Here is a 72,089-nt window from a genome sequence, read left to right on the forward strand (position 1 = left end):
CGGACTACGACGCGTAGATTCGCGCTGGCGTAGTTTATGAGCAACCCTGATGTATACTTTTATGGCAACATGCTATTCATTTATGATGGTAAGGATTTGTAACATGCACCACAGCAGGGATAGGCAAGAGTTGGGCTTTGGCCAGGAGTTGAAGTCAGGCGTTTTAATTTAGGGCTTGGGGGAGAGGGAGCAAAATTGGGTTTACTTTCCAGCACCAAGGTCATGTTTACACAAATTCTCTTATTTGCCAAAATAATCCATTCAGCAAACTAGTAAAACAGACCTTTAGATCCTTTTTCAGTTCATAAATATTCCCGCATTACTTTTAGTGGACACTTTTTTTTGTTTTTCATTTGGTTGTCTGCTTGGGTTAAGTAGTCCTACATTCTGGCAATATTTAAAGACAGTGATTAGAGGCTCCCCTGCTAAGGTTACTTTACTGTTCCATAATAAAAGTGGAGAAATAACCTTCTGAAAAATTTGTTCTGCTAGCGATGTGGTCTTGATCTGGTGGATTACAAGAGAAAATCACTAAATCCCCTCTACCAGCTGATCAGGCAAACAGCCAACAGAGCAAAAGTAATGATGTTTGCTAAACACTACATTGTAATACTGGCTATACCGTACTCTAAACAGTTTATGTTATCTGTCCAAGTGGTACAAACACAAGACAACAAATTGAGTAAACACATCAGCTATAGCAAGCGCTCAGATTTAATAGAATCAATGGAAAGCGGAATTATTTTCTCATTGCACATACATGGGTAGGAAATGAGATAATACAAGGATGCTCAATGTATATCATCATATATGGTTACTGACTGTTACAACACAAGCTCTTCATACAGAAGCAGGAAATTTGGGTGCCAGCAGCTGTTTGGATGCCGCCATAAATGCTATTGCAAATATTGGGTATTGGGCACCAAAAGCAGAAATTTAAGTGCCTAATAAATAGCAGGTGCTGGGTCCGTCCAACCAAAATCTTTCGTTTTTGAATTATATTGTTAAGTAAATTTTGAAATTAATAATTTTTGAAAGATATCATTTTTGAAAATAATAGCATTTTTGAAAACAATATTTTTAAAATTAATCTTTTTTGAATTTATGTTATTTGCAGAGGGGGTAGGGAAAGGGGGGGGTGCGGTGTTGGTTAGGCATCTGGTAGGTGGGTTTTAAGGATAAGCATCAGGAAGGGGGATTTTAAGGTTAGGCGTCAAGAAGGGGGGGGTTAAGGTTAGGCGGCAGGAAGGGGGGTTTTATGACTTTATGGTGTCAGGAAGAAGTGAGGTTTAAGGTTAGGCATCAGGAAAGGGGTCTTAAGGTTAGGCGTCAGGAAGGGGGTTAGGTTTAGCTTTAGTAAAATATCGGTAACGTTTTCCAATGTTTTACTTTCGTGATCACTACTGTAAATATTTTTTCATTTTTATTTGGTGCCCAATTCAGGATAGTATTTATCATTTACACATATATCGGCTTTACCTCACGCCCATTTTTCCTTGCGCCCCTATTTCACGCATGCTTTCTTACATCATTCTCGCTTCCCCATCTTGTGCTCTTCCCTCAGTTCCCTCTACTCTAATCTCTAACACTAGCCATCATACTGATAGGCCTAAAGGTGACATTAACTATACTATTCTTCGGACGATCGATTCTCTGTTTGATCATAATATCGAACAAATTGATCTGTTTTTCAGGTCAATTCTATTAATCTGATCAAATTGGATAGCAGCTATACTTCTGTTGATGGGCTCAAATGATCAATATTAATTATGATTGAATTTGAGAAATTATTGTCCGAAGAATCATATCATTAATGGCGACCTTATCACTAACCTATGTACCAATATGCCTAACCATTCACTTGCCAAACACACCCCATGTCAAACTGAACCTCCTGTCATCCTACTGCCACCCATCACTCACTAACCAGTTGCTTCCTGAGTGCATCCACTGCTAGCCAAATGCTTCCCAAGCACTTTAGCAGCTCCACTTATTAGCCTGGTGCCACTTACTGATTATTTGCTAAGCACTTCCTCCACTAGCTGAACACTTCCTGAACACTTCCTGAACACTAGTGCCATTCTTCTTATTAGTTGCACCACTTACTGAAACAACCTCCCTGTCCCTAATACCCATTAGCCGCAATTAACATGGGATAGTCAATAAGTATTGGTTTCTGCATTACCAAAATGAACTGCTTGGCTCCATACAACAGAACATCCCACTTAATTGAGCCAAATTCAATGGATTCTACTTTGGAGGGGAGTGAAAATTGTAAATGTAGAGTGTAAAGTATGAATCGTGCAAAGTCTGCAAACTGATGTATTTTCTGAACCGACTTGTTCTCAGGAGGTGTATCTTTTGCAGGCGGCAACATCTGAAATAGAATAAAAGCTATCATTACACAGTGATATTGCTCTCGGGAGTACTGCACTCTCACTCTTACTGGACCATAATTGTCATCACCATCATTATCATCATATATTATAGTCACAGACGATGTTTGCTAATTACCAATTTTCACAGCTGACTTTCAGCTATTCTTCCAACTCAGCAGCTGACTATTTAAAGGTTAAGAGAGGGCAACAATTAATTCAATATTTGCCCTCTTCCCGCTTGGTTTTGAAGTGGTCTTACCTACGAAAACTTCAGATGCTTGCTTTAGAAAGGCTGTCAGACACAAATGGAACATTACCTATATATTTTGGAAGGTATTAAGAGGTTTGCAGATGATAATTTGGTATGAAACAAAGAATGGGTGTCACTGGGGAACCACTTGTGTGTTTGGATGGCCAACTGAGCTTGATGAATATAATAATAAGAGCAGATTACTCAAAGCTCAACAATACAAGCTGGCAGTGGCTGCAGCTGACTGAGCCTTGCTTTATGTGCAGTAAAAAGGAAAAAAGAAAGCGTTCTAATTTCACAGTAGTCATCAGTAACTGAAAGCCTTTGCCATGGCAAATAAAAAAAAAAATAAAAAATTCTCATGAAGAGCCTTTATGTGGTTAATAAGGCTGTGATATTTGATTCCACCCAAAGATGGCACTGCAGTGGAATCTCCCTTATGTCACACAAACTGATCATTAAAACAATATACAATCACGTTCATTAGATCCATTAAAGACGAGGACGTTGGGTCTGGTCTCTGAGCAAATCAGCTGTTGGTTAAATTGATCAGCTGCTATATACTTTAATTTGCTAATGTCAATTTGTGTATCCTGCGTGTGGATGATCAGAAAATCAGGAGATTTTTTTTTTCATCCCTAGTCAAAAATAGTGATTAGCAAAAGTTCTCCTAACTTGCAGATTTCCACAGGAAGGGAATACAATTTAGCCAAATACAGCTTCTGGTTCCTGTTTATATAACAAGCAGTGATGGGCGAAGATGCCGATATTCTTTTTGCATTTATGTTTGCAAAAATAATGTAAAATTTGACTTTCGAGCGAAAATGCCATCGGAAATCATTCAATAATAAGTTTGTGACTTTTCGTCTTTTTCAGGAATTTTCGTGCTAAAATAAACAATTCCTGTGTGAAAATTCTCATTGGCAAAAATAATTAATTTTCTTTAAACATATTGTAAAAAAAAACAATGTATTTTCGCAAATATTTTATTCAAAATTGAAAATAGCATTTTTGATGCGAAATTGACTTTGGTGAAAATTTGCAAGCAACACTGATAACTAGTGTTGGGCGAACAGTGTTCGCCACTGTTCGGGTTCTGCAGAACATCACCCTGTTCGGGTGATGTTCGAGTTCGGCCGAACACCTGATGGTGTTCGGCCTTTTAGTTCGGGTTCGCCCGAACTGCTTAATGCCCAGGCGAACAGGGCCCCTGTTCGGCCGAACAGGGCCCTGTTCGGCCGAATACGGCCCCCCTATGGGGTCGCAGGCATAAGGGGGGAGCATGCCCCGATCGCGGGGGGGTCAGAAATTCCCCCCACCCCCTCCGCTAGCGCTCCCCCCTCTGCCCGCTTCCCCATAAAAAAGTTTGCGTTAAGTTAAATAGTACCGGTGGTGGCTGCTGCAGTGGCTGGCTGGCCTGGCAGTGGTGTGAGTGAGGAGGAGGAGTCCGAGTAGGACGCGTTGAGGCCGGGCAGCGGGCGGTTCAGCAGTAGTACCCTTGTGGTACTTCCGCCCTTCCTCTGACCTCACGTCCTCTACGTGATGACGCATACGAGGGTACGCGTCACTTATTTATGGGGAAGCGGGCAGAGGGGGGAGCGCTAGCGGAGGGGGTGGGGGGAATTTCCGACCCCCCCCCCCGCGATCGGGGCATGCTCCCCCCTTATGCCTGCGACCCCATAGGGGGGCCGTATTGTGGCATGTTCGGGTCCCCATTGACTAGCATTGAGTTCGGGGTTCGGGCCAAACATGCCAAACATCTGGCCCATGTTCGGCCTGTTCGGCCTGAACATCCAGGTGTTCGCCCAACACTACTGATAACAAGCTATTTGCTAAATGATCAGCAGCTACTGATTTTGATTTTGAATTTGACTGACTTTCATTTTATTACATAACTTTCTTGTTTCTCACCAAATGCAAAATGAAGCAGTCATAAACAGCTGCTCAAAGTTATTACTATGAGACTATAAAAAATAAATATAAGTTTAATAGAAAAACTATGTTTGTTTGTTTTTTAAGTAAGTGCTTGCCCAATTTTAAGACAGAAACAGATATGTACTGTCAGGGGCATAACTGTACCCCTCCGGGGCCTCCTACATACAACAATCATGGGTCCCTCTGCAGAGATATGTGAGGGAGCAGGCTGGTTGAACTCGGTGGATATATGTCTTTTTTCAACCCAAATAACTATTTAACATGGAAAAACAGCCTCCCTTGCCACTGGGAGCCTGCAGGATCCAGTTCAAATCCTTAACCCTAATTCTAATATACAAACACTGCGATTGGAATCGGTCTTCCCTAATCAGGGGTGCAGCTAAGGTTTTTGAAGCTCCAAGTGGACTGCAGGAAGTGGCCCTATCCTGCAGCGCACGAAGTGCGCCACGGCAAAAAATGGGTGTGGCTATTCTGCAGAAAGTGAGCGTGGCCATGACATCTGGGTGGAGTGGGGACTGGGGGGGGCGAAAAAAGGGCGTGGGGGGTTGGGGGGGGCTAAGCACGCCGTGCCAAAAATGGGTGTGGCCATGACATTGTATGGGCGGAGCGTAACCATAACCCCAAAGCAGCAAATATAGCCAACTATGACTACTAAATAAATGCAGCAACAGTTACCCCAGACACCAGAAAATAAAACGCAATGTTGGGCAACATCTCACCATAAAAAAAACGCAATGTGGGCAAAATTTCAGCAGAAAATAAATGCAATTTGGGCAATATTTCAGCAAAAAACAAACGCAATTTGGGTCACATTTCAGCAGAAAACAAACGCAATTTGGGCAACATTTCAGCAGAAAACAAATGTAATTTGGGCCCCATTTCAGCAGAAAATAAACACAATTTGGGCCACATTTCAGCAGAAAATAAAGGCAATTTGGGCCACATTTCAGCAGAAAATAAACGCAATTTGGACCACATTTCAGCAGAAAAGAAACACAATTTGGGCCACATTTCAGCAGAAAACAACGCAATTTCAATTTGGGCAACATTTTAGCAAAAAAAAAAAATTACGCACCTGGCAGAAGTCTCCTCTCCCGGCCGGGTCGACCTCTGGCGCACAGCTCCCCCCGGAGATACTGCACCTCCAATCTCCCACACTAACAGGCAGAGCAGGGCTACGGGAAGATGGCGCCCGATGCCCTGTACTGGAGACATAAATAGCCTCCAGTACAGGGTTTCGGACGCCATCTTCCCGTAGCCCTGCTCTGCCTATTAGATGCTGCGGCCAGCCCAGTGCGGAGCAGATAGCAATGTGACATCACAATGAAGTTACGAAGCCTTTAAGGCCCCTAAAAACATGAGGCCCCAAGCGGCCGCTTGGTCTGCCTGGTGGTGCCCCTGTTCCTAATTATATGTGTTTTTACATATATTTATAAATTTTACAGTTTTTCGCAATAGTGGTCCTTGAAGGAAATGCTTTTGGAAATAAAGAAAACCCAGAAAATCCCCCATGAGGATGAGTTCAAAACCTGTTAGATCTGTCAGACTTTTAGAACTTTTTTACATGCACACTAATATGTTACAGACATTTAGCCTGACATGGTGAGTAATCAATAGCAATTTCAGTAGCAATTTCATCTGCAGAAAAGTAAGTGTATTTATTATGTCTTTATTGTTTTATTCACATAATTGTGTTGTTGAATGGTGCATATTTAGTCTTTGTTTAACCCTTTTAACTATTTAAGGACCGTCTGCTAATTGAAATCTACGTCCTGTTTTGGTGGGCTCCTGGCTGGCAGGGCGTAGATTTCAATTAGCCGCCACTGCGCGCATTCGCCGTTTCCATCGCTCCCCGCCGAACGCGCCGCTCAAACCCGAAGAGTCTCACCGCATCTCACAGGCTTTGCCTGTCTCTATGACGGCAGAGCCACGTGAGCCGGTCAGGAGCCGATTTTATTGGCTCCTGGCCTGTCTTTCAATGTAAGCCTCTCCCATTGGCTTACATTGAAAGACAGGGTCAGGAGCCAATGAAAGCGGCTCCTGACCGGCTCACATGATTTTGCCGTCATAGAGACTATCTATGTCCTGGGAGTCCCGGCGAGTGGCAGTGACGGCAGGTATGCACAGCAATTCATCTGGATTCCGTCGTTCTGGTACCAGCGGTCTCTGGTCCTTAAGGGGGCAGAGACCACTGGTACTGAAGTGGTTAATACTACCAGTTTTGCTCTTCTGTGGGAGGAAGGACACCACTATACATTTTGAATGAGCGCCTGAATGAGAGAAGAAGTTGTAACTTCACATGTCTGCAAATGACCGCCTAAAATGGTGAAATAGTTAATTAGCATGCAGTTCATTGCAAGACAGCATACACTGAAACGCTGGCAGGTCGAGAGGATTGGTTGGTTAAAAAAAGCCATGTAATCACAATATAATAGCCATAGCTCTGGCTTTGTATCCTTTATAGATTATTAGGCTAGTCATATTCTCCAACAATATTTTCCAACTCAGCTGTGTTTAGAGCAAGACAGATGCTCAGAGATGCCTTGTAGGCAACTACTGCAAATAAGGCTCTCTTGTACGCTTGTGCCAAGATTCCTATTAATACTTTACAATACAGTAATATGCGCAACATAATATCCACAAATGATAATTATAGTGTATTTTCAAAACATTTCCCTTGCAATACCAAAAATAAAAAGGCTGCAGAACAAATTACATTTATAGCTGTATGAATGCCCATTGAAACCGCTGTGTTAGAGTCTCTGCCTCTTTCATTACAAGCGCCTGGAATGGCACAAGAAGGGATTAGTGGGCTATTTTAGACCAAGTAAAAGGTCTCCAATAGTGATAACTATTTCCAGAGGCATTAGCCTAGAAAATGGTCAGGTATCAGAGGCAACCCATAGCTCTCCAACAGTTGTTGAGCTACGAATCTCAGGAGGCCAACCAGAAAGAGAAGTTCTTCTGTAACAATAGCTCTGTTTCCATGGCCAATCAAAACCCTTTACATAGATTTAGGCCCCGTTTACACTTAATTAGTTGGTACGCGTTTTTTCTTCTTCTCCATAGCAGTGCATTGTGAAAAATATTTCAGTTAAAATGCGTTAAGTGTGAAAGGTGCCATAGGAAAACATTGGACTTACTTTGAAAATCAGTTGACATTTCAGTTATAACCGAGAGCAACTGATTAAGTGTAAACGGGGCCTTACAAATCTTGTTTCTACTCAATAGTATGGGCACAAGCATGCTTTTCCTAGTGATAGTTGTTTGCTTAAACTAAAACGGAATCTGTTTTACTTAAAGGGAATCTGAAGTGAAAATAAACTTATGATATAATGAATTGTATGTGTAGTATAGCTAAGAAATAGGACATTAGTATCACAAATATGAGTCTCATATTGTTTCCAGTACATGAAGAGTTAAGAAACGTCACTTGTTATCCATGCACAAAGCTTCTCTGAGCTCTCCGACCAAGCTTGGTCGGCTACAGTGCTGTTTTCTGAAGCACTTATCTCAATCTGTCTCTTACTGTTTCTTGTTTGATTAAGGTTTTACTGCAGCAAAATTAAAAGGGTCATTAGGTCTGCTCTGTTACATAGTTTAAAATACAGAGTGTAGTTTGTAAACTGCATATACTGTATTAGTGAATGATGCAATGTTACTGAAAAAAAAAAACTATATAACTGAAAATAGCTGTACTATACATACAATTCATTATATCATAAGTTTTTTTCCCCTTCAGTGTCACTTCAGATATTATTTGAATGCTTTTGTTTCCATTTAAAACCACAATCAAAATCTATTTTTAAACTACAATAGGACACTACCACTGTACAGTAATATCAGAATATTATTCAACTTTGATTAGCTAATGTGTTTGTTTGAGGGGTAATGCTGGGCATACACGGTCAGTTTGTTCCTTATCAATTGAGCCGCTGATGGCTCGATTGATAATATCCGACGTGTCCGATCACCGCGGGGATCGATTCCACGCTCGATACCCGCAGGCGGACAATAGCGGCGAATCGAGCGGAAGATAAGGGGACGAGCGGGGATCCGGGTTCATGCACGGACGAGCGGAGCCGCGGCGGGAGCTAATCGTCCGCCGTTTCGACCCGTGTATGCCCAGCATAAGGGGAGTGGGTAGCTGGGCACTTGAATGATATTTCTTTTTACTTTGTACTGTGCTGAGCAAAGCTCGCTGTCGCAATGATCAGATCAACATTTCATTAGTTGTTTGTTAATAGAATATTAATTGGTGCACATACAATTGTCCCAGTTATGTAACTGATACATCATGTACCTGTTCTGAAGCCCACCTGGTAGTGTATGGTGGTCTTTACAGTGATCTGGGATTTGTGCATGTGAAGAACTCACCTAAGATGGGTAACTTAGGCTCACCTGACGCACATAATATCAGATGCGTCCCTGGACTTCACCAAAGGACCATTCATGTGTTTATGGATCAGTACCCCTAATGGTAACCAGACTGCTTTGCAGTGGGTACTATCAGGGCTTGGCCCCAGGTTTGCCCTGAGAGTGGTGGTAACAGACTGGAGACTTAAAAAGAAAAGGTAGAATCAGCGTTTAAGTTGAAGCTGGGGCCAAAACAGGCAGTGGAAAGTTGCTACATTTGGGATTCTCTTAGATTTCTTTTTATCCACTAAACAAACATACCATAACCCGTGTCAGTATGCGGATTTGTGACCATCTAGTTTACACAGCAATGTACTGTCATTTTTAATATGACATTTCTTAAACCAACCGTTTTGCATCCATCACTATTTACAAGCTTATGAAAAGAAAAAAAAATAGAAATAGTTCATCTTTACATAGATATTTAAAAAGTTTAGACCCTTAGGTAAATATTTATGTGTTTTTTTTTATTGTAATGGTTTTTTTTTTATTATTATTATTAAACATTTTATGTGGGTATTTTTGGGAGGGTGCGATGTAAAGAGTATTTGTTTTGGGTAAATATATGTGTATTTTTATATTTAGATGTAGTTTTACTTTTTGGCCGCAACCTTGAGTTTGTTTACATGACGTCACTCTAAGCGTACAATCTACGCTTTGAGGGACATAGGAGGCAGAAAAAGCGAAGCTTCCGAGAGAAGCTGTCGCTTTTTCTGCGGGGGAGAGGAATCAGTGATCGGGCACCATGGCCCGATTCATTGATTCCTGGGCTAACGATCCGTGACCGGGAGCGCGCGTGCACGCACACGATCGGGAGCGCACATGGCCTCCTTGACGTAGTTCTACGTCAGGGAGGACAAAGTGGTTAAAGAGCAACTGAGGTGAAAATAACATAATTCAAAAAATTGCTTATTTTTAACAATATTAATTTATATATTATTTAGTCAGTGTTTGTCCATTGTAAAATCTTTCCTCTCCCTGAATTACATTATGTACTTTATCACTGGTGGAGACCTCTTTAGTTCTGTCAGGTAAACTGTACGGAATGTTCGTTACTGAGAGTTCTATGCAGGGAGGGAGATACTGCATGCTTATTATTTCCGACAATGCAATGAGCTGTTATTTCCGACTATGCAATGAGGTTCACGGACAAAAAATTGTCAGGACATTGGGCATGAAATCAGGGATGAGCAGAAACTATGCCAGTGCGAATTTACGCATCGTAGTTCGCATCTACGCATCGTAGTTCATAGGTGAAGTTTCAAAACAACTCTTACGAATTTACGCGTAGCGAAGTACCGCTATGCGTAGCTTACGCCCACTATGCATAGTTAACATGTGTATTGCATAGTAAACTACGAATGCGTTACTTGCGGCGAATTTTCCGCGTGCGTTTGTATGCTTACAAATTTACGCATTGGAAAGGGGAATGTACGCATAGAAGAGTTCCCGGTATAAGCATTTAACAGAGGAATTAATGCTTAAAATTTTCTGCATACGGGCATAAGCATTCGCATACACTACGCTTCACACTACGCGTAATTGTGTATTTTAACAGATAGTCTACGAAATGCATACAAAGCGAGTATCTGATTTCGAAGCCGTAGTTTGGCGAAGCGTAATTGCGTAAAACTGCGCGTAGTTCCAGCGTAGCGAAGTTGGCTGACTACGACCATCCCTGCATGACATCACACTGTGGGAGGGGTTTCACCACAATATCAGCCATACAGACCCCCTCTGATGATCTATTCCAGAAAAGGTAAAGATTTCTCATGGGAAAGGGGGTATCAGCTACTGATTGGAATGACGTTTAATCCCTGGTTAAAGTTCCTCTTTAAATAGCTGATATTTTATTAGCCAAAATCCAAACCACTAGGACAGTTTCTATTCAGAGGATATTGAGACATCATAGCATATCCAGGAGTGCCATTACCACCGTGGGTTTCTGCTCTCTGGCATCTTGCTTGCTAGCCTAAATAACAGTTCTCTAATTATTTGTGCATAACATTTTTATACCTGTTTGAGCTTTGGAGCATCATTTGTGTACAGTTTACATGCCTTCACAAGTATACATATTTAGACGTTTGTATACATTCACACTTGCTGTATAATTTTAAACTATGGTCCTTGTAGACTTGGTGTAATCCTCAACCCATGACCTGACCCATAGGTCTACCTCACAGGCTAAAAAAAACATAATCATTTGTAAACCAGGCAGCATTTTAAAGGACACCTGAAGTGAGAATAATATGTAGGCTGCCATATTTATTTCCTTTTAATCACTTAAGGACCACAGGCTTAATCCCTCCAGTGACCAGGCCATTTTTTACAAATTAAGCTACTGCAGCTTTAAGGTCTCGCTGCAGGGCCGTGCAACTCAGCACACAAGCAATCCTCCCCCCTCCCTTTTCTGCCCACCAACATAGATTTCTGTTGGTGGGCTTTGATCCCTGCTGGGATGTTTGTTTATTTATTTTTTTTATTTGTGTTTTTTTTATATATTGCCAGCCAATCCCACTGATCGGCTCCTATAGAATTAGCCTATGAGAGCTGATCGCGCTCTGTGCCTCAACAGGGAACAGCCGTAGATGGCAGTGCTGTACAGTGTAAATAGATGGTGGTTTCGTCATCTAATAGTCTCCTAGTGGCGATCTAGGAGACTGATAATGTAGCAGAGGTCCGTCATTCAGCGGAGATGCGTGCGCATCGCCAGGGGAGCGATCTCCTGCAAAACCCAAGGGGTGCAGCTAATGTTTTGGTGGCCCCAAACAGTACATAAGTTGAGGCCCCCCATCCATGAAAGAACTGGCATGCTTGCCTCGGGGTAAAATGGATAGCCATACCTCTAAACAAAGCTGCGCGCGAAGTGCGCTGTGGTGAAAACTGGGAGTGGTCAAAACATGATGTGGGTGAAACCAAATACTAGCAGTTTCTAGACTAAATTGCACCCAGGGCAATGATGTAAAATGCGCCCCAAAGGGGAGATAGGTATAGGTGCCTGCAGTATAGAAAGCCAGCTATAGGTCCCGCCCCCAGTATAGGTAGGCCATATAGTTGCCCCCAGTATAGGTTATATAGGTAGGTGCCCCATATAGGTTACATAGGTAGGTGCCCCCAGTAAAGGTTAGATAGGTAGGTGCCTCAGATATAGTTAGCCAGCATAGTTGCCTCCAGTATAAGTTAGGTAGTATAATTTCCCCCAGTATAGGTTAGATAGGTAGGTGCACGCAGTATAGGTCAGATAGGTAGATGACCCCAGATTAGATAAGTAGGTGCCCCCAGTATAGGTCAGATAGGTAGGTACCCCTCAGTGTAGATTAGATAGGTATATGCCCCCAGGAAAGATTATATTGGTATATGCTCCCAGTATAGATTAGATAGGTGGGTGTCCCCAGTATAGGGCAGATAGGTAGGTACCCATCAGTATAGATTATATAGGTATATGCCCCCAGTATAGATTAGACAGGTATATACCCCTAGTATAGATTAGATAGGTAGATGGTCCCAGTATAAGATAGATAGGTATATGCCCCCAGTATAGGTTAGATAGGTAGATGCCCCAGTATAGGTCACATAGGTAGGTACCCCTCAGTATAGGTAAGATAGGTATATGCCCCCAGTATAAATTAGATAGGTAGTGTCCTCAGTATAGGCCAGATCGGTAGGTACCCCTCAGTATAGATTAGATTGGTATATGCCCCCAGTATAGATTAGATAGGTATATGCCCGCAGTATAGGTTAGATAGGTATATGCCCCCAGTATAGGTTAGATAGGTATATACCCCCAGTATAGGTTAGATAGGTTTATGCCCCCAGCATAGGTTAGATAGGTATATGCCCCCAGTATAAGTTAGATAGGTATATGCCCCCAGTATAGGTTAGATATGTATCTGCCCCAGTATAGGTTAGATAGGTATATGCCCCCAGTATAGGTTACATTGGTAGATGCCCCCTCCCCCCAGTATAGGCAGGAGGGTGGACATAGCAGTGGGGGATCGGGCAGAGAGAAGTTTCCAATTACCTTTATTGATCCTGCACACAGCTTCTATCTACTTCCAGTCCCAGCGTGTGTTGCTTCGGTAAGAGCTCACCCTGCGATAAAATGCAGTTACATCATCACAGGGGGCGCTGTTACCATAGCGAGAGATGCCGGGACAGGAAGTAGATAGAAGCTGTGTCCAGAATCAAGACAGGTAAGTGGAAACTTCTCTCTACACGCTCCCCCGCCGTTATGTCCACCCTCCGGCAGCTCCGCTTGGTGCCCCCCACCTGCACACCCGCCACCAGCAGCAGAGCCAGGCCCCCCACAGTTTGAGCCCCAAAGCGGGGACGTGGCTCGCCTGTATGCTGGTGGCACCCCTGCAAAAAAAAAACACCGCTGGACTTCATGCCAATTGGCGTGGAATGGTCCTGGGGCTGCCGCCGCGTTCAATTCACTCACGCCGCATTCACGTGGAGCAGTCGGCCAAGGGTTAAACAATACTGGTTTCCTGGCAGCCCTGCTGATCTATTTGGCTGCAATAGTGTCTGAATAACACCAGAAACAAGTCAGACCAGACAATAATGTCACATAGTTACATAGTTATTTGGGTTGAAAAAAGACATACGTCCATCGAGTTCAACCAAAGAACAAAGTACAACACCAGCCTGCTCCCTCACATATCCCTGTTGATCCAGAGGAAGGCGAAAAACCCTTACAAGGCATGGTTCAATTAGCCCCAAAAGGGAAAAAAACTCCTTCCCGACTCCAGATGGCAATCAGATAAAATCCCTGGATCAACATCATTAGACATTACCTAGTAATTGTAGCCATGGATGTCTTTCAACGCAAGGAAAGCATCTAAACCCCTTTAAATGCAAGTACAGTTTGCCATAACTTCTTCCTGTGGCAATGCATTCCACATCTTAGTCACTCTTACTGTAAAGAACACTTTTCTAAATAAATGGCTAAAACGTTTTTCCTCCATGCGCAGATCATGTTATCTAGTCCTTTGAGAAGGCCTAGGGACAAAAAGCTCATCCGCCAAGCTTTTATTTTGCCCTCTGATGTATTTATACATGTTAATTAGATCCCCTCTAAGGCGTCTTTTCTCTAGACTAAATAAACCCAGTTTATCTAACCTTTCTTGGTAAGTGAGACCTTCCATCCCACGTATCAATTTTGTTGCTCGTCTCTGCACCTGCTCTAAAACTGCAATATTTTTCCTGTAATGTGGTGCCCAGAACTGAATTCCATATTCCAGATGTGGCCTTACTAGAGAGTTAAACAGGGGCAATATTATGCTAGCATCTCAAGTTTATATTTCCCTTTTAATGCATCCCAAAATGTTGTTAGCTTTAGCTGCAGCAGCTTGGCATTGAGTGTGATTATTTAACTTGTTGTCGACGAGTACTCCTAAGTTCTTCTCCAAGTTTGATGTCCCCAATTGTATCCCAACTGTATCCCATTTATTTTGTATGGTGCTAGACCATTGGTACAACCAAAATGCATGACTTTACATTTTTCAATGTCAGAAATGTCAGAAACACCTGATTTGCTGCATGCTTGTTTAGGGTCTATGGCTAAAAGCATTAAAGGCAGAGGATCAGCAGGATGCCAGGCAACTAGTATTGTTTAAAAGGAAATAAATATAGTAGCCTTCACCATTCCTCCCACTTTAGCCGTCCTTTAAATTCACAACTTTTTTGATTATTCGTGCTCTTCAGATGTTTGACGTTGTTTTATTCTTTATTTGAATATCTTTATATATGTGTTTATTCTTTTTCTCCCTCATTAACATCCATATTTGGGTCTTTGAATGCATTACACAACCAGGAACCAGTCTGAAGGAACTTTATATTCATACATGTATATTGAATTATTTATGGTCATAGGTAGTAATGCAGAGATTGGCATGATGGCAATGTTCACAGTGATCAGTTCCATTGCTGAATAGTTCAGCATGTCATCTCACTGCCCATACAATTCTATGGAGCTGTTCACATCTCTGACTGGGTTATTCTAACTTGCTGTTTGCAGGCTTTAAATCATGTCTAGTCTCCATTGCAGTTCACAGACATTATAACGCGTATTATGCAATGCACCACTGTAAACCTAGCCTAAGTGTTTAAACTCTCACTTGTAGTGCTACAGTTGTAGGCTATTTTTTCCAATAACTGTGAATAAAATCACAGCTCCGCTTCTTAAATCCAGCTGGATACAGTCAGGTTTCCCAGTGCACAATCCTCTTGTGGTTCACCACTTCCACAGAGAGTCACATATAGAATGGAATGATAGGAGACACCCCACAGGCTTAAAAATGTGTTTATTCAGTGTATATACTGCACAATAAATGTTTCAGGGCCAAATCTCTTTGGCGGGTCCAGGACACTCTATGCAAAGAGATTGAATGTTCTACCAATGGTTGTGTGGAATTCCCCTGGGTGCTTTAGTGCATACATTTTAAAAAATGATGAGGGGCAGTATCACCACAATGAAGCTAACCTAGAAGACATGAGGGGTCTTAAAGACTGTAGGAGGGGGGGCTGAAAGAAGCCCCAGGTAAGTAAAAGTTGACTTTTTATCTAGTTCAGGAAAGATTTAGTTATTTTCTCCAGTTCAGACCAAGGCAGATTGAATAGCCAATATGCAGGAACTAAGTCTGACGAAAAGCTTATTAGCCGAAAGTTTACTTTTCATTTGCCGTCAAGTTAGCCAATAAATGGTATCATCCTGTTTCAAAACTTTTTGCAATATTCAGAGGGAATTTAACTTTAAGCCCACAAAAATGATGAATGGAACTATAGATCAAATAGTTTATCTCATCATCGTATAATGTGCATGCTTTTTTTTTTGCCTGTATAAAAGGGACTCGAATGGTGTCAAAAATGTAGTTTATCCAAATAAAATTGCTATACAGAGTGCTCTACCTGCAGTACTACCTGTTTGGAGGTAGAATCATTCATCTAAGGAGTCTCATGCACCCACAAACCAGTACCCTGGCTATACCACTATAGCCCCTGTGACAATATCTCCTGGGAGAAAACTTAATTGAATGAAGGCCTGCAAGTGTTAAGCACAAACTGTGCTAAGCATAGAAATAGGTTTGGTTTATTATGTCTTTATCTCATCAGCTTATTTTTACACTTCAAGTGTGCTTTAATGACAATTAGCTCATTTTTTCCAGACTTATTCTTCATAAAACTCTTGGAATTACAGGCATTGATAGGTAATAAGACATATTAAAGAGCTTTTAGAACAGAGCATCATCAACACACACCTGTTACTCGCTGAAGAAGAAAGTAAGGTTTCCAACTGAGGTTATACACAAAGTGAGGACAAGTGAGCCAAGGACATATCCTTGGTAACCGCAGGCAGTGTAGGTAGAAAGGATGAAGGATGAAGCAACACTGACTAGAACCTTGAATAAATGTTTTGTTAACAATGAGAAAAAAAACCTGAGCGGGTAGAATCCCAAATACCCAAACAAAGGCAGTTTGTGAGATAGTAAAATATAATCAATGATGTCAAAAGTGGAGGCGAGATCAAGGAGCTCTAAAGAACTTATTGGCTGTGTGAGAGTAACTCCCTTAAGTGTTCAGAACAGAAACTAGACTGAAAAATGTGAAGGACTGAATCATAAGCAAGGGGAAAAGATAATGTCTTATATTTATAACGTGTGCACCAGTAAGGTAAATTGCACAATAGCTAGAACACAAAGAACTATCAAGAAATTGTTTCTTCAGAAAAGTAAAGAACGGTACACGAATAAAAGTAAAGGGACGATGTTGAAGGAAATAATGAAGAGGCCAGACAATGGAGTGGCCAAAGTGGTGGAAAGGTAGTTGCATAGTAGATCTGAGAGATTTGGATCAAAACTGAGCAGTTGGTCAGGAAACTGACAGAGATCAATTTTTAGTACCCCAACAGCAAACACCAAAGCTCCCATTGTTGAAGTTATTTTGCATGTACAGAGAATGCTTCAGTATTACGGAAAATAATAACCCGAACATTTATATAGCCCTTTTCTCCTTTCGGACTCAAAGCGCTCCAAAGCTGCAGCCACTGCGACGCGCTCAAGAGGCCACCCTGCAGTGTAAGGGAGTCTTGCCTAAGGACTCCTTACTGAATAGGTACTGACCCTAGCCAGGATTTAAACCCTGGTCTCCCATGTCAAAGGCGGTGCCCTTAACCAGTATTATGTCTTAGCTGGAGCATCTTCATGGTGATTACATCTGAGCATTTTAAACTAGTATACTGTGTAGCTTATCTCTTTATCCAATCCAGATAAACTTACAATGGCAAATGGTTACTTATGTAAAAACTGTAAAAAAAAAAAAAAAAAAAAAAAAGGACTCCACTAGTCAAAGAAACATATGGAAAAACAATACAGGAAATGTTTAGGATAACCTCAAATAAATAATAAAAACATTGGGAAAGGTAAGAATTAAAAAAAAATCATGTTGACTATGAACAAATAAAATTAATAAATACATACAAAAAGTGATGACTATTTACTGAGCTCATATGGTAATGTCCCTAAAACATGATGATCAAAGTTTGTGTTTAACACTTGCAGGCCTTCATTCAATTAAGTTTTCTCCCAGGGGATATTGTCACAAGGGCTATTGTTGTATAACCATGGTACTGGTTTGTGGGTGCATGAGACTCCTTAGATGAATAATTCTACCTCCATCAGCTTAAACAGGTAGTATTACAGGTAGACTACTCCGTATAGCCATTTTATTTGGAAAAACTGAATTTTTGAGACCATTCGGGCCCTTTTAGACAGGCACAAAACCTTAAATTGTCAAAAATAAAAGCATGCGCATTAAAACTTACAATCAAAAAATAGCAATTAACAAAGTACAAAATTTAGACACTGCGTAAAATATGAATACAAATAAAATGTTATGTTTTATAAATTCATAAAAGCCCTATCTATAACTGAGAATAGTAACAGACAACATGATAGCACGTTAGAAAATGAAAGGTTATGTTCCTAAATTCATGCATGGATTTCCATTCCAGAATTACAATGCTGCCCCAGAGCCTGAAGATCATACTTATCACATATTGGCTTTTAGACTTATCCTTTGCATCCAGAGATCTCTCTAAAATTCCTAACTCTTTTGGACATATTGGGCCAGATCCAATTTACTTTTTCTCTTATGCTCTCTCCTAGGAGATCATTTTTCATCTTCTGTTTAGAATAGCTTTTGAAAAAGTACTATCAAAATTGTTCTGAGTATTTTCTTGATTATGATATAATGATTTGCATGTTTAGTACTGCTAAGAAATAAAACATTATTAGCCCAGATATGAGTCTCATATTGTTTCCAGTACAGGAAGAGTTAAGAAAATTCAGTTGTTATCTATGCAAAAGAGCTTCTGTGAGCACTGCATAAAGTTGTGGACAGCTCTGTCTTTTGAAGCACTTATTTCAACTGTCTCTCATTGTTTCTTCTTGTTTATGTTTTTTTCCTGCAGAGAAAGGTTCAAAGGGTCAATAGCCTGCTCTGTGAAATCATTTAGAGTGTTGAATGTATTGTGGAAACTGCAATTATTAGAGAATGATGCAATGTTATTAGAGAATGATGCAATGTTATAAAAAAAAGCTATCACCGTATTAATTCACTCCTGAGATGTTAAACCGGGGGAGGGGTAGCACTGCACAATGTTTCCAGTCTTTTCATTGCCCCATGCCAACTTTTTTTGAAATGTGTTGCTGGCATGAATTTCAAGATGAGTGTATATTTTTCACAGAACAAGTTTTCTCAGCTTCAACATTAATAATCAATGCCTTTTGCTTCGATTTATATTTTACACAGTGCACCAAACTTTATGGAAATGGGGTATGGACCAGCGATGCTCAGATACCCCCAATCACGGATTCATGTAAATCCAATTACGGCAGTATCGAAATCTGAATACGCCATGATCATGATCCGGACTTGATGCCCAATTCCAAATTCAACTCGCATTTTAACCGTGATTAAAAGTGATCACGATTTGACTTTAACGGTTTATAGCAAAGCCTGTATACATGCTATGCTAGAAACACCAAATTTGCCAGATATGTTAAGAAGAAATTTTCAAAAAGATCTTATAGTTTTTGAGAAAATCGACTAAAAGTTTCAAAGTAAATATCTATTTGTGATTAAAACCCCGCCAAAACCCACCGACTTTAGCAGTTAAAAGCAAATTTGCCAGATATGTTAAGAGGAACAGTGGGAACATTAACTAAATACATTAATTGTCATTTACCACGTTTAAATGTATACTTATTACCTTTGAAACTTTAAAAACAATTGTCTCAAAAACTATTAGGTCTTTTTGAATTTTTTTTCTTCTTGTTCCCACAGGTTTTTTTTGGGGTGTTCTAGTATGTAAGCGGGATTTTCTATTAACCACTAATGTTGGCGGGTTTTTAATTACGAATACCGACTAGTGATCACGAGTCGGGTAACGAGTGCTATTACGAGTGCATTTGTGATCAGCATTCGTGATCGAGAGCCGATCACGATTGCCGATTACCACCTCGTGATCGACAAAAACGAGGTCGTGACGAGCACCACTGCTATGGACATCCGATGACAGACAAGACAAAAAGACAAACAAGCATGCCTATTTGGTGTGATACCTTTTAATTAAAAATACACACACATACAAGTAAAACTTACTTCTGGATGAAGAGTGGTGTTATAAAGTGACAGTCAAGATGACAGAAGTGGGTGTAGCACCATGGCCAGCAGCTTCGCGAGACGTGCTGTCACAAACCAGGATTGATCACCAAAGAGCTGTGTGCATAACCAACACCTCCAACAGGAAAGCTAATTGTCACAAAGGGTTTCAGGGACATTCCCATTGATCAGGTAACTCTTCTACACCTGCGGCAAGGTATGTAAGGTGTGCGCTTACATCAACCTTAATGGAGCAGCAAGGGGTAATGTCATCTGGTGGTGAAAAAGTAAATTAAAAATCCAAATTAAAAGCATTAAACTACTGTTCAGTCTTCAATTGTTAAACATACAACATGCTATAAAGCATCATCAGATATATAGATTGATGATAGACACCCAATTTGACTTTGCTAGGGTGGTTATTAGGGGATTGGTGTCGGATAACAGTCTGAAGCTGCAATCATTAAATAGCGCCCAAGTTGAGACCAATTCAAGAAGGCGACATCACCAGAGGCTGTCCTGTGTTTTATAATCAAGTTTTCTGATGCAAATCATGGCCAGAATATGGGAATTAACTTTATATACACCCTAAATTATCCCCAGGAGTATCATTGAGATATTGTGTTGTTTACATTATCTGTTGGTATTGCTATTGTGCTTTAGGGTTGAGTTATTGCTCTCTGTCAGTTGTGCCGTAAAGGACAGTGAGAGACCCAGCAACACATGAGGGCCAGCAATGTCTGGCTGCATAATCATTCCTCTGAACAGTAATAAGATTTGGCAAATAATTTAGGACTGAATAGACATATACATCATTCAGCTGCCTCTATCAAATTTGATGAGGTCTGTAAAACACTTTTCCCTCCTATTAGTAAACTTCTAAACTGAGTTTGTCAGAGAAAATAAACAATAACCAACAGCATAGGAATTTTATAAATGTTCAATATGCTTGTTAGTGTATCTCTCCTACATGTATCTATTTAAAATTAACCACAATTAGCTGTCCTTGTATCCTGACGATTTTACTGACGTCAGTAATGTTTGAATCACCTACCTGAAATAAGCATGCAATTAATATTGTCAGATTTTTGTCAAAAACATCTAACCTGCATGCTTGTTCAGGGTCTATGGCTACATGTATTAAAGGCAGAGGATAAGCAGGGCAGCGAGGCAATATGCATTGTTTAAAATTAAATAAATATGTCAGCCTCTATATCCCTCTCACTTCAAGTTGCCTGTAACCACGTCGCATCCAGACCTTGTTTTCCCCTTTTTGACCAGAGCCGTTTTGACAGTTTAGCTATGTCCCTATTTAATCAGAAATAACTGTATCCCTACTTATGATACAGAAATGAAATATATATTGTTTTTTTCAAGACAAACTAGGCTTTCATTGTATGCCATTTGTTCCCTTGAATATTTTTGTTTTCTATGAATTTTAATGGGAAAACAAGGAAAAAAATAGAAAAAAACACATTATTTCTCAGTTTTACCAATTCCAGTTTAAAAATAAAAAGTGCTACAGTAGATAAAAACACAAATTTTGTTTGGCTACTCTTACCGCTTATCACAAAACTTAGATTATGTTCCTGTCTCAATTTATGGTGAAAATATTTGATTCAGAAATAATGCTACAGAGTGTATTTTTCACTATGAACTGAGAAAATAAAAATATTTTTAATGGTAAAAATCAATCTCACTAGCTCAGGGAACATATTTTCCCATTCACCAATTAGTGCTGCATCAGATAGTGCCAGAAATGTGCACAAGAGCAAGCCCAATCCTGCACAGCACTGTTTCTGCTACAAGACATATATCTACTGACTTGTGGCTTAGATGAAGTCACAGAAAATGTAGATATACTGCAGTGGTGGATAAAGTGGTTAAACTATAATGTGTTAGTGTGTGTGTGTGTGTGTGTGTGTGTGTGTGTGTGTGTGTGTGTGTGTGTGTGTGTGTGTGTGTGTGTGTGTGTGTGTGTGTGTGTGTGTGTGCTTATTAATATGATTATAATTATATGTGGTCTACTGAAGCCCAGGTTCCTACTTGATCAGGGCTTTGTGATTAGGGTACTGGTTGAAGAGATACGCTGTGTGTGCTGGGCCTTCACGCTCCAGCCCATTTAAGCATGGTAACAGATAGGCTTTCCTTTTCATTATTAATGATTGTTACTCTTACAGTTGTTTTTGTTTTATGGTTGTTTTAGCTATTTTGTTTAAGATGTTTGTTTTCCACACCTCACACTGGAACATGCTGAGGTGACTTGTCTTCATGTCACTATAATCTCATACAGTTGTACAATGTCCTCTATTTATGCTGATATTTATAGAAATGTGTGTACACACACATATATGGCGTCAGGGTCAAGACATAGGATGAAGGGAGAGGAATGTAAACGTGCTACACTTAAAGTGAAGGGTTTTAAGAGCCCCAACAAACAATCCATAAAAATAAAATGCATAAAGCCAAGGTCAAAATACAAATGCTGCAGGAGACTCATTTTGAAATCGGTAACCATCCAGTAGTTAAAGATAAATTCTATACCATTTGGTTTCATAGCACTTTCCCAGACTTTAAATTTAGATATGTACAACTCACAGGTATTTTTAGATTGGTAATTAACCTTTAAGACATTTAAGAGACTAAAAGTCATGTTACCCAACCTCATACATACTGACCAGCTTGGCGTTATCCCGCCAAGAGAGGCGAGGGAAAACACCCTTATGATGGTCTCCCTGATCCACAGGGCCCAAAAAGATACATTTTTATTTTTATTTTTACCATAAGACGCTCTTTTTCTCTCCAAAAAGTGGAGGAAAACAGTTAATATGTCTTATGGTCCGAATACACGGCCTGACGCCTGGTGCTCCTGCCCTGTGCTGAGATCACTCCAGACCTTCCTGAACTAGTCTTGTTCTGGTTCATCAAGTGGGCTATATTTATATTTGTCTTTCTTCCCTAAATAGAGGAGACCTGCCCCCCACTGGTTACTATTTGTTAGTCTTGCCACCTGAACACAGACGCCGTTGTGTCCAGTTTTCATCATCTGTAAGATTGATGTGTTGCTTAAAAGCAACAATGTGCTAAAAAGAAACCCCTCCTTACCCACCAGCACACATCAGTAGGGCATCCAGAGTCGGGCACTAATTTGCCGTGCCCAGTGAAGGTTCTATACTTTGAAGTAGGCACCCTATATATACACACATAATCAGCTTTGAAGCACTTCACAAGCTCTGTGATGTGCATGGACATACAAAGCTTTCCTATAAACATGCATTATTATTCTCTGCATCACCACATGACAGGATGCATTTTTACAGATAACACACTCATCTCTTGTGTTTCTAGGCTGTTTGCAACTGAAAATAAGTTCATCTTCAAGAGTACAAAGGCACAGGGAGAGTTTCAAAAGGCCTAAGGGACAATGCATTATAAGTGTGCATGAGCCCTCAGATCCAAAAACTGCACAGCCATCTGTACATACTGTATAGAGCACACAACATGCAAACACACATACTCCATACATATGCATACATTACACACAGCCAGTATCCCTCACTCATTATTTGCTGGGAACACACATACTACATGCATATGCATACATCGCACACAGCCAGTATCCCTCCCTCACTGTCTCCCTGTCCTGTGGAACTCCATAGCATAACTCTAGTTATCAGCTTGGTTTAGAGATCCTTGCTGTAAAAAGACAGCAAGGATGAGCAAATCAGGTTACAGATTTCTCTGCTCTCCCTTACCACTACTTCACACACTACTTAACACACTAGTCGAATCACATGTAGAAATGTGAACAGGAGTTACAAGCCGATGGCTTACCCTCTGGGCTGGAACCCACAAGAGCGTTTTTTTGAGCATTTTGGCAGCGCTGTGATACGCTAGCGTTTTGCCAAAACGCTCAGCTGATGTTAATGGATGGGGCAACTTCCACAGGAGCGTTTGCGTTTCCCAGAAATGCAAACGCAGGACCTGCAGCATTTTGGGAGCGTTAGCGCTTCAATGTAAAGTATTGAAACGCTAGCAGAAACGCTCAGCAAAACCTAAACTGAGCGGTTTTGCTAGCGTTTTGCGGTTAAGCACACTGTAACAAAATTAAAAATAATTCACAGGACCAATCAGGATAAAAACGCGAAACGCAAAACGCTACACAACCGCTGAGGAAAAAAATACACTGTTGCAAAACGCGACCGAAAACTCGCATGAATCCGCTTGCAAACCGCTCAGGCAAAACGCTAGCGGTTGCGTTTTGCGTTTGCGGATTTCAGTGGGTTCCAGGCCTTCGAGAAGAAGTCTCAGCAGGGGAAGGGAGGTGACTGAAGTGAATAATGATGAAAAAGGGAAGGGTTGTCAGGAGGTCTGTGGGACAGATAGCAAGGTGGGAGCTGGGAAAAAAGGGCGCATGCCGCTAGTGGACAAAAAGGGCGCCGCCATTCACTCCCATAATAAATAGCGTTTAATGGGCGCCGGGTAGGAAAAAAGGGCGCCGGAGCTAAATAAAGTTTATAAACGGCGCCAGGAGCTAAATAAAGTTTACAAACGGCGCCCGGAGCTGTTTAATGATTTATAACTGAACTTGTGGTGATTTACGTTTATAAAATGCACCCGTGCCGAATAACGTTTATGAAAATACTAAACATATTTATCTTATTTAAATAATTAAAACATTATTTAAAGTTTTATCCCTTACTGTTTGTAAAACATTATTATTCACAAAATAAAGCGATCAGTACGTAACGTAAATTGCAAAATATTTTTTTAATCCACAATTAGTAAAACATAATTATCCACATAATAAAGGGGGGTCTTAGGTTTAGGCACCAACAGGGGGGTCTTAGGTTTAGGCACCAACAGGGGGGTCTTAGGTTTAGGCATTAACAGGGGGGTCTTAGGTTTAGGCACCAACAGGGGGGTCTTAGGTTTAGGCATTAACAGGGGGGTCTTAGGTTTAGGCATTAACAGGGGGGTCTTAGGTTTAGGCACCAAGAGGGGGGTCTAGGGGTTAGGGGTAGGTACAGGGAGGGTTACTTAGGCACCAACAGGGGGGTCTTAGGTTTAGGCACCAACAGGGGGGTCTTAGGTTTAGGCACCAACAGGGGGGTCTTAGGTTTAGGCACCAACAGGGGGGTCTTAGGTTTAGGCACCAACAGGGGGGTCTTAGGTTTAGGCACCAACAGGGGGGTCTTAGGTTTAGGCACCAACAGGGGGGTCTTAGGTTTAGGCATTAACAGGGGGGTCTTAGGTTTAGGCACCAACAGGGGGGTCTTAGGTTTAGGCATTAACAGGGGGGTCTTAGGTTTAGGCATTAACAGGGGGGTCTTAGGTTTAGGCACCAAGAGGGGGGTCTAGGGGTTAGGGGTAGGTACAGGGAGGGTTACTTAGGCACCAACAGGGGGGTCTTAGGTTTAGGCACCAACAGGGGGGTCTTAGGTTTAGGCACCAACAGGGGGGTCTTAGGTTTAGGCACCAACAGGGGGGTCTTAGGTTTAGGCACCAACAGGGGGGTCTTAGGTTTAGGCACCAACAGGGGGGTCTTAGGTTTAGGCACCAACAGGGGGGTCTTAGGTTTAGGCACCAACAGGGGGGTCTTAGGTTTAGGCACCAACAGGGGGGTCTTAGGTTTAGGCATTAACAGGGGGTCTTAGGTTTAGGCACCAACAGGGGGGTCTTAGGTTTAGGCATTAACAGGGGGGTCTTAGGTTTAGGCATTAACAGGGGGGTCTTAGGTTTAGGCACCAAGAGGGGGGTCTAGGGGTTAGGGGTAGGTACAGGGAGGGTTACTTAGGCACCAACAGGGGGGTCTTAGGTTTAGGCACCAACAGGGGGGTCTTAGGTTTAGGCACCAACAGGGGGGTCTTAGGTTTAGGCACCAACAGGGGGGTCTTAGGTTTAGGCACCAACAGGGGGGTCTTAGGTTTAGGCACCAACAGGGGGGTCTTAGGTTTAGGCACCAACAGGGGGGTCTAGGGGTTAGGGGTAGGTACAGGGAGGGTTACTTAGGCACCAACAGGGGGGGTCTTAGGTTTAGGCACCAACAGGGGGGTCTTAGGTTTAGGCACCAACAGGGGAGTCTAGGGGTTAGGGATAGGTACAGGTAGGGTTCTGTGTAAGAGTAGGCTTAGGTATAGTTTTAGTAAAATTTTAGTAATAATTACTAATGTATTACAACACTTATTACGAACGTAGTTATATTTATATCATCTTTATAAACAATATTTTCAGATTTTATTATAAGAACAAACCATAAATGACTGTTATTCACAATAATATACAATTATAACAATTAAACATATATTATTGGTTTTTTTATAAACGTAATTATAAGTTTAACTTTTGAAACAGGGAAGATTAACGTTTTCACAATTTCCGATTTCATAAACATTATTTAATGATTTATAATTTTGTTAAACATTATTTGTAAACGAAATATAGCACACTACATTTATAAACCCTATTAATGATTAATTATTATTTAGAGTTTACACCCCGCGCCCTTTTTGTCCAGGCGCCCTTTTTGTACGTACGCAGCAAGGTGATGCTACTATTGAATGACATTTGGAATCTATATTATACCAGCAAGCATCCCCCTCAGAACTTGCAGCTCTGGTCAAGTGTCTGATAAGGGGCTTCACATGCTTCATGGTAGGACTCCCCTGGCGGGGCACCAGAATCCCTAGGACCCCATACACTTCTATCTCCAGTGATGTTCTATTGGCGGCCCTGCAGAATATAGAGTGTACAATGGTATGTGGTGTTAACATTTTGTTAAGTTGTTATTGCTACCTTTTGTGAGGTTGTTCTCCACTCTCATTTTCCCTCCTGCCCTATCCTACCCATCCCTTTATCCCTACACCCACCCCCCTTTCTCCTTATTCCTCCCTCTTTGTCACCAAGAGGCCTCATAATAACAAGTCAGAAGTATTATAACATTTACTGTTTCATGTATATTTTATAGTTTTATATACTGTTTTATGTTTGTTGAACCCATCACGTTTTTGACTTCAATAAAATCTGATTTTTGGCAAAAAAATAAATAAATACAGTAAATAATGCACACCCTGGTGGCTGTTTGTATTCTCGGAGCTCCTTTGCGTTCTTCTTACCTAATGATAATCAGATCCTGTCTGGTTACCTGGTTACCTCCAACGACTACAGGGGAAATAAAGGACAGCTCTTACTGCAGTTACAAAATACTGCAGTTTTTATGTGCTTTTATGTGCTTTAAAAAAGTATGTTACAACATTGATGTAGTCTATCTTTCTGTTAATTTAATGTAATTACCTTTTTCTACAGGATACCAGAGATTGCTTGCATATTTTTACTATTTAGGATGTTGTTTTTAAGTTGTATATAATTGTTTGTCATTGCTTAGCAACCACATGCTGCTACCAGCTTACCCTGTCCCTGATTAAAATTAAGTTCTTCCACATTACTGATTTGTTGTGTTTGTTATCTGAATGTATTCAAACCACACATTCTTCTTGAGAAGAGTCAAAGGATGCGATGAAATCCCCAGGCTTCACTTTCATGTACAAACATGTAAATATAGTGTCAGTCCTCACCCAGTATACACATACTGTATATTAATGAGAAGGAAAGTGACATATACATAGTAATTATCCTGGGTGGCCAGTGTAAAACACAAAACATACATATAAATATAAAATATGCATAATACTACATGGATCCATTGCATACATATATACTCATGTCACAAAGATACAGGTGCATGCAGAATCCAGGCTGCCTCCAGATGACAATACATATATTTAGCTGTAATCCACTTACAATCCCTATCAAGACAAGGTCTGCATCATTAACATAGGTGTAACAGATACACAAACATTATTATTTTTGTCAAGCATTTACATTTACACAGTACTGATATCTTCTCAAGTCCTTTACATAGTCATTATTTGATCCCTATCATAGTCATAGTCTTAAGCTCCGTCTACACGAGGCGATCCGGCGGCTCGATTAGCCACCAGATCGCCTCTTCCGCATCCCCGCGCGTACCCGGCGCGTCCCCGCTCGCCCGCGCGTGTGTCGGATTCGATCCTCCGCTCGTCCCCATCGGCGCCGCTTATCTTCCGCTCGATTCCCTGCCATTGTCCCCTCGTGGGGAATGAGCAGGGAATCGGCGGTGGCGAAATCCGACCTGACGGATCTTATCAATCGAGCCGCATCAGCGGCTCGATTGATAAGTTAAATTGACGTAACATCGCTCTGTGTAGACGGAGCTTTAGGCCAATTCTGTAAGAAACAGTTACCTTATATACTTGCGTATAAGCCTAATTTTTTTCAGCAAAAAAAAAGTGCTGAAAAGTTACCCCCTCAGCTTATACTGTATATGAGTCAGGGGAGCACAACGGATAGTGGAGCAAGTTTTGTTACTGCCAGAGGAGAGTAAGGATTGTGCACTAGTGATCCTGCTCTTGCCATCTAGCTCCCTGTTATGTCTGTGCCCCCATCCCCTGCAACATGGTGGGCAGAGTGTGCTGATAAAGAACACCTGTGTACACTGGCTTGCGCAATGACCAAGGATTCTTCCAGTGTGGCATCTGCTGTGTACCATGTCTATGATGCCATCTAGTGGTGTCTTGAGACACAGCTGTATCATTCTTGGGGCACATCTGGCTATGAAGAGGGGAAGCTGACTTATATTGGGGGCACATCTAGCTACTGTGTAGGGGTTATACTGCAGAGGGGGCTTATGTACGAGTCAATTACTGTTTCCTGTTTTCTGAAGGAAAAGTGGGTACCTAGGCTTATGCGTGGGTCAGCTTATCTGTGAGTATATGTGTTAATTTATTAGTATATTTTGGAGACAAATGAGTGCCCAGAGGAAACCTACACTAATCTGGGGAAATCATGCAGATTCCATGAAAATAGTGTCTTGGGTGACATTTTAACCTATAATCCTAGTCCTGCAAGGTAAGAAGGCTCATCATGACTTGTGATGACTTTGTACTTTAGAAAGAGCCAACACAGCTTGAAAAAGTACTATGTGTCCAAAACAGCGTCTGTCGCTGTTGATGACTACCTCTCTTTTTTTTCCAATAATAATTTTTATTGAGATGTATAAACTTTAACAACGTCTGTCGCTGTTGATGACTACCTCTCTTTTTTCCAATAATAATTTTTATTGAGATGTATAAACAGTAACAGCAAAGTAATAAACATTACAATATCATGAGACATGTCATTATATGCATCAATACATGCACTAATACAGATGATCGTTTTCATTGGAAGTACAGTGCTCGTTTTAAATCTGTATATGGTAGATTGCTTAAGTCCAGGAGAGCTCTAGTCAAATATATAAAAAGCAAAATGTATGTTGGAAGATCTTATCAAGATCTTCCTTATCAAGAGATCAAGAGATAGTTTAAAGTCTAGTATAGCTAGAAGTCATGAAAAAGTACCCAATCTCTATTTCAGTACTATTAGAAATAGCAAGATTGGTTACTTATTTCCTGAATTTCACAACACAACTCACAGCAGGTGTGATTTTGCTACAGCAAAAAATAAACTTCATAAGAAAGGTAATTGTCAACTAATGTTAAAGTAAATAAGTGGGGTGCAATCGAATGCGACCGGTGAGAGTAAAGCAAAACAAAAGTAATTTTAGAACTTGAACACAAAGAAACCATCTAACAGGTGCATATAATTCTTTTAAGTAATGATAGATAAATATTACGTGCTGGGGTGGTGATTTGTTTTCTATTGCGCAATAATTGATCTCTATTATAACTAACTTTAATAAAGAGCTGTATTTACTGATGTGGTGCTGTGGTGCGGTTACAGGGTCCTCTCTGCCTAGCAGCCCACGGCTGTCCCCATTTGGATGCTGGTCCTCTCCATTGCTACATTCTATGCCTATGATGCCTATGACAGCCGATCACACCAATTGACTGGTGGGAGGAAGGAGAGAGGGACAATAAATTAACAAATAAGCAAATTTATTAAAAAAAGAAAAAATATTTATTAAAAAAGTAAAACTAAACATAAGGGGAGCAATCAGACCCCACCAACAGAGAGCTCTGTTGGTGGGGAGAAAAGGGAGGGGGGGGGAAATCACTTGTGCACTTGTGTGCTGAGTTGTGCGGCCCTGCAACAAGGCTTTAAAGCTGCAGTGGCCCTTTTAGTAAAAAATGGCCTGGTCACTAGGGAGGTTTAACACAGCGGTCCTCAAGTGGTTAAAATGAAATAAATATGGCAGCATCCAAATACCTCTCTTTTCAGGTTTCCTTTAAAACAACGAGCTGTGTCCAAGCAATATTCATAATGCTAAGGAAAAGAAAGTCCTGTTTATGACACACCATGTTTGTACATTAATATAATACTAAGAGGGAACAAAAATCTAAAAACTTAAATAATTTCCTCAGAAACAGTTTTTAGTTCACTGATCAAGTGCTTTTGTATTGCGTCCAATAAAGTAATTATTATTATTATTATTATTATTATTATTATTATTATTATTGACACAACATATTCAGTGGCCCTGTAAGTAATAGTCATAGTCAAAGTATAATCATAATGGACATTAACTTTGATATACAGCATCATATCTATTTTCTGTTATTTCTAACATCATTCAGTTGCTGGCATATCTCATGGTAGCTATGTGCAGCAAAAGGTTTATTATTAAAAATGCTGTGAAATGCTAATATGTTTAAACATGCGCATAAAACACCAAACAGATAATACTAATGTGCATGAAGGTCCCCTCTTAGGGGCTCACGCTCTTATGTCTCTAACTAACACATTCCAATTAGGATGGAAGTCAAATAACCTTCCAGACTGCTGTTAGGATTTGGAGAGAAGCCATTGTGCCTGGAGAAAATCTTTGCAAACACTTGAAGAACATCCACGCATAGGTGGTCCCCAGAGAGGCTTAAACCCAATGCTACAAGGCAAAAGCGCAAAGCAGTTAGCTTCCCATGGTGATCCAGATAGATATAATTCCCTTACATTTTCAAAAAAAAAACATAAGTTAGTAATGTTTAATTATAGTTACATAAGAAGATATCCATAGACACGATAGTTTGGCCATCTGATGCAAATGTTATTAGCAATTTCAGCTAACCATCTGCTGAACAAATGGTTATTTACAAAGACCCACAAACAACCATTCTCGGTCAAAAACATAATCTGCTGGGTCATATTCTTTCTGGCCAAGAACTGCATAATCGTTGCAACCAACCAGAAAATTTTGATTTTAAAGTTGCATTGACCAATAATCATCATCAACCAGAGTTCAGAAATATCAAAAAGTGTTTGGCAAAGCCTTGGCAAAAGGGTAATAAACTAGTCAACACACTTAATTTACTATAAATCTATATAGGTGGTGCACCACAAGACAAAGTCCCCACAAGAGTTTGGTGCAGAAGACAATAATGCAGGGACTAGGCTACATGAATAGCAGATAGATAACTAGGGACAAAAAGCATAGCATAGTAGAAGAATGGGAAATTGTTAGCAGCGGGATACAGCAAGGTCAGTACTGGACCCAGTTAATTTATTTTATAATGACCTAGTAGATGAAAAGCAAAATGACATTGCCACCTTTGCAGATGATTCAACATTGTTTAAAACTATCAGCATGACTATTTGTGTGGGCTTATGGCAGATTAAATTAAATGCCCACTACTATAGAAAACTAAATGTGGTAAATATGGGAACATCTGACTTGGAGAAGAAAAATTGTTGAAAATAAATTAAGCCACTGTACTCATGGCCAAGCAGCAGAAGCTAAAGCAAATAAACATCTAGACACTTGTATACTACTGCCTCTGTATAAATCCCATGTGAGTCACCATATGAATACGGAGCGTTCGCATATAGTAGGAAGGTCTCTGGTGACCCTATTAAATGCTTAGATGGAGTCAGCAAAGGTTGGCTATTGTTCGCAAATTTTCATGGATATGGACCACATCGTGGTAGTCGTCCAATATTTTTTTCCATTGTAATTTGTCATTCTCAACAAATGGGCTGCAGAATAGCTCAGAAAGTGAAGTTCCTCTTTAGCAACAAAAAAGTAAGAAGTGAAAATAAAAGAATGCAAGGTTAAAGCCCAACGGAAACCTAAATGAATAGCAGAGACAATCCAAAATCAAGACAGCCATAAAAAGATCAGAGGTCAGAACAAGCTGGGTCAGTGGATGAAAAATAAACTCAGAAGAGCACCCACAAGACGAGGTAACACAGGAAAGCAAAGAATTGCAGAGTAGTGTTAAAATGAAATTCATTTTTGTAGAGGAAAAGGCAATCCCTTCAGCTCAGCTGTAGACTTTGCAAGGAATTATTTTTTTTCAGCTAGCTTGTACAAACACACACATCTCCTAGTAGGAAAAAAATGAAATGGGCTGAATAATTCACCTGGAAACACCTGGCTGGAGATGCCATAGTACAATGTTTGTTGACAGTTAGCAGGACCGCACTTAGAAAGCCTAAACGTTTAGTGGGTCTCATACAAAGTACACTTCAGGAACCATCTTGGGCCCCCTTGCAAATTCAAATTGTGAGCTTCCCTCCTTTGGGCCCACGAATATCAACATCTACCGAAATACTATCTGTACTTACCTTTTAAAGGACCACTGTCGCGAAAATCTTAAAATGTTAAATATTTGTAAACATACAAATAAGAAGCATGTTTCTTCAGTAGGTAGTAGAAATCTGACATTACCGACAGGTTTTGGGCTGCTCCATCTCTCCATAGGGGATTCTCAGCATGGATTTTATTCTTTATTAAGACACTCTTTGAAAAAGATTTATACAAAGATGCTGGCCAGCCTCCGTGCCTGTTGCACACTTTTTGGGCAGTTGGAGGGAGAAACTGCCATTCACTAAGTGCTTTTGAAAATAAAGAAAACCCTGAGAATCCCCCGTGAGGAAATGGGCTAGGCCAAAACCTGCTGGTTCTGTCAGATTTCTACTATCTACTGTAAGTGACAGCAACAAAAGAAAAAAGTAATTTATGGCTCATTTTACACTGAAAGAAACATACTCCTTATCTGTATACGCTTACATATATTTTAAATTTTCAGATATTTGTGACAGTGGTCCTTTAAATGTCCTGGCAGGTAGGCTCCAGCAGCTATCAACTTCTACAAAGCACATTGACAGCTATATTCACTGATTGTGCAAGCTTAGATGCAGTGGCTTAGCTAGAGATCATGAGACCCCACAGCAAAACTTTCCTGGGGCCCTCAGATGGAGGCACTCTTAAGTAATGCCACCTGCCCTACCCTCTGGATATGAGTTAATTGAACAGTTTAAATTTTCATGCAATAAAAACTGCACATTGTTCATGGGCCCTGAGACAAAGTCACAGGGTAGAGAAACACAAAAATGTTAAATATGTGATATATATGTGAATACATTAAAGGGATACTGTAGAGGGGTCGGGGGGAAATGAGCTGAACTTACCCGGGGCTTCTAATGGTCCCCCGCAGACATCCTGTGTTGGCGCAGCCACTCCCCAATGCTCCGGCCCCGCCTCCGGTTCACTTCTGAAATTTTTGACTTTAAAGTCAGAAAACCACTGCGCCTGCGTTGCCGTGTCCTCGATCCCGCTGATGTCATCAAGAGCGCACAGCGCAGGCCCAGTATGGTCTGTGTCTGCGCAGTACACTCCTGGTGCCATCAGCGGGAGTGAGGACACGGCAACGCAGGCGCAGTGGTTTTCTGACTTTAAAGTCAGAAATTCCAGAAGTGAACCGGAGGCAGGGCCGGAGCATTGGGGAACACAGGATGTCTGCGGGGGACCATTAGAAGCCCCGGGTAAGTTCAGCTCATTTTCCCCCGACCCCCCTACAGTATCCCTTTAAGCACTCACAGGGCCCCCTCCGCTCCAGGGCCGCATAGCAGCTGCTATGGCTATTGCTATGCCCCTGTCTAGATGGTTCTTAGCCAAGGTGGCCATTTGGGACCACCTCTGCTGAGAATATAGTGTACAGTGGTCCCTGATCCTCAATGCATTGGTGAGCGATCAACCTGGTGGATTGTCTCAGTCATGTGAAGGCCAAAGGCATTGTTTTCTACTCAACTCCCCTGCTCTATGCTTCTCTATTGAACATTACCCTGTAGTTCTCCCTCTTTAGCAACAGAATGTATTGCTAACCTGTAGGCTAGCTATACTTCTGCACAGAATTTGGTCCTGAACTACTGCCAGAGGGATCAAGTCCTCTTCACCGCAGGTAACAGTAATTGTGCATTTATATATTAAGGCCTAAAGGATCACTGTGTGTCTGTTGGCACATGAGCAGAGGGACCCACAGTGACATTCTCTTGCAGGTGCATTGTGCTTTACAGAATGTGAAGTAACTTATGGGAGTTTACTCGAATACATACTGACCGTAAGTCTCTGAGTTTTTGGTAAGTGAGTTAAAATCATTACAGTATATAGATAACGGTCCCACAAATTTTTGGTCTTATTCTAACAAGAAAGCAGCTTGTACATTTTCGTGGGTGACTTTTTAGCAAGAACATGAAAAAGAGACTGTCTGTGTGATAATTAATCCCCTGAGAAGTTACAGGCTGGCATCCCGCTGCCACTGCCAGGGAGAAGCACTTCAAAGCAGGACTGTCCGTCTGTTTGCGATAATAAGACAAGAACACAGAACACGGACACAGAGACTGTCACACATGAAAAGAGGAGAGGAGGAGCAGGGGACATCAGAGAGAGAGAGAGAGAGAGAGAAGAGGGTGAAATGACACTGACAGAGATGCTATCCTTCCACAGTAATATCGCTACTAAACTCTTCTTTAGGGGGCATCACAGTTAAACAGGAGTAGAAAGATCACAGATACATCTTCTTTCCTCCTCTGAACACTTATATATACACAGATTACTCATAAACACACATGGACCAATAGAATAACCTTCTTTTTCATTAAAATCTAGGCAAAGACAAGACAAATAACATTTATATTGCACTTTTCTCTTGGCAGACTCAAAGTGCCAGAGCTGCAGCCACAAGGACGCGCTCTAAACGCAGTAGCAGTGTTAGATAGTTTTGCCCAAGGTCTCTTACTGAATAGGTGCAGGCTTACTAAACAGGAAGAGATGAGATTCTAACCCTGGTCGCCTGTGTATTGCTGGAAATATACGGCTCGATTCTGAGCCATTTAGATGGCTCGATAGATAATTTCCGACATGTCCGATCTCCCGCCCGATCGATTCCGCACTCAATTCTGCATGGAGGACAATGGGAAAAGATAAGAAAAACGAGCGAAAGATAAGATAATTGCCTGCAGAATCAAGCGCGGAAAACGATCGGGCACAGAATCGAGCGGCAAAATCAAGCCAGAATTAGAGGCAGAACCCTTAACCATTATACTATCCAGCCACATAGGCTATCATTCATAAAGCATTTCCGCATGCGGAAATGCTTAAAACAGCTGACTTTACCGAACACTTGGAAAGTATTGCATTCATAAAGCCTCTTTCCGCATGAAAAACTGACACTACCGAGCAGAGTGATAAATCACCGCCTTGTGCGGTGATTATCGGAAAAAATTTAACAAAATTTAACAAAATGTAAATTCATAAAGAATACCGCAAGCGGTATGAGGTCGGGAAGTACCGCTCCCTCTGATGCGGCGATACCAATGTAAAGTGAATGGAGACACAGACCTCCCAAGCAGCTGCAGTAGAGCGGAACATGGAGAAATGTATCAACTTGGCTGCTTCCTGTGCTTCCGCCCAGGGAATCTCCGCACTGCTATCGCAACTGGATACATTTTTATGAATGCCCACCCAGAAGTCTAAAATACCGGCAGCGGTGTTTTCCCGCATTGATTCTCCTTACCGACAGCTCCTTTATGAATGATAGCCATACAATTTATATGTTACACAAAATAAAGGATCATTATCAGATTTTAACTCCTTTATTTTGAATTATTGTTACTAACCACATCAGCATAATGCACACACAGATATTCTAATCTGCCCAATGATGAGTAGCGGGAATTGTCTTCTTAGAGTTTTACTTTTTTTGCCAAAGCTTCCCGCAAATGGGATTGTGAAGATTGGGCATTACAGAATAGTAGGGGTTTGTTCTTTGTTTCTCACATATTTTTATGTTTACTAGGCATTCTTTGCTTTAAAGATGACAGCTCAGCGCTGACCCATTCGTGGCACAACAAAGAAATAAATCCCCATACATGAATTCTGGTATTCTGACTTTATTTACTGGAGAAAAAGAATTTAGCAAAGAGTACAAGAGGCTCCTATTTTCATGATAAAAGAAAGAGGTCAGAATATAAAGACCACAGTGAAAAAAAAAGCCAAATACAAGTTTAAGATGGAGGAGTCATTGTTCAGAAAGCCTCAGAGGGCGGCTGATTCAGAAGAAGGGAATTTCTGAGAAAATGGTTGAATTGGCAGAAGACTCATCAGGATGGCGCTGCATTCAGAGCATGCAATTTTCAACCATGTACTGTATAATACCCCCCAACCTTCAGAGATGGGAAAAAGGGACACTTCAAACCACACAAAGATTTAAGCAAAGGATGAATCTCAGGTTATTCACATCATGAAGAATTCATGAACGAAAGGTACTATTCCATGCCTTTATAAATGCCTACAATGACCGCCACACATAAAAAAAAATGTTTCAGAAAAATATTTTACACTAAAAGGATATCCAAAGGGAAAAATAAAGATTAAGATTTACTTTCCTAGTCTATCTGGTCCAGTGTTGCAGTCCTTTGTCCTTCAGTGTGCCACTGTCACCTCCGTAAGATTACCGACCCCAGCCGGCGTTCAAGCTTTTGTGCATGCATGGGTGCACCACTTGCCTCTTGTGATCACGCTTCTCTGGCTCGGAGAATTCTATAATAGAGCTATTCACAAAGACTTGGAACTATGCAAGCCCAGAACACTCCTGACCATGGGAGCCCAACTATGAGAGGTGCACCCATGCATGTGTAGAGGCCTATGACCCAGATGGGGTCGGCAAACGTAAGTAGTTGAAAGCAGCACCCTGGACAACAATGGAACTTCACTGCTGGACCAGATAGACTTCTAGGGGCTGGAAGAAGCCCCAGAAAAGTAAAGCTTACCCTTTATTTTTCCTCTAAATAGCCCCTTCAGTTCAGCTCTGTGGGATTACTAGGATTAATTGCAAACTACCTTATTTCAACTCACTTACAGTAAGTCATCAGTTATCATTTATTCAAGTGAAACATTGGTCATTCATTCTTTTCCATAAAATACCAAATGTTATTGCATAACAAGTTCAATAATCAGGATTGGTAACAATGACAGGTTATATCAAACTATTCCATCTAGTAGAGGGCAAGAAGATATCATGCCACGCTACAGGTATGTGGGTCTGACACCTACCATGGTTCCTGTTGGGGGTGGAGATTGATTAAATACAATGTATTAACCACATAGGGCTTGATTCACAAAGTGGTGCTAACCTTCTTAGCACGTCTAAAGTCTTTAGACGCGCTAACCAGGGTGCTAAGTAGGTTAGCACCGGATTTCTCAATCAGATCGCGCGCTAACTTTGCGCGCACAAAGTTTTATGCGCGAAAAGCTTGTTTAGACGTGCTAAGGGGGTTTTCACAGGCGCGCTAACAGTTAGCACCGCTTTGTGAATCAAGCCCATACTGTATACAAAGTTAAAGACTGCTACTAGAATGAATGTCATTTGCAATACGTGAGATGCACTATATGACCTCTTTGGCTGCGCATTTCTATGCATCGTAAAGATGCCACATGATCCCTTACTAACCTATCGCATGTAGCTAAACATTGTCCTGAGTCCACCATTAGTCTCCTTTTCTTTTCAAGGCATAGAAAGATTTTTTTCCCTCAAGGTTTACATAAAAAATTTCTGACTAGGGGCTCGATTCACAAAAGGGTGCTAACTCAATTAGTACGCCTAAAAGCTTTAGGCGTGCTAAGGGGCTTTTAGGTGTGCTAACTAAGTTAGCACCCTTTTGTGAATCAAGTCCTAAGAAGGATGTATATGTTGGGTACCCGTGCCCCTAGTTGTCTCAATGTTGAGTGGGACTTCAATTTGCTTTATTTATTGCTGGTTCTTTATTTATCCTTTTTCTTGCGCAATGCGCATTTCAATCAACTTTTTGTATGTATGTATCATTAAAGTGACTACTTTCATATTTTTTCCTCTGGGACAAGATGTCCTTACAGGATTTGGGAGTGACCTGGAAAGGAGATCCAGTCCTTTTAAATGTCTTGATTGTGGTTTTATTGATGTCTATGACTGAGGACCATGGTGGTCCAAAACATGTTAGCTATTCTTAGAAATATTCTATATTTAGCCGATTTGGAACCGTGTATAGGTAAAACTACATGGCACTCGTGGCTACCTGAGCCTGGTGCAGCATAGTGCATGGGATGAAACAGAGCAGGCTTTCTCAACCAGGGTTCCCTGGAACCCCAGGGTGTCACCGCTGACACAGAACTCAGCTGTATAAAGACAGCTGAGCTCTGTAACATGGTCAGGAGCCGTTTTCATTGGCTCCTGACCTCCTGATCACTGTGAGCCAATCAGAGTGATCAGAAAGTGCAAAAGTAAAAAAAAAAAAAAAAAAAAGACAAAGGGACCAGAGCCTTTGGTCCGCAATCAGTAAATTTATATAGAATAAAACTGTTTTGGTATGGACATGTTGCAGATGGCTTTACCTTGTTGCTTATAGTCCACACAGGTCCCATGACCCTGCATACTGCAAAGGCCTGTATTACCCAGGCAGGTGGATTGAGTAGTAGTACTCTCCTACATGAGACCTGCTTTGGAACCATTTGATTGGTTCATTTTCAAACTACAACCATTTGCATTAAAACCTGTAAAATTCTTCAGAAATTCAGAAGTATTTGCATATTATTAACCAGCCCAACTCAGTGGGGAACTTTTATGGACCTCAGAGAGTACTTGAACTTGTTGTAGCAAATTCATTATAGTAAGTTATGAGTAAAACAAGAACACATAAATTACATCTAAACATCCAGGATAAGCATCTTTTAGTTAAATAACTTTATAAGTTAGTGTTTGGAAAGCATTCATGCACACTATGGTGTACTCCTAATAAATAAATATGTGTGATAAAGATAAAACACCTCTGATCACAGTGAAAATGTTAATAGTTTTATTTAGAAGTGAGAGTTAAAGCATGAAGCAAACACTTAAAAAAGAATAGAGATAAGAGAAAGAGAGGTTACATGTGCATAGTCCCCACGGACCAGCAAGTTATGGGGGACCTAATAAGCAAAATCTTGCCTTGTAGCTACTCTGTCCATCTAAAGCTTCCTGGCCCAGGGAGACAGAAGAGTGCTCTCTGACCATCTGATAAAGATAAAAACAACACCTCTGGTAATAGTAAAAAACAAATGTTAACAGGTTTATTTTGAAGTGAGACTTAAGGTCCCCATATACTTGCTCAATTTTTTCTGGTAGATCTGATCGAATCTGCCAGAGATCGATGCCACAACATGACTGCCTTGATCATTACGCAGATTGATTTCCAAGCAAAATCGATCAAAACTATTGATTTTGCAGGCTGGAAAGATCTTGCTCAAAAAGGGCTGGTTGGGTGCACGGTAATAGTGACATTCGATTTCAAGACATCCCAGTGGACCCCCAGCAAGTCTCTTCCCATTTAAAATATGTACCCTCAGGCCGCCCAGCGTGTTTGTAGTGGAGTTTACACTCATCTTTGTGGTGGGGAGCTCCCACTGTGTCCTGTCTTCTCTCCATCGCTGCCTAGGTGATTGGTGATAGGTGGCTAAGTACAGTTAGTGGTGCTCGGATACCCCGATCCACGGATTCGACAACCACAACCGTGGTTAAAAAAAAAAACCCGGAACTGTTGTGATTGCTTTCCGGATTTGAAACTGAAACGTGAATTTGAACCAGATTTTTGTCGTGAATGAGTCAGTCACGACCATCCGTGATCCAGATTTTCTTTTAACGCTAATAGCAAAGCCCCCATACATGCTACAATCCCCAAAATTGCATGGGTTATAAAGGTGATAAGGGGCTACAACTTAAAAAAAAATCAAAAAGGACTTTTAGTTTTTGAGAAAATGGATTTTAAAGTTAAATCAAAGCTTGAAATGCGGCTAGTAATTGGTAATAATTGTTTTTAAACAGGGAAATACACTTTAAGCAATCACAGAGGTGATGGTGAGTCCCAATGGCACCTGGCGGTGGTGGTACCACTGGAGGAGGATGAGACAAGTGGGCGACGCCACAAAGAAAACCCAGAGAGGTTTTTGTCAATTTTTTTTCTTTCTCCTTGCAGTGATAGCAATGACATGACAGCAGAGTTGTCAGTGGACCCTGGCGTTGGGAACGCAGACTTTAGTAGCGAGTCAGGAGGACTAAGTGGTCAGTGCGGCAGCACAGAACGACCATGGCATCTCACTGGTAGTACCACAGTATGATAATACTGCCCAAAAAAAATATTTGCAACCGTGAACCCTGGTGTTGGGAACACAGGTTTCAGTAGCGAGTCAGGAGGACTAAGCGGTCAGTGCAGCAGCACAGAATAACCATGGCACCTCACTGGTAGTACCACAGCCAAAAAATGAACCAAGGCAGGCAGGTTCTAACTTGCTTTGGATAGGCAGGCATGGTTAAATTGCAGCAGCCACTTCATGTCCCCCTGGCGCCGACAACAGGGGCCAGGAAGTCACCATCCACCCAAACCTGGTTTATTTTCAGGAAGGAGAGTTTGTCCACAGAAGCGTGGGGCAGCCAAGAGTGCTTCTCGCTGACCACGCCACTGGCCGCACTGAAGTATCTCTCGGAGAGGACACTGGACGGGGAGCAGGACAAGACTTCCAGGGTGTACTGGGCAAGCTCACTCCAGATGTCCAGTCTCTTGACCCAGTACTCCATGGGGTCCATGGAGCTGTCGGCGGTGTCAAGCCCAGTAAATGACCCCATGTAGTCAGACACCATGCTGGTCAGTCGCTGGTGGTGGTTGGAGGAGGATGCTGTGTCTGCTGGCACCTCTGTTCTGGGCATCTGCACTGTATACAGGCTCTTGCTTAGGCTCATCAGGTCTCCAGTGCTGTTGCTGTTGCTGTTGCTGCTGCTGGGAGTGCTGCTCACAGCGGAGGTCTGGGATGAAGTCATGATGTCCATCAACACCTCAGGTTCAAGCTGCTCAACCACCACACAGGGACCCAAAGGTTTGAAAAATTGTGATACCGGCGTCGGCTGACTCGGCCCAGGCTCTGCTGCACCCCGACCCTGTACAGTTGAGAGCCCTCTCCCTGGCCATGGAGAAGTCCCAGAAGTGGTGGAGGCAATGGCACTCCCTCTCCTGCCATACCCATGACCCCTGCCAGACATGTTGCATGACAAATATTTCAAGGTGGAGAAAGTGTGCTGATTTTTACAGTCAATACATGTGGGGGCTTGGGGACAGACGTAATAGAACAGGGAGCTTTTATTGATTTTTCAGTAAAGGAAAAAATAAATAAATAAATACAGTAATAGAACACGAAAATCAGTGGACAGCGCTGCGGTCTGCCTGCACTATGCGTAAAAGGAAAAGGTTGCACACTATGAGCACAGTACAATGTCACTAACTTAACTTAGTGATTGAACAACAGTGGCAGTGACTGTCTGCAAGTAGTAACTGAAAATTATCACTGGCTAATGAGCTGAATATAAGTGATCAGTGATACAGTAAAATACAATAAAAAAGAGCACAAACAGTAGTGGGCAGCTGTCTGCGTGCACTATATGCACAGCAAACTAAATGGTTGCAAGCTAGGAGCACAGTACAATGTCACTGACTTAACTTAGTGACTGAACAACAGTGGCAGTGACTGTCTGCAAGTAGTAACTGAAGATTATCACTGGCTAATTAGCTGAATATAAGTGATCAGTGATACAGTAAAAAAAAAAATAACAAAAAGCACAGTGGACAGCTGTCTGCGTGCACTATGCGCACAGCAAGCTAACAGCCAGGCGGCACACTAGACTAGTACCACACAGTAGAAGGTCACAGAGTAAACCTAGTGACCGACCAGTGACAGTAACTGCAACTAACTGAAGTTGATCACTGGCTGGCTGGCAGGCTCAGCTAGCTAACAAGTATACAGTACAGCAGTATAAGCAGTCTGAACCTGCCTGCCTTCCTGCACTAAGCCCAGCAATCACTAGTACACTATCCCACTATGATTACACTGACTACAGCTAACTGCAGTAATAAATCACTAACAGGCTAGCTACCTAAATACAACTGCCCAAAACACTATTAGAGCAATGTTAGGAGAAAAAAGGCTATGTATTTCACATTATAACACTCTTGCTGAAGCAACAGTGGCCTGGAGATGATCCTCTCAGTGCCACAGTCTAGCAAGGATGGAGCTGGCTTCAATGGCCGCTGCTTTATATACAGGATGGGAGGGCACAGCCTCCTCCTATGATTGGTTGCTAGGGTCTGGCTGGGCGCCCAGGGAAGTCATTTCCACCAATTTCTGCCCATTTCCGCTAATCACGACCTAACCACGGCTTCCCTGCCACGTTCACGATCGTGAATGGATCCGGAATTTACAAAATCACGGACTGTCGTGGCCGTGTTCCGTGGTTCCATTTCAATCCAATCCGGGGTCTGGATTTCAAAGCCAAATAGTAAAACAATGCTCATGATTCATGGCTAATCCGTGATCACAAGTTTGTGGTGAGCACCACTACGTACAGTACATGCCATCTGGTCATGGGGTAAGGGAGGAGTGCACAAGTGGACAGGCGAGCTCAAGCTCTGCTGCAAACACTCTGAATGGCCTGGGGGGGGCACATTAGACTGCAGAGACCTGGGGGCCTGGCAGGCAGTGGCGGCTCCACAGATTTTTTGTATAGATTTCATGCTGAAATCTATTGAAAATCTGGGTACAGTATGTAGCAGTAATGTATACCTCATTGATCAGATTCTATCAGAGAAGGATATATCTAATGATCTAATCTTGTGGCCATCAAGTGTTTGACCAACTTTACAGCATCAAAGTGTAAAAAGATAAAGAGAGTTAACATGTAAACCAAAGGCAACCAGAGTTGAAAATCAAAATACAAGACAAAGATTAGGCCTTCATGTTGCATAGAGGGTAGTGTTGGGCGAACACCTGGATGTTCGGGTTCGGGAAAGTTCGCCGAACATGGCCGCAATGTTCGGCATGTTCGGGCCAAACCCCGAACTCCCCGAACATCCCGCTTTTGGGGGCCCTATGGGGTCGCAGGCATAAGGGGGGAGCATTCCCCGATCGCGGGGGGGGGTCGGAAATTCCCCCCACCCCCTCTGCTAGCGCTCCCCCCTCTGCCCGCTTCCCCATACAAAAGTTTCAGGAAGTACCGGTCCGGTGGTAGTGGGTGGCTGGCAGTGGGCGGCACTGTGAAGTGAGTGACTGAGGAGGAGGAGTCCGGAGAGTGACGGGTTGAGGGAGGCCGGGCAGCGGGCAGTTCAGCAGTAGTACTACTGCTGAACCGCCCGCTGCCCGGCCTCCCTCAACGCGTCACTCTCCGGACTCCTCCTCCTCAGTCACTCACTTCACAGTGCCGCCCACTGCCAGCCACCCACTACCACCAGACCGGTACTTCCTGAAACTTTTGTATGGGGAAGCGGGCAGAGGGGGGAGCGCTAGCGGAGGGGGTGGGGGGAATTTCCAACCCCCCCCCGCGATCGGGGCATGCTCCCCCCTTATGCCTGCGACCCCATAGGGGGGCAGTATTCGGCCGAACAGGGGCCCTGTTCGGCCCTGTTCGGTGGCCATTTAGTAGTTCGTGGCGAACCCGAACTTAAAAGGCCGAACACCATCGGGTGTTCGGCCGAACGCGAACATCACCCGAACAGGGTGATGTTCTGCAGAACCCGAACAGTGGCGAACACTGTTCGCCCAACACTAATAGAGGGCCATACGTCTTCTATGCAAACTGTGTAATGTAAGAACAGGACCTGCCTGTGATACAAGGAGCTTTAGCACTACAGTAGAATTATAAGGCACTATAAGACAGCATAAAACATTGATAAACATGAATAACCAATAGCAAAGCACAAAATAATTGTTTACTTTATCATGTGTCGAGGGGTACTGGAGATGATGTCAAAGTACATTTGAACTGAGGGGGATATTTATTATTTATTATTATTATTTATTTATTGTATTTATAAAGCGCCAACATATTACGCAGCGCTGAACATTAATTTAGGTTACAGACAATATTTAGGGGTGACATACAGCAATATGACAATACAGGAATACAAGAAAACCAGATCACACAGCACAGTATTAGTACAAGGTAATGCTTAGTCAGTCACTGGATGAAGCATGGAGATTAGGCAAGTTATGTTCACTCAGATGCATAGCATGGGTTCACTGTAATGGAGGTGCCAGATCAGGTAGGACACAAAAGGAGGAGGACCCTGCCCAAAGGCTTACAATCTAGAGGGAGAGGTAAGGACACGAATGGTAGGGGACCAGAGTTCAGCTGTAGGTTTAGAGCACTTGTGAGGGGTAGTAGGCCAGAGTGAAAAGGTGAGTTTTGAGGGCTTTCTTGAAGATGTTGAAGGAGGGGGCTGCCCTAATGGGTGGAGGTAGGGAGTTCCATAGTGTTGGAGCAGCTCTTGAGAAGTCCTGGAGGCGTGCATGGGACTGGGTGATGCGGGGGGCAGTTAGGCGAAGTTCATTGGAAGAGCGGAGTGAGCGGCTAGGTGTGTACCTCTGAGTAAGATCGGAAATGTAGGTTGGACAGGTTTTGTGGACAGATTTGTAGGTCAGACACAGTATCTTGAATCTGATTCTGGACTGGATAGGAAGCCAGTGGAGGGATTCTAGGAGGGGATCTGCCGTGGTGGAGCGATGGGAGCAGTGGATAATTCTGGCTGCCGCATTCATGATGGACTGCAGTGGGGCTGTTCGGGTCATAGGGAGACCAGACAGCAGGGCATTGCAGTAGTCAAGGCGGGAAATTATGAGGGCATGGATGAGGAGTTTGGTGGTGGCAGAGGTCAGGAAAGGGCGAATCTTACAGATGTTACGAAGGTGGAAGTTGCAGGACTTTGTGAGGTTTTGGATGTGGGAAGTGAAGGAGAGTGCGGAGTCCAGGGTGACACCCAGACAGCGGGCTTGAGAGGTAGGGCGAATGGTAGTGTGGTTAACAGTGACATGCACATCTGGGAGGTTCGTGGATGGCCGGGGTGGGAAGATCATAAATTCCGTTTTGTCTAGATTTAGTTTCAGGAACCTAGCAGACATCCAGGAGGAGATGGCGGATAGGCAGGAGGAGACCTTGTCCATGGTAGTGGTGGATATGTCAGGGGTGTGGAGGTAGATCTGGGTGTCATCTGCATACAGATGATAGTTAAAACCCATGGAGGAGATAACCTTGCCAATGGAGGATGTGTATAGGGTGAACAGTAGGGGGCCAAGGACCGAACCTTGGGGGACTCCCACCGAGAGGTGGTTGGGGGTGGACGAGGACTCATTGAAGGTGGTCGTGAAGGAGCGGTTGGAGAGGTAGGATGAAAGCCAGGACAGGGCGAGATCGTGAATGCCCAAGGACTGGAGGGACTGGAGGAGTAGGGGATGATCTACTGTGTCAAAAGCTGCTGACAGGTCAAGGAGGAGGAGAATCGAGTATTTACCTTCAGCTTTAGCTAAGGCAAGGTCGTTGACCACTTTGGTGAGAGCAGTTTCGGTTGAGTGGGCAGGCCGAAATCCAGATTGGAGTGGGTCTAGCAGTGAGTTGGCATTGAGGTACTGGGTCAGGCGTTTGTGAACCAGACGCTCAAGGAGTTTTGAGGCAAAGGGGAGGAGGGAGATAGGACGGTAGTTTGAGGGTAGCGAGGGGTCGAGTGAGTCGATATGGAGACTGCCATATTTATTTCCTTTTGAACAATGCAAATTGCCTTGCAGTCCTACTGATTATCCATCTCTAATATTCTTAGCTATAGTCTATGAACAAGCATGCAGAGCAGATGTTTATAACTGCAGTCAGACTGGATTAGCTGCATGGTTGTTTCAGGTGTGTGATTCAGACACTACTGCAGCCAAAGAGATTAGCAGGACTGCCAGGAAACTGGTATTTTTAAATGGAAACAACTATGGCTGCCTTCATAATACTCTCAGTTCAGGTGTCCTTTATCCATTTCAGCCCATGGGTATTTTTCACCTTATGGATGAGAGGAATTTTCACATTTCAGCACTCTTCCCTTTCATTTCCAATAACTTTATCACTACTTATCACAAAGAAATGATCTATACCTTTTTTTTCCGCCACTAATTAGGCTTTCTTTGGGTGGTACATTATATTAAGAATTATTTTATCGTAAATGCATTTTAACAGGAATAATAAGAAAAAATTGAAAAATATCATTATTTCTCAGTTTTCGGCTTTATAGTTTTAAAATAATACATGCTACCGTAATTAAAATCCACACATTTCATTTGTCCATTTGTCCCGCTTATTGCAATGTTAAAATTATATCCCTAGTACAATGTATGGTGACAATATTTTAAAAGGTGCATTTTTTCAGATTTACATCCAACATTAATTTTTAGCCCATAAATTAATAATAATATGCCCTCTTGACATACATATTAAAAAATGTTATTCCCTAAACACAGTAGGTGTAATTTTACTATTTGGCCACAAGATGTCGCCATTAAGCACTTCCTATTCATATATACAATAAGTACATTATAGGAAGCAATGTGTTGCTACATTCTAACTAGGGAAGTGACGCAGGCATCAATGGATGCCTGCGATCACGGTGACCTGCGGGGAGATTAATAAATGAGAATTTTGTTCCCATTCATAAATCTAACGATCGGCGGTGGTAAGCATTGGAAATCAGCAGTGGGTGGAAGCGCAGTGGCTCTATTTAAGAATATTATTCTCGACGGACGAAATAGATTAGGTCATCAATCTTTTGTCCCCTGCAGCCATTCCCCCCTACTCACGGCAACATCACGATCGGGGAAATCACCCGCACAGCCCCCCAAGCTGCAGAGATGTGACTATCGCGTCCCTGCGGCTGTAGCAGCTGCCGCTGAGGATGTGAGGCTCACGTCCCAGTGGCAGAAATGGTTAAAGGAATACTTAAGCCATGCATCAAAAAGCCAAGCCCCTGCAGCCATCGTGTGCCCTTGCAGTCACTCACACATCCTTCTGTCCCCTGCCACCATCTAGTTTCATTTTGCCAACAGGCCCGACAGGCCTGGCCATGCATAGCCTTCTTTGAATTCGCGTCTACAATAGTGTCCTGCGCCTGCGAAGGATGCTATTGTGGATAGGAATGTGAAGAAGAAGACGCACAGGCACAGTAAGCCTGTGTCAGTGAAAACAAAACTAGCTGGCAGCTGGGGACAGGAGGATCCGCGAGTGACTGCAAGGGCACCGGGTGGCTGCAGGGGGCTGGAAGAAGCTCCAGGTGAGTAAAACTAAATTTTTTATGCATGGCTTAACTGGTTCCGGACTTATTTATGTTTATTGTTGCTAGGTGATGGCGCTCCCGTGATTGGCTGTGAGCGCATCTCCTTTATTACACACGCCTCCTACTGTTTAGAGCTGATGCTGGCTGCTTCCTATTGGCCCGGACGTCTAGCGCAGATGATAGGCTCCAGTGTCCGGTCATGTGGTTTGATCACATGACCGGCGATGACGCAGTTCCGCTTTGATTGCGGAAGTGCTGGGAGCGTGATGCGCGTATTACTGTCTACTGAGCCAATGGAAGGATACCAGCGGTTCCCCTTGGATACCTGGTAGGTGTGCGTTTGGCATATGATTTGATTGGAGGATTTGAATGTATCCTAAGTTCCCCATCAGGTCCGCGTTACCTTCCCTATCTGCATACCACTTGGGGGTTCCGCCTTAGGGGCGGAACAGGGGGTATATAAATGGTATTTGATCGATGTTTGTATATATGACACTTTGGCAACTTGATAAAGGCCGTATGGGCCGAAACAGCGGGCTGTCGCTGCTTGTCACTTTTTTCATGCAATAAAGCATAAGAGCTGATAAATACATGGTAGTATTACAAGGCATGCAATAATAATCACTGTCACGTGCGTAACTACCGCAAGATACGCTCGTAGCACGACTGTAGTACTCGTTTAGTGCAGTCGCTGTACTCCTATAGCGCGGTTGCTACTATGGAAATGCATGTGCTACCACGCTAATGGAGATCCGCGCAGCATGCGTATCTCATGTTAGTTGCGCACTCAACGGGGATTATTGCTGCACGCTTTGTAATATTACCGCGCGCTGTGTATTTACGGTAATATTACCGCACATTCGTGAAACAATGCAGCAGTGTTCCCACTGGTTCCATCTGTGCCATGTAAAGAGTTATGTATTTTCTGCCTCTTTTTCTGCCACTCCTCCTACAATAAGATCAAGGCTTTGGATCTGATGAGACGACATCATTTTATGGGTAGTATGTTACAGGATGCTGCACTTGCTGCTCTATTAACTCTTCTGTTTTTCTTCCTTATAAAATAGGAGCGTTTACGCCTAATGCTGAACATCCATCATACTGACACAAATATGATGCTATATCAACTACATGCAAGCAGGTATTTAACTACAGGAAGAAGAATTATCAGTGCATACAGCAGTCCTTGAATGCGAGCCACACCTAAGTGAAGTGTAATTGGGGCTGACAGTTGCCGTCCCTCGACATTCCGCTGCAGTCACAATATAAAAATATTGCATTTCAAGAAGCAACTAAGCCAGGCATGGTAATCTGTTAGCTGTAACAAGGGTTCAGTCAGCATCACTAATGCCAAGCAGTTATAACAGGCATTCCACCACTACAAAGGAACTAAAAATCACCGTCTGGTTGCTAACTTACGAAAGTGACAGTTTAAAATAAAAACAAAATCCGATAATAAGGGAATCGGTAGCCACATGAACACTTTGATGGAGCTGTGGTTGAGCAGTCACAGCTGAAACTGACACTTAAAAGTATGCTTTATCTGAAAAATGGCACAACAAAACATGTTTTGTATTATTGACACAGAACTTTGGGAAATGTGTTGATTTCCGACATTTCTCAGATAACCAAAATCCACATCTGAGAGATGATCATTCACAGCAAGGAAAATTGTCCTATTACCGATATTGAAACCGCTATTCTAACTAACCCTCCTTACTTTATCTCCTGACACTAACACTCCTAAACCTGTGCCTAACCCTAACCATTTAATCTAACTTTGCTCTACCCTATACCCTCATATTAACCCACCAAAATCTATGCCTAACCCTAACTATCAACTGTAACGTCCCTCTACCTCATACTTGTACACTAGTTCTCCTAAACATGTGCCTAACCCTAACATCAACTCACACCTCCACCTACCTTATACGCTCACACTAACTCTTTGAAACCTATGCCTAAGCATAACCTTTTCTGCTGGGCGGCATAGTGGATAGCACTTTTGCCTTGCAGTGCAGTGTTTCTGGTTTGTATGCTATCACCATGTCTACATGGGTTTCCTCTGGCACCGCAGTTCCCCCCCACCCCAAAAACATACAGATGGTTGGGGTTTCAAAGGCGTACCTAGAAATCATGGGGCCCTGCAAAAACTTGGACGCCCTCCCCCCCCCTCCCCGGCCACACGCTACTTCCTGATAAACAGTATAGTAGCGCCAGATGCTTAGAGAGCGGAACCTCCGGCGGTGGAACACATAGAGGTATGCCTGTGCTCCTGCCTGCCACTGCTTCCACCTATTTAATGCTGGAGGGTAGAGATGGCTCGAACCTCCGATTTTAGGTTCGCAAACCTCGAACGCGAACTTCTGCAAAAGTTTGGGTTCATGCGAACTTTGCGAACCGCAATAGACTTCAATGGGTAGGTGAACTTTCAAAAATTCAAACATTAATTCTGGCCAAAAAAGTGATGGAAAATATGTTTTAAGGGTTCTAACCCCTGGAGGGGGGCATGGTGGAGTGGGATACACGCCCAAAGTCCCTGGGAAAAATCTGGATTTGGATTTGACGCACAGCAGGGTTTTAAGGGCAGAAATCACATTGCATTGCTAAGTTGGAGGCATAAAGTGCTTTAAAACATCTTGCGTGTGTATACATCAATCAGGGAGTGTAATTAGTGTACTGCTTCACACTGACAGACCAAACTCACTGAGTAACGCACCGCAAACAGCTGTTTGTGTAGTGATGGCCGTGCTGGATTGGTGCGCAACATGCAGTGGCGAAGCTTAGGAGCTAGGGGCCCCAGTGCGAATTATACATGACCCCCCCCCCCCCCAGCACTTTATACATAACAATTGATTTGGGGCACCAAAACCTGCCAAGGACAACCACAGTGCAAGAGGTGCAAGAAGGCCATTGGGAGCAGCTTGTTAATGATTATTATCATTCAAAGCATCTGTAGAAGTGAATATTACAAGCACAGGACCAATAAATAGCTAATACTGCAGTTGAGGGAGGGCCCTACAGGGCTCCTCTGGCCCAAGGGCCTCGATGCGGTGGCTACCTCTGCAACCCCTATTGCTACACCACCAGTGGCGTAGCTACAAACCTCAGGGCCCCGATGCGGAATTTGGACCTGGGCCCCCCCCCTACATTAAATAGCCAGGTATAGGTAACTAAGGTATAGGTAGCCAGGTATAGGTGTTCCAGAATAGGTGCCTCAGTATAGGTAGCCAAGAGTAGGTGCCTCAGTATAGATAGCCAGGGAGAGAGACAGGGACACAGGAGAGACACAGGGAAAGAGACAGGGACACAGGGAGAGAGACGAGGACAGGGAGAGACAGGGACAGAGGGAGAGAGACAGCCACAGGGAGAGAGACAGGGACAGAGGGAGAGAGACAGGGACACGGAGAGAGACAGGGACACGGAGAGAGAGACAGCCACAGAGAGAGAGACTGGGACTCAGGAAGAGAGACAGCCACAGGGAGAGACACCGGGAAACCAGGAGAGAGACCGGGACACAGGGACACAAGGAGAGAGACAGCCACAGGGAGAGACATAGGGACATTGGGAGAGAGACAGCCAGGGAGAGAGACAGGGACACAGGGAGAGAGACAGCCACAGGGAGAGACACAGGGAGAGAGACGAGGACACAAGGAGAGAGACAGCCACAGGGAGAGACACAGGGACACAGGTAGGGAGACAGCCACAAGGAGAGAGAAAGGGACACAGGGAGAGAGACAGCCACAGGGAGAGAGACAGGGAAACCGGGAGAGAGACCGGGACACAGGGAGAGAGACGAGGACACAAGGAGAGAGACAGCCACAGGGAGAGACACAGGTAGGGAGACAGCCACAGGGAGAGAGAAAGGGACACAAGGAGAGAGACAGCCACAGGGAGAGACACGGACACAGGTAGGGAGACAGCCACAGGGAGAGAGAAAGGGACACCAGGTGGGGGAGACAGCCATAGGGAGAGATAGGGAGGGACACCGGGGGGGGGGGGGGGAGGGGGGAGGGAAGACAGCCATAGGGAGAGACAGGGACACAGGGGGGGGGAGACAGCCATAGGGATAGACAGGGACAAGGGGGGCGGGGGGAAACAGCCATAGGGAGAGAGACAGGGACAGGGGGGGGGTGGGGACAGCCATAGGGAGAGACAGGGGGGGGGGGAGACAGCCATAGGGATTAGGGAGAGAGACAGGAACACAGTAGGAGAGGCAATGCAGCCCGGACTTACAAAGCTCCAGACTCCTCGACCTCCCCACTGACTGTCTATGGCAGCAGTCCAGCAGAATTGCAGGCGACAAACACGACTTTCCCACACTGACTCTGGCTGAATCTGCAGCTAAGCTCACTCGAGGGATATGGGAGGAGCCAGGCCAGCCAGAGATCAGTGAAGGGCCAACTGGAGCGTGGAGGGGGCGGTCCGGAAGGTCAGCATGGAGTGAGTGACAGCAGCTGCAACAGCAGCTCAGAGATCAGAGCCAGCCCAGACAGCGTGACTTTGTTGTGTGTGTGTGTGACGTCGTATAGCTGTCACACACACTGAAGTGGCCGCTGCTGTCTGAAGAGAGCGAGGGAGGGGGAGGTAATTGCTCTAAAGACCAGGCAGAAAGACAGTGCGTGGATGTGTCTGCACTGCACGCGCTGTATCTGTCTGGGAGCCAAGCCCACCAGAGCCGGCCAGGTTAATTAAGTGCCCTGCCGCTGACAGTATACACACACACATGCGGGGGCCCCGGGCCCCTCCCCTCAGGCTGCAGGAGCCGGGCCCCGTCGCGGGTGCGACCGCTGCGACCTCGGGCCCTACGCCCATGTACACCACTGGCACCATGGCGAGAGTGCAGGCCATGGCGGTTTTGTCTGTCCACAATGAAGCAACGACCTTATTATCTTGGGTGTGCCCCCCAAAACTCATATAGCCAGCGGTCATTGCTTCATTGTGATATGCAGGCTCCTTCACCGCAGCAAGGTAACGATCACTAAGGGGAATGGGCACATGTACATGCCTGTTGTTTTGTTGTTGCAGCCGCAGTGCAGCCAGAAAAATTAGACAGACATGTACACGCTCCAGAAAAAAATATTATTATTTTTGTTAGCGGCCGCTGCTAAAAATTCTGGAATCCACCTGGAGTCCTGGACACTGTTGGTGGTGGCGGTGAAGGCAATCAAGCGGCCTGCGGGCAGAGGTGCTGAGTGGGGAGCGACTTAGTCTTGGGGCAGGCAGCCAGTCAGTCACACGGCGTGCAGGCAGAGATGCTGTGTGTGGGGACTGATTTAGTCTTCGGGCGGGAAGTAGCCCTCCGGGATCCATGCCTCATTCATTTTGATAAAGGTGAGGTACTGAACACTTTTTTGACCTAGGCGACTTCTCTTCTCACTGAAAATGCCTCCAGCTGTGCTGAAGATCCTTTCTGACAGGACGCTTGAGGCAGGGCAAGACAGAAGTTGGATGGAAAATTGTGGCAGCTCTGGCCACAGGTCAAGCTTGCTCACCCAATAGTCCAGGGGTTCATTGCGGTTGTCTACATCGGCTACCTGCCGGTCAAGCCGTTGGTGGAGGGTGGATCCAGAAGGGCTAAGGCGAGGCGTTGGACTAAAGAATGTCCACATGTCCAACATCACCATGAGATCGCTGGAGCGTCCTGTCCTTGCCTGCGTGAACATGTTAGGAGGAGGAAGATTACTGGCAGTGACACCTTTATTCCGTTGTGCTGTGACATCACCCTTAAAAGCACTGTAAAGCATACTTGCCAGCTTGTGGTGCAAGTGCTGCATCCTTTCTGCCTTCTGGTGATTTTGTAAAATCTTCGCCACTTTGTGCTTATACCGAGGGTCTAGTAGTGTTGCCACCCAGTACAGGTCATTCCCCTTGAGTTTTTTTTTTATGGGGGTCCCTCAACAGGCTGGACAGCATGAAAGATGCCATCTGCACAAAGTTGGATGCCAACATACTAGCCATCTCCTCTTGCTCTTCCTCAGTGATGTCAGGTAAGTTCTCCTCCTTCCCCCCAGCCACGGACAATACTATGGGAAAGTTGAGCAGCACAAGCCCCCTGCGACGCCTGCTGTGGTTGCTTTTCCGCCTCCTCTACAAAAAAAACACCTTCCTCATCTGACTCCTCTTCCCCACACGACTCTTTTCCTCCTCCTCCCTCCTCTGTGCTGCCGCAGGTGTTAAGGAAAAATCTGGTTCTGCTGATGATTGTTCCCACTCTTCCGCCTCTTCCTGTTCACACTCCTCCACAGCTTGATCCACCAATCTATGCACGGCACACTCCAGGAAGAAAGCATATGGGATCAAGTCGCTGTTGGCGCCTTCACTGCGACTCACCAGGTTTGGCACCTCCTCAAATGGCCGCATAAGCCTGCAGGCATTTCGCATGAGTGTCCAGTACTTTGGCCAGAACAACCCCAGCTCCCCAGAGCATGACCTTTCACTGTAGTTGTACAGATATTGGGTGACGACTTTCTCCTGTTGTAGCAGGTGGTTAAACATCAGGAGCATTGAATTCCAGTGAGTTGGGCTATCGCAAATCAAGCACCTCACCGGCAAATTGTTTCTCTGCTGAACATCGGCCAAGCATGCCATGGCCATGTAGGTCTGCCTGAAATGCCCACACACCTTCCTGGACTGCTTTACGACCTCATGTGAGACTGGGTACTTAGACAAAATCTTTGAATTATTAGATTCAGCACATGTGCCATGTAGGGTACATGTGTCAACTTTCTTCAACTCAAAGCCGAAATGAGATTGCTGCCGTTGTCACACACCACGTTGCCGATCTCCAGTTGGTGCGGGGTCAGCCACTGATCAACTTGTTTGTTAAGAGCAGCCAGGAGAGCTGCTTCAGTGTGACTCTCGGCTTTGAGGCAAGACATGTCCAAGATGGTGTGACACAGTCTTACCTGGCATGCAGCATAGGCCCTGGGGAGCTGGGGGTGTGTAGCTGGAGAGGAGATCGCAGCACCAGTAGAGTAGCACTGCCGCTCAGCCAAGGAGGAGGAGGAGGATGACAGTGAAGAGGATGTAGCAGAAGGAGTAGGAGGAAAAGGAAAGGAGTTGGCAGCAGGCCTGCTTTCAAGCTGTGCAAGTGTCACAACTAGTTCAGCTGCACAGCCATGTACGTCCTGCTTGCCAGCTGTCACCAGGTTGATCCAATGTGCTGTGTAAGTAATGTACCTACCCTGACCGTGCTTTGCAGACCAGGCATCCATGGTCAGATGAACCCTTGACCCAACGCTGTGTGCCAGAGATGACACCACTTGCCTTTCAACTTCATGGAACAGTTTGGGTATGGCCTTTTTTGTGAAATAATTGCGGCCTGGTATCTTCCACTGCAGTGTCCCAATCGCCACAAATTTTTGGAAGGCCTCAGAGTCCACCAGCTGGTATGGTAACAGCTGACGAGCTAACAGTTCCGCCAAGCCAGCTGTCAGACACCGGGCAAGGGGGTGACTGGCAGACATTGGCTTCTTCTGCTCAAAGATTTCCTTTACGGACACCTGGCTGCTGGTGTGGGCAGAGGAGCAGAAACTGCTCAAGGTGAGAGGTGGAGTGGAGGAGGGTGGCTGTGAAGGTGCAAGAGAGAAAGCGGCTGAAGATAATGCACCTGAAGGAGGAAGAGGAGAAGGAGGGTGGCTTTGCTTTTGTGTGCTGCTTTTTCTCAGGTGGTCTTCCCATTGCAGTTTGTGCTTTTTCGCCTGCTTTTTCATCATGTGCCTTCGTAAGGTAGTTGTCCCTACGCGGGTCTTGGTCTTTCCACGGCTCAATTTTTGGTGGCGGAGAGTACAGATGGCATTGCTCTCATCTGAGGCAGACACACAAAAAAATTTCCACACCGCTGAGCCCTGGGATGATGGCACTGTGTTGGTGGCGGCCGCAGCTAACGTTGAAGGGCATGTTGGCTGGCTGTCCATAGGTGGCGATACATGCTGCCGGACACTGCCATGAGCTGTTTCTGACTTTGAGCTCCCCCTGCTTCTTTCAGCAACTCGTCTCCTCCTACTCCTCTCTGACTCCTCCTCTGAACTGTCCCCCTGTTCATCTTGTGTTCTGGGATCCCACGTGACATCCATGGCAGTATCATCATCATCAAAATCATCCTCCACAGCTTTGCTTGTATCAGACACCTCTTAAACTGCGCCAACAGCAGGTACTTCATCATCCTCCTCAAAACTTACGTCTATAGTGCCACCTAACTCAGACATATGAGGAGGTGTAACTTGCTTAGCTCCTTCATCTTGTTGTAATGGCTGTGAATCAGTTAATTCCCCACCAAATAACTCCTGCAAAGTGTCAAATGGAGTGGATGTGGTGCTTGTAGTAGCGCTGGTGGCTGCAGAAGATGAGGTGTTCTGTGTTAAATAGTCAACTATGTCCTGGCAATCGTGGGAGTTGATGGCACGTGCCTTGCACTGTACTTTGGTCCAGGGCCGAACAAAATCACGTCAGCATGACCTCGAACAGACCTACCTGGTGACTTGCCTCTGGGTCTGCCTCTGCCTGTTGTTTTGTCCATATTGGGGGGGAATAAGTGAAAGGTATGCACTGACTTGACTAATACAATGTGCAGTCACACAGGTGCAGTGAAAGGTATGCAGTAACTGGTATTAGAATACAATGTGCAGCTGTCACAAAGGTGCAGTTAACAGGTATGCACGGACTGGTAAATAAAGCAGCGTGCGGTCACACAGGTGCAGTGAACTGGTATGCATGGACTGGTATTACAAATGTGCAGCTGTCACACACACAGGTACAGTGAACAGTTTTGCAGTGACTGGTATATAAAACTGCGTGCTGTCACGGAGGTGCAGTGAACAGGTATGCAGTGACTGGTATCAATACCATGTGCAGCTGTCACACACACAGGTACAGTGAACAGTTATGCAGTGACTGGTATATAAAACTGTGTGCTGTCACACAGTTGCAGTGAACAGGTATGCACAAACTGGTTTCAATACAATGTGCAGCTGTCACCCACACAGGTGCAGTTCAAAGAAATGCAGTGACTGATATATAAAAGAGCGTGCGGTCACACAGGTTCAGTGAAAGGTATGCACGGACTGGTATTATTTACAATACAATGTGCAGCTGTCACACACACAGGTGCAGTAAACAGGTATGCAGTGACTGGTATATAAAACTGTGTGCTGTCACACAGGTGCAGTGAAAGGTATGCAGTGACTGGTATCAATACAATGTGCAGCTGTCACACACACAGGTGCAGTGAAAGGTATGCACGGACTTGTATTACAAATGTGCAGCTGTCACACACACACACACAGGTACACTGAACAGTTATGCAGTGACTGCTATATAAAACTGTGCGCTGTCACGCAGGTGCAGTGAACACGTATGCAGTGACTGGTATCAATACAATTTGCAGCTGTCACACACACAGGTGCAGTGAACAGTTATGCAGTGACTGGTATATAAAACTGTGTGCTGTCACACAGGTATAGTGAAAGGTATGCAGTGACTGGTATCAATACAATGTGCAGTTGTCACACACACAGGTACAGTGAACAGGTATGCAGGGATTGGTACGAATACAATGTGCAGCTGTCACACACAAAGGTGCAGTGAACAGGTATGCAAGGGCTGGTGTTACAAATGTGCAGCTGTAACACACACAGGTACACTGAACAGGTATGCAGTGACTAGTATATAAAACTGTGTGCTGTCACGCAGGTGCAGTGAACATGAAAAGGTATGCACGGACTGGTATTTCAAATGTGCAGCTGTCACACACACAGGTACACTGAACAGGTATGCAGTGACTGGTATATAAAACTGCATGCTGTCACGCAGGTGCGGTGAACAGGTATGCACGGACTGGTATTACAAATGTGCAGCTGTCACACACAGTGAAAAGGTAGGCACTGAATGTGCTGGACCTGGCACAGTATAGCAATTAGCAAGGGCCAGCTGAGACAGACAGGGCTTTATATGCAAGTGTCAGTGGGCCACACAAAAAAAAAACACATTACAAGAACGATAGCTCTCAAAAGAGCTGTTTTGGGGTGCTTTGTAGCACTAAGTATCAGCAAGGAGCAAGCTAACAAGCCTAACAACAGCCTAACTAAACTTTCCCTATCTTGTCTCCAATGTCTCTCCCTTCTCTCCCTAATTCAGCAGCAGACTGAGTGAGGAAATGGCTGATGCTGCTGCCTTTTAAAGGGGGGGGGGGGGCTCTAGGAGGGAGTGTAGAGGGTCAAAGTTTAGACCAATGATGTAGTATAGGGGCGGGTCGAATTTTCATAAAGTTTGCGTTCGATCGCGAATGCAAACCAACAATGTTTGCATGAATAAGTTTGCATGCGAACCGTTGGGGCCATCTCTACTGGAGGGGGAGCGCTGAGGGAAGAGCCCTAGGTGAGGGAGGGGGCGGGGAATGGCCACCCCCATGACCACCACCAGGGTCCACATAACACTATATCTTCTGCTGCCACTGCCACCAGCTATTACGCCACTACAATAGCTGCCTCTACCTACTCCTCCTGCTGCTCCTGCCTGTGGTACCCACCACCACCCACGTCCACACAAAACTATATATTCTGCTGCCACCATCTATTGCGCCACTACGATAGCTGCATATACCTACTCCTCCTGCTGCTCCTGCCTGTGGTACCCACCACCACCAGGGTCCACACAAAACTATATATTCTGCTGCCACTGCCAACATCTTTTACGCCACTACGATAGCTGCATCTACCTACTCCTCCTGCTGCTCCTGTCTGTGGTACCCACCACACCACCCGGGTCCACACAGAACTATATCTTCTGCTGCCAGTCTGCCACTGCCACCAGCAATTGCGCCACTACAATAGCGTGCCACTGCCACCAGCTATTATGCCACTACAATAGCTGTAATATTTTGAGATGTCTTGGCTGAAAACTGTCATGTCCTGGTTGTGTGGTTGGACTTTGGACACAATGTGGGCTGCACGACCGCTGTCTGGAACCTAGTCCTGATGTTGATTTACAGCCATTTTTTTTGGGGGGGGGGGATTTCAAGTCCCCACATAATCAATTAGTGTTTCCCTTTAAAAAGACATGATGATACATGCCTCATTTACCCTAAAAAACGTTTTGGAAGCAATTTAAAGGCCACTTCCAATTTTCTATCCAGATATCCGATTCCACCCGCATATCCCGGATAATGCGTTCGGATATCCGCGTGTACGCGGATACCGCAAAGTTCGAATTCGGATATCCGATTTGGATCCGGATATCTGGGTATCCGGATCCAGACCAATTCGGATTTTAAAAAGGGGTATCCGAGCACCCCTGATCAGCAGGATGCCAGGTGACTGGTATTGTTTAAAAGAAAATAAATATGCCAGCCTCCATATCCCTCTCAGGTCAGTTGAACTCATAAAGAAGCTATTCATTACTGCATAAGATCATTAAGATTAATTGTCGCAGTGGTGGAATTAACTTGGTCCTTTGCACACACAGCTCTTAATTCACTTACTATAATTTACCCTTAATAGCCAAGTTCAGGCACAGTTTTTACATGCACTTAAATGAACATTATTTTAAATTAATTATGCATGGGTCTTTCTTCTAAGAAAAAGTTGTAATATAAAAGAAAGAAAAACCTGCCGCACTAGCTCCCAGCTCATCATTGTGACCTCAGCTCCTTGCTGCTCAAACCCCTACCTCCTACCCATCAGTGCACATTCACAGCTTCCTGCTAGAGATTGACAGCCATGACAGATTAGGCTATGAGTCAGCAGGGGGGCATGGCTTCAGATAACAGAGCAATCACTCTCCCCAGCACATGGCCATGATGTGACTAAAGGAGGAGTATTTCTGACTGACAGGGTAAGGGCAGGCAGCATAATTCACTGAGGATCAAACAACTGATGCAGTCTGTATTTTCTTTTTTTTTCAGTATTTTCATTTTATCAGTACTGCCAATCAAGATACAAGGGTCTAGATTCACAAAACGGTGCTAACTGTTAGCACGCTGTGAAAAGTGCTTCGCACAAAATTTTGCGTGATAACGGTTAACACGCGCAAAAAAATTTCGTGCATTATCAACCGAATGCACGAATGCAAATTTTTTCATGCGATAACCATTTTTGCGCAAAACACGTTTTTTCATGCGAAAACATGCTAAAACGCATGAAAAGCCGTGCTAACAGCTGTGCTGACAGCCGTGCTAACAGTTATCACCGTTTTGTGAATCAAGCCCAAAGGGGTGTGTCTGTAATAGTTTGTGTATCTAAGTGGTCTGTGAACCTCAACTCACATTGCATACATTGCTTGTTTAACATGTGTTGTTGAACATGTACAACAAAGAAAGAAAAGGAAGGAATAAAGGTTGGTTTATTAAAGAATACATAACTTAGCAAGCAAACTGTCATCAGTGCTGGGCCTCCTGATTCTCCCACAGCCTCTGTGAGTGGGAACCCTGCTCTGAGACTAAGGAGACCACAGCCTCTGGAATATATGTGTCTCGTTAGTGAGTATATTAAAGAGAATCTGTAAAAAAAAGAAGGGGCAAGTCTCTGGATCCTAAAGAGGCTTTGCACGTCCTCCTCGACTATCTGGATCCAGCGCTGACTCCCCCAGACACAGGGTGGCAATAATATTTACAATTGCTGTAGTGGCTCTCTGCTCAGGCTCCGGTGGAAATAGCCGAGCCCGACTGGGTCCACTTTACTGTGCAGGAACATACAGATCGCACCTGCACAGTAGAGCGGACCCGGAGCCTGAGCGGAGAGCAGTTACTGTGCATTCCAAAAAGCGGCCAACAAGGAGATCCTTGGGGGAGCGCTGGATCCCCTCTACTGAGGAAGAAGGAAGAAACCTCGCTAAGTATCCCCCAGGGGCTGGTTATTTTTGTTAAAGATTTCCTGTAAAGCATGTGTTATTAATCTTGGTTACCACTTAGTTCCTTTGAGTCCGCCAGGAGAAAAGCGCGATATAAATGTTATTTGTCTTGTCTTGTCTTAAATCCCTGCCAACTTGTTGCCATGTGGGGTATATGCAGTAAACTGTGTGGTAAGTAGAAAAACATGTTGTTATGTGGGGTACATGCAGTAATCGGTGCAGCAAGCAGAATAACATGTTGTCATGTGGGGCATGTGCAGTAAACTGTGCGGCAAGCAGAATAACATGTTGTCATTTGGGGCATGTGCAGTAAACTGTGCGGTAAGCAGAATAACATGTGTAAAGTCTTACTGATTGATCAGTACAGCAGAATGCAATGCATTACGCTCTACTCATCACGTGTAAGACTTATTGCACATTATTCTGCTTAACTCAGTTTACTGCATACACCCCATGGTCCCTAAAGCTGTGATTATCCTCTGGAGTAATTTATATTTGCTCGCATTTAGACAAAACAAGTATTATTTGCTAATACAGCATTGGCTAGTTCTGAGGAACACTGTTTCCAAAAAATAGTTTCCAAAAAATAGTACTGCCCTCCCAGTACACTTAAAGAGACTCTGAAGTCTCATAAAATTCACGTTTTTATTTAAAAAATGTGTTTAACATCATAGCCCTACCTAAAACGCCGCATCCCCGCAGCTGTAATCTCACTAAATCTCCCCTAACTCCCCCCTCCATCTCCCCCGCAAAATCCAGGACTTTCTTGTCTGAGAGTGGCAGGCGGAAGTGGCAATCCGGGCTGAGAGACGCGTAGAGGGGCAGAGCTGCAGCTGAAAGCTCTGCCTCTCATGGAAGCGCTGCCCGGATTGCCCCCCAGGGAGTTTGGGGGGATTTAGTTAGATTACAGCCACGGAGATGCGTTGTTTTAGGTAAGGCTATGATGTTAAACACATTTTTAAAATAAAAACATGAATTTTATGAAACTTCAGTCTCTCTTTAAGTCTACAAGCTTTGAACTACCTCTGTGCCAAATTGCATCCCAGCTGGTTCCTGAGTTAGGGTATACTAGCCGACCAACGGCGTAGCATATGCCGCATAAGGGGGTAGCGGGCAGGAAGGGGGTATTGGGCACAGCGGCGGGGAGGGGGGTCGGACCCCCCCTCCCTCACCTGGGTCCCCCATGTGCACTCCCCCTCTAGCTTAAGTTCAGCAGCAGACGCCACTATTAGTAAGAGGCAGCGGGCAGGGATGACTCCCCTCTTCCGCGTTCCAGCGTGCGTTCCACCGTCGTCACGTCCTGCAATGCCACCCACTGTATTTTAAGTGGCCAGCATTGCAGGAAGTGACGACAGGGGAATGCACACTGGAACGTGGAAGAGGTGAGTCATGCCCACCCACTGCCTCTTACTAATAGCGGTGGCTGCTGCTGAACTTAAGCTACAGACTAACAAGCAAGCTCATGGTGAAACAGAACGCATTGGAGTGTGTGAAGGGCTACAATGGTCCTAAAAGCCCCCTTACTAAAATGCTATGGAAAACCAAAGTTTGCTTTCTTAGAACAGAAAGAATTTGTGATAATTCAGGTTGGAGTGAGCTTGAGATGTCTCCCAGTGCATCACTGCTGAATATATGCAAATTAACCATTGTTGCCCTTAGAAGCTAAACACACCTCCAGAACTGCTGGAATGCAGTGTTTAGCTTTTTCTTGCTTGGACCGGCCCTGGGGGCAGGGCAATACTTCTTCTTCTTGCTTGAAGGTTGAGGCACTTAGCCTATTATATATATAGATTAGAGCGATCTTGTGAACCAGTGGAGCTAGGGAGCTGCAATTTGGCACACATTTGGCTGCAATTCGGCACAAAATTGGAGTGTGTATGAGCTATGAGGGCTGAGATATTGAGCCTTTAATATTAGCATATGTAGATCAGAAATGAGCTGCATGTGATGTCATTACCCACAAGGCTGTGCATAGGCCCAATTTTAATTAGGCCTAAAAAGTGGGAGGGGTTACATCTTTTCAGATGGATTTCCATTGGCTGCAAGGCTTTCCCCCCTCTGAGAACTGGGTTTTCCCTGACAAACCTGCCATCAGTTACACAGTGGTGGTGAGTTAATTTCAAGCTTACAGTTTCTCTTTAATACATATTAAAAACTCTCAACTGGGGCTTTATAACCTAGGGATTTAATACATTAGGGGAATTATGACAAGTGAAATATGTGTACTGTACAGAGGAACAAATTGCTTTTTAGAGGCTATTTCTAATTTATAAACAAGTTTAATGTGGTAATTGAATATTGACATGGCATGTTTCATTCATTTTTTTTTGCAGTTCCTGTACTAAAATCCTATTTTACAGCTCTGGATATAAAGGTCTGCAGCAGTTCTCTTTGATGCATACATTTAAATTGTTAACCGTATATGTGAAATTCCTGTCAGTGCTCTGAAAAGAGTTTTCACAAAGTGACCAACAGACAACATTTGCTTTTATCAATCCCTGTTTTTGGGGTTAAGAGAAACAATGAAGATAGAATAATATATAAGATAATAAAGATCATAATAATAATAATAAAGATGACCTTATAACATAGGTTCCGCATGAATGGGTTAAATAATTATGTAGCAGCCCCTATGTGGAAGTTGTCATTTACTTACATTAATAATGACAATCATGGGAGAAGGCTGGAGATCACACAGAGTTTTGGTAAGTAGTGTTGGTAATTGTATATAGGTTTCTTCATCTGGAAACCTGAATTATGTCATATGCCAACATTTAGCACCAAAGCTAGTAGAGAAGGTCATGGGGTTGGAGTGTCGTCGAGCTTTGTGTAACTGCAATGCTTCCTCCTTCCAAGCCGGAGTCACATGAATGGACCGCAACGCTGTGACATTCTCCCACTAGCTTTGGTGCTGATGCTCAAGTGTGGAGTACCTTTCATCTAAGCCTAATTCTAAATTACTCGCCTAAAGAGACACTGAAGCAAAAAAAAAAAAAATATGATATAATGGATTGGTTGTGTAGTGCAGATAATTACTAGAATATTAGAAGCAAAGAAAATATTCTCATATTTTTATTTTCAGTTAGTGTTTTTTTTTGTTTTTGTTTTTTTTATAACAATGCATCATTGTCTAATATTTGCAGTTTACACACTACTCAACATTCTAAATGATTTTTACTGAGCAGGCTGTGAACTTTTGACCTGTCCTGTGCAGAAGATAAACAATATAGTGACTGACAGTTGAGATAACAACCCTCAGAAGACATAGAGCTCTCTGCGACTTTGAAAGTCATGGAGCTCAATGGCTATTTCGCATAGATAACAACTGGAGTTTCTTAACATGTGTAATTTATATAATCTATAAAAAAACATCTCCAAGCTTTAAAAATCTTGTTTTGAATTACATGTAATTTGTAATTTGACAGTATGTGAACATAGTGACAATTATTTTTACTGGCTGCATAACGGGACCTGCTTCATAGTGATTTATGCTACCTACAACACTGTGTATCACATTCATACAATATCTATCCAATGAAAAAACTGGATTTTTTTCTTTATATTGCCTGTAGCTTCTAATGAGATGTAAATGAAAATGGCTCCTTCAATTTGTGAGCTTGCTTCTATAACTTTGTCTTGAAATCTTACACATTAAAGAGACTCTGTAACAAAATTTTCAGCCTTATTTATTGTATCCTATAAGTTCCTATACCTGTTCTAATGTGGTCTGCATTACTGCAGCCTTTTCTAGTTGCACTGTCTCTGTAATATATCTAATCGTCTTTTCTTTGTCAAGTCTTGTCGAGCCAGGGAGGAATGTGCTGCCTCTGATGTGATATGGAGAAGTTATACACGCCCCACCAGGCTCTGTGTGTTTTGTTTACTACTCACAGACAGAGCTCTCTGTGGGGGAAATAAGCTGCCTGTCTCATGCTGAGAACTGTGAGAATCCCAGTCCCAGAATGGAGTGCAGATAATTCTCTATGTAATAAAAACTCATAGTATACTGTAACATAAGATTTATACAAACATCACTTCCTGGTTAGTTTTTTGTTTGTAAACACTGCCTAAAACTGGCAATTAAAAGCCAGGATCATGGCAGGGAGCTGTGGAAATGGCAAAGATGGGCCCAGGAGAACATAATGAATAGAATGGTATGCTTTTTATTGTAAAAATTTGAGAGTTCAGATTCTCTTTAACCTATTTTGGTTCCTGGACGTAGAAACTACGTCCAGGAACCATGCGCGCTACCGCACGCTCCCGCGGCCAATCGCACGCGTTCACGCGCGCTCCCGGCCCGCGGTTCGTTAGCCAAGCAATCAGTGAATCGGGCTATGGTGCCCGATCACTGATTCCTCTCCCCCGCTGAAAAAGCAACAGCTTCTCTCGGAAGCTGCACCTTATCTGGCTGTTACCTACTCCGTGCGTCGCTCTAAGCGTATGTTACGCTTAGAGTGACGTCATGTAAACAAACTCATGGCCGCCATCTTGTGGTCGAAAAGTAATACTACAACTAAAAGTTAAAAAAAATAAAAATTAACACACATTTACATTATAAACATATTGTTTACATCCCACCCTCCCAAACCTACCCAAATAAAATGTTTAATATAAAAAAAAAAATCATTACAATAAAATAAAAAAAATAAATGTAAATATTTACCTAAGGGTCTAAACTTTTTAAATATCAATGTAAAGATGATATATTTCTATATATTTTTTTATTTTAAACTTGTAAATAGTGATAGATGCAAAACGGAAAAAATGCACCTTTATTTCCAAATAAAATATTGTCGCCATACATTGTGATAGGGACATAATTTTAACGGTGTAATAACCGGGACATATGGGCAAATACAATACGAAAGTTTTAATTATGGAGGCATGTATTATTTTAAAACTATAATGGCTGAAAACTGAGAAATATTGATTTTTTCCGTTTTTTTCTTATTCTTCCTGTTAAAATGCATTTACAGTAAAATGGCTCTTAGAAAAATGTACCCTCCAAAGAAAGCCTAATTGGTGGCAGAAAAAACAAGATATAGATCAGTTCATTGTGATAAGTAGTGATAAAGTTATAGGCTAATGAATGGGAGGTGAACATTTCTCAAGTGAAAACGACGGAACGCGAATGGGTTAAAAAAAATGGATTTTCCTAAAACAAATGATAGGATTTCCTATACTCATATGTGCCTATTAAATTTTTGTGATAGTGCATTTTAAGGCTGGGTTTACATTAGGGTCAAAATCACACCATTTTCCACAATGGAGTTTTACAGACAAACCGGTGTTTTAACAGATCCTATGTTAACTATAGGATGCTTTCACACATGTTTATTTTAAACATGTCCATTCTGTATGTTGTGGAAATGGAACACAATGTCTGCGCAACTTTTCAGGACATCACATATCCTACATTTGCCGAGAGACACAATGAAAACCTGGTTGTGATGATCCATTCCTTGGAATCCTGGAGGGCGGCTGTGCTGGGCTGACTCAAGGAATGCCATTGTTTGACGCGGGATTGTTCTCTCTAGCTGTTGGCAGGGTTTTTACTCTACTTCCTGTGTGTCTCCCTGGCCACCTGGCTCTGCTTCTGTAGCTAGCAAACCCGTTCGGCTCTAAGAGACCCGTTCTGCATTGCTGATTGGATAGTGGCTCCCAATTAACCCTTTCCAGCTTCGCCCCTCCCTATTCACAACTAACTCCAGCTGTTACAGTCCTCCTACTTTCTAATAGAATTCCCCTTCCACATGCTTCTTACTTCTTTAGTTACATCTCATGCAGGTCTTCCTCGTTGATGTTGGTGTTATAATGGATACCAAAAACGGAAGTGGATGGAGTCAGTGGAGCATACATCGAATCTGCTGTGACTGTTCATGTTCTCAATCTGGCATAGTGTAAACCTAGCCTTACGCTAAACTTGAGACTGAAAGCTACAGTAAATTCACGGTTAAAATAAAGTAAATGTAAATTGTATTAGCTGTTAGACAGGCCAGTCATATAGCCCAGCAACAACAAAAAAAAGTGCCACAGTAGTATTCCAGTCTAATAAAACTCACAATATAGAGGACAGATAGCTGAAAACAAAGAGTATCAAAAATGTGCCAATGGTACACACAATGCAATTTTCTGACAGCTTTACTGTCAGATGGATTATTTCCAACATGTCTAATCTGATTTCCGATCCGATCGATCAATGAAATGATTTTTGATAGAAGTGAAAGAAGAATTTATTGAAAAATTGATCGGAAATCAGATTGGACATGTTGGAAATAATCCATCTGACAGTAAACCTGTCTGAAATTTGCATTGTGTGTATCTAGCATAAGAAAACAGTGCCAATTAACCACTTCCCCTCCCCCGGGATGAGTAACTACATTCCTGCAAAATACCATATCTCCTTGCAGGAACATAGATACTACATTCCTCCCGCCACGCACATCTGCTCGCCCTCCAACCAACAAACACTCTCCCTACCTTTTTGCTTCCGTACACATTTCCCATTCAGTGTTCTAAGTCCCCAGGCAAATGACCGCCGCGATCCATGAGATGGCACCGTCATTCACAAAAGCCAATACTTACACGCCCACTCATAACTTCCTGTTAGCATAGTAATACTACGCATAGGGAAGTTATGCTTGAGGACATCTGTTGGCCAAATAGTAAAACTACATATGAAAACCTTTTTTTTTTTTATTAGCAGACTTTTTTTACATTTAAAATTAACCCCCTTCCTTTCATACTTCCCAATAAGTTCCCCCCCAAAAAAAAAATTGTAAAAAAATGTACAATTAAAAAAAATACATAAATAGTTACCTTAGGGACTTAACTTTTTAATTATGTATGTCAAGAGGGTATATTACTGTTACTTTATAGATTATGGGCTTGTAATTAGTGATGGACACAAAACTGAAAAAATGCACCTTTACTTCCAAATAAAATATTGGTGCTATACATTGTACTAGGGAAAAATCGTAAACGTTGCAATAACCGGGACAAATGGGGAAATAAAATGTGTAGGTTTTAATTAAGGTAGCATTTATTATTTTAAAACTAATGGCTGAAAACTGACAAATACTGAATTTTTTCAATTTGTTCTTATTTTTCCTGTTAAAACACATTTAGAATAAAATAATTCTTAGCAAAAAGTATCCCCAAAGAACGTCTAATTGGTTGCGGGGAAAAAAATATAGATTGTTTCATTGTGATAAGTAGTAATAAAGTTATAGGACAATGAATGGGAGGAGGACAGGTGAAAATTGCTCTGTTTTTTTAAGGGGAAAACCCTAGGAGGTGAAGTGGTTAAGATAATCACATTGTCAACAAAAGGGATATTCTCATACTAAGGCTAAAGCTATGCAGGTAATGGAAATGGAAAGCATCCAATTAATAATAGTTTAACTTAACCATATTACATATTATGTCATATTTCAGTCCCCAGTTCCCCATATTTTTGGGTATAATATCAGTATCATCTATGACATCCGTGAACATACAACATTATATGTAATGGTCCAGTCAGGATTTGTGGTCAGGCCACAAAAGCTTTGGCCTAAGGAGGCAGCATAGCTGGAGCGCTGTTGCAGCTGGCAGATCAGCTGTTTCAATTAGCAGTCTATGTGGCTGCCCAGCTTGTGTCCTCCTAATACTGCTCCTTCCCGCTCACTTGCCCATATGATGTAAAACATAGATCCACCTCCACAAATTTGCCATGCCTTTAGCTCTCGGTCAAGGGGCAGCTACCTATCCACATCACACTAGCCCTTTGTGTCCTGTAATGTGTGCTGCCTACCAGGGCACCAGCATATACAGGGGCAAACCCAAGATTTTCAAGGGGGGGATTCCTGAAAGGTCTCCCTCAGCACAAGCACAATACAGTATAATAATATGGTAGGACATCCATCATGCTGGGTACACATAATGCAATCTCCCGTTCGAGTGACAACGGGATCGATCAGGAGTAGTTTGTATACAGATATTAATGAGGAGAGCCGACACTGGTAATGAAAAAGAAAGTGAAGCATTTACATAGCAGGGGCACAGGACTGTGCTCATACCTGACTCTGTTAAGTTCCCCAGAGCTGCTCCATGCTCTGTACACACACGCTGCTGCTACATCCAAAGTCAACTGTAGCAGGGAAATAAAGGGGGCAGTTCTGTGAGCTGCAGGATGCCTGCAGATATTCTGGTGTCTCAACTTGTGTCTGTCCCCAGACACTGCACCGGCCCTGTTCTGAGGGGGGATTCTGGGCAGCTGTAATCCCCCCAGGGCCGGGCCGAGGCATAGGCTGGAGAGGCTCCAGCCTCAGGGCGCAGTGTAGGAGGGGGCGCACAATTCATTCAGCTGTCATTCCTAATTGTGTTTGAAGCAGAGAGAAATCAGAAAAGGGGATACATAGCAGTGACTGCAAGCCAGATAACTAGATATTAAGGTGTTGGGGAGGTTGTGGGCCCTGTGGCACCTCTTAGTCTAATAGCAATCAGTGTGTGACGGCTGGGGTGGCAGGGATGGAGGGGCGCACTTTGGTGTCTCAGCCTTGGGTGCTGGAGGACCTTGTCCCGCCTCTGAATCCCCCCCTGCGTTTGTCTATGATATACAGACAGAGGGAGGGCAGCCCTCAGATCACATCCCTTGTCAGGATGAATGCTATCTTGTGCAATCCTCATTGTGCACTCTTCACACAGCAAGGGGAAGATGAAGGAGGAAAGACCCAATTACATACAGTGATTACCAGTTCCTAATGTCCACAAAGGTGTGTATAAATTGGGTGTGTGTGTTGTTGTTGTCAGAGAGTGGCTGGTGATAGTGGGCCTTGTAATCCGTACAAATTCGTCCCTGGCTACAGTTAATATTCATTTGTCGTTTCTTTCCTAAATCACAACTGGATCAAATGGCAATTTTCTGTATTTGCCTTGAGCTCAGCTTTAAGGTATTCAAGGCTTATAATGTGCCTTCATGGACAAGTTTTGATCATGAATACAGAGAAAAACGCATGCTTTGAAAATGTGTTCTTTTTGCAAGCAGCACCTTCACAGACTTCAGTTTCGTATTTTGTCTGGTTTTAAAGTGAACATTAAGAACCATACTTAGAGTCATAATTACTGGAGTGATCATTACTATTTACAAAAACAATATAATATACTTTTGAGACAAAGAACAAAAAAATCTGGCCTTGGAAAATGAGACTCATACTGGGTTCATGCTGGGATGAACATATCAATTGTAATAAAATGGTAGTAAAATTGTAGTGGAGTCTGCCATCATCTACCCATCATCTACCCTGCTCTGTGAACAGAAAAAGACATTTCATATAGTATCGTGGCCACATGTTTAAAAAAAAATTTGGCACACATTTGGCTGCAATTCGGCACAAAATTGGAGTGTGTATGAGCTATGAGGGCTGAGATATTGAGCCTTTAATATTAGCATATGTAGATCAGAAATGAGCTGCATGTGATGTCATTACCCACAAGGCTGTGCATAGGCCCAATTTTAATTAGGCCTAAAAAGTGGGAGGGGTTACATCTTTTCAGATGGATTTCCATTGGCTGCAAGGCTTTCCCCCCTCTGAGAACTGGGTTTTCCCTGACAAACCTGCCATCAGTTACACAGTGGTGGTGAGTTAATTTCAAGCTTACAGTTTCTCTTTAATACATATTAAAAACTCTCAACTGGGGCTTTATAACCTAGGGATTTAATACATTAGGGGAATTATGACAAGTGAAATATGTGTACTGTACAGAGGAACAAATTGCTTTTTAGAGGCTATTTCTAATTTATAAACAAGTTTAATGTGGTAATTGAATATTGACATGGCATGTTTCATTCATTTTTTTTTGCAGTTCCTGTACTAAAATCCTATTTTACAGCTCTGGATATAAAGGTCTGCAGCAGTTCTCTTTGATGCATACATTTAAATTGTTAACCGTATATGTGAAATTCCTGTCAGTGCTCTGAAAAGAGTTTTCACAAAGTGACCAACAGACAACATTTGCTTTTATCAATCCCTGTTTTTGGGGTTAAGAGAAACAATGAAGATAGAATAATATATAAGATAATAAAGATCATAATAATAATAATAAAGATGACCTTATAACATAGGTTCCGCATGAATGGGTTAAATAATTATGTAGCAGCCCCTATGTGGAAGTTGTCATTTACTTACATTAATAATGACAATCATGGGAGAAGGCTGGAGATCACACAGAGTTTTGGTAAGTAGTGTTGGTAATTGTATATAGGTTTCTTCATCTGGAAACCTGAATTATGTCATATGCCAACATTTAGCACCAAAGCTAGTAGAGAAGGTCATGGGGTTGGAGTGTCGTCGAGCTTTGTGTAACTGCAATGCTTCCTCCTTCCAAGCCGGAGTCACATGAATGGACCGCAACGCTGTGACATTCTCCCACTAGCTTTGGTGCTGATGCTCAAGTGTGGAGTACCTTTCATCTAAGCCTAATTCTAAATTACTCGCCTAAAGAGACACTGAAGCAAAAAAAAAAAAAATATGATATAATGGATTGGTTGTGTAGTGCAGATAATTACTAGAATATTAGAAGCAAAGAAAATATTCTCATATTTTTATTTTCAGTTAGTGTTTTTTTTTGTTTTTGTTTTTTTTATAACAATGCATCATTGTCTAATATTTGCAGTTTACACACTACTCAACATTCTAAATGATTTTTACTGAGCAGGCTGTGAACTTTTGACCTGTCCTGTGCAGAAGATAAACAATATAGTGACTGACAGTTGAGATAACAACCCTCAGAAGACATAGAGCTCTCTGCGACTTTGAAAGTCATGGAGCTCAATGGCTATTTCGCATAGATAACAACTGGAGTTTCTTAACATGTGTAATTTATATAATCTATAAAAAAACATCTCCAAGCTTTAAAAATCTTGTTTTGAATTACATGTAATTTGTAATTTGACAGTATGTGAACATAGTGACAATTATTTTTACTGGCTGCATAACGGGACCTGCTTCATAGTGATTTATGCTACCTACAACACTGTGTATCACATTCATACAATATCTATCCAATGAAAAAACTGGATTTTTTTCTTTATATTGCCTGTAGCTTCTAATGAGATGTAAATGAAAATGGCTCCTTCAATTTGTGAGCTTGCTTCTATAACTTTGTCTTGAAATCTTACACATTAAAGAGACTCTGTAACAAAATTTTCAGCCTTATTTATTGTATCCTATAAGTTCCTATACCTGTTCTAATGTGGTCTGCATTACTGCAGCCTTTTCTAGTTGCACTGTCTCTGTAATATATCTAATCGTCTTTTCTTTGTCAAGTCTTGTCGAGCCAGGGAGGAATGTGCTGCCTCTGATGTGATATGGAGAAGTTATACACGCCCCACCAGGCTCTGTGTGTTTTGTTTACTACTCACAGACAGAGCTCTCTGTGGGGGAAATAAGCTGCCTGTCTCATGCTGAGAACTGTGAGAATCCCAGTCCCAGAATGGAGTGCAGATAATTCTCTATGTAATAAAAACTCATAGTATACTGTAACATAAGATTTATACAAACATCACTTCCTGGTTAGTTTTTTGTTTGTAAACACTGCCTAAAACTGGCAATTAAAAGCCAGGATCATGGCAGGGAGCTGTGGAAATGGCAAAGATGGGCCCAGGAGAACATAATGAATAGAATGGTATGCTTTTTATTGTAAAAATTTGAGAGTTCAGATTCTCTTTAACCTATTTTGGTTCCTGGACGTGGAAACTACGTCCAGGAACCATGCGCGCTACCGCACGCTCCCGCGGCCAATCGCACGCGTTCACGCGCGCTCCCGGCCCGCGGTTCGTTAGCCAAGCAATCAGTGAATCGGGCTATGGTGCCCGATCACTGATTCCTCTCCCCCGCTGAAAAAGCAACAGCTTCTCTCGGAAGCTGCACCTTATCTGGCTGTTACCTACTCCGTGCGTCGCTCTAAGCGTATGTTACGCTTAGAGTGACGTCATGTAAACAAACTCATGGCCGCCATCTTGTGGTCGAAAAGTAATACTACAACTAAAAGTTAAAAAAAATAAAAATTAACACACATTTACATTATAAACATATTGTTTACATCCCACCCTCCCAAACCTACCCAAATAAAATGTTTAATATAAAAAAAAAATCATTACAATAAAATAAAAAAAATAAATG

General features: G+C 43.0%; 1 long non-coding RNA gene across 2 annotated transcripts; it reads right to left on the reverse strand.

Moving 5' to 3' along the window:
- Positions 1–1,123: 1,123 nt before the first annotated feature.
- On the reverse strand, positions 1,124–51,402 carry LOC137522759 (uncharacterized). 2 transcript variants are annotated; one of them, XR_011022432.1, is made up of 3 exons: positions 51,316–51,402; positions 19,642–19,914; positions 1,124–2,377 (listed from the first exon to the last, which is right to left on the reverse strand). It is a non-coding gene; the product is annotated as an uncharacterized lncRNA (long non-coding RNA). The 2 variants fall into 2 exon arrangements; XR_011022431.1 differs by lacking the exon at positions 51,316–51,402 and adding an exon at positions 26,935–26,992.
- Positions 51,403–72,089: the final 20,687 nt, after the last annotated feature.

The sequence above is a fragment of the Hyperolius riggenbachi genome, chromosome 6 (assembly GCF_040937935.1).
Source record: "Hyperolius riggenbachi isolate aHypRig1 chromosome 6, aHypRig1.pri, whole genome shotgun sequence".
Lineage (NCBI taxonomy): Eukaryota > Metazoa > Chordata > Amphibia > Anura > Hyperoliidae > Hyperolius > Hyperolius riggenbachi.